The sequence below is a fragment of the Brachyhypopomus gauderio genome, unplaced genomic scaffold (assembly GCF_052324685.1).
Source record: "Brachyhypopomus gauderio isolate BG-103 unplaced genomic scaffold, BGAUD_0.2 sc61, whole genome shotgun sequence".
NCBI classification, from domain to species: Eukaryota; Metazoa; Chordata; class Actinopteri; order Gymnotiformes; family Hypopomidae; genus Brachyhypopomus; species Brachyhypopomus gauderio.
The window spans coordinates 1,416,730-1,488,818 of record NW_027506882.1 but is presented as its reverse complement, the minus strand read 5'-3'; the positions used below and the strand labels follow the sequence as shown (position 1 = coordinate 1,488,818).

Below are 72,089 nucleotides of genomic sequence, written 5' to 3'. Positions count from 1 at the left end.
GCCGCTGTGAACGGGGGCGACCAGTGGGGGGCCCGCCGTACCATGACAGATCCGCCCTCCAAGCCGCACTCCCCTCCACCGGCTGTGTGGCACACAGCGGCAGCACACAAAACAAAGGGGCAGGAAGGCAGGGACAAGGGAGGGATGCACCCCCTGCAGTCCAGGAGCTGTAACACAGAACACAACATACATCAGCTCACCTCCCTGGGCGGGACCCTGGACCGACTGGGCCATCAACAACACAAAACCACGCCCCGGTCGGTCACAGGGCCCTCATGCCCTAACCAGCACCCAACTGCTTAGCCCCAAGGAGTGAGGATGAGGAGCTACGGCTCCTTATTTGTCCAAGGTGTGTGTGTGCAGGTTAACTCCCCGAGGCTACGTCACCCCCCGGACCCCACGGAAGGATCTCCATCTTGAGCAGGAGCTCCTCAGACCGGAGCCCCATGGTCCCCAACCCTTCAGGGAGGGGCTCTTTAAGACCGGGCTCCAGTCACCCCACAACATAAGGGGGCTCCTGCCAGGTGGAACCCCCACAAGGACCAGGAACGCTACGATCCACCGCCAGGGAGAAGCACCTGCACAGAAAACAAACACACCCACACCCACCAACACAAAACACACACGCGCACTACCCTGGTCAGGGCCTCCCTCGGCACCCTCCCACAGCCCGTCCCCCCCCAAACACACATTTAAGGGGAGGAGCATGCGTGGAATTACACTCAACAATTCACAAGCACGCTATGACAAAAACACGGTGCAAACGGCAAACGGACGGGACCCACACATGCACGCTCTACACATAAACAATGGTGACGCGCCGCTCGAGTTCGCAGTCGCTCCCCACATAAAACACTAGACAAACGGGAAGCGAGGCAACAGTGACGAGCAGCGACTGCGTCACACATAAAACATTCAACAATTGACACAAGCGAGCGACGCACACTGATCCGCACGTCCGTTCACTCACACACACACACGTGTGACCACACAATACGAAGAGCCTTACCGGGGTCGACTGCCCTGGTCATCGCCGTGCTACACACACAACATTTAAGCACGGCGGGGCTCTTCAACAACAAACAAACACCACGCAGACAAACACCACGAGACATGACCACGAATGAAGGAGAAAGTAAAGGAGACTGGCGGCTTCCGAAAGTGGCTGGTTATTCTCTGACGGGCAGGGTGAGCGAAATAAAATGGAAGCGATCATGCCAAGTCTCAGGGAAAAAGGATGGTTTAATATGAAAAGTGCGCAAACCAAAACCCATGAACTGATCCAAATTAAGGATATTCTTAATATAAATTCTTAAATATATTTATTTACAGGAAAAATGAAATAATGAAACATAACTGTGAATTTGACTGTAATGTATATTAAAAGGTTACAGGGTGGATGGTGGGGTGGATGGTGGTGCATGATTTATTGTGAAAAGCAGTGATTGCTGACGGAGTCTCTGACAACTCTACCATCTCTGATGTCACCAAAATGCATGTTTGCAGGTTTGTCTGTGGGCATGTCCGTGTGTAATACCACACATGCCATTATTATGTGGCATGCCCTATCAGGGGTAACTATGAGCCCCTTCAGGCATTGGAACCTGGCCTCAAGGATTCCAAGGGTCATTTCAATTCTTGCCCTGGTTTTGCTGTGGGTCTGATTGTAGCGGGACTGTGGTCCAGGTGCAGAATCTGAATAGGGAGTCATGAGGTAGGGCAGGCAGGGATACCCTCTGTCTCCTTGAAGGAGGCTGTCACAGTGTCCTATAATCGCACTAGGGATTGCAATGATTTAACTATTACACTGCATGTGAACAACTAGCAAAACTACCACAGGCCTACCCTGTTCAAATTTGTTGCACAGTGTGAAATCATGGACGGATCCTGGCCATCTGGCTTCAACATTTGTGATGAGGTGAGAAGCATCACATATGATTTTTATGGGGAGGAGAACGGTCAGTTACAATAGCTACGTTATTTTTGTTACCATTAAAGTACATTATTCATTAGGGGTTATAAAGGATAGTACCTGTTAGGGATGTATATCTTCACCACTAAGCTAGATTCGATACACATCTCGATACACTGCCACTGATGCGATATAACACCGTGCCGTCTTTTCATGTGTGTCACCAGGTTCGTTGTGCTACTAACGTATTTGATAGCCCCACGGCATTGTTTGCAGATTGCGTGCGTCTTGTCAAGTTGGCCACATCGCTTAAAAAACCCGAAATATTGCCACACGTTTGATTGGTGTGTCTTTTTTGGTGCCTTAAATATCTTTGTTGTTGCTAATGCTCTCGTTTCTCTCCATCTTTGTTGTGTACGTCTGCGTGTTTGCGTCAGTACCTGAGGACACGATGGTGCATTCATGTTGCCTCGAAAAAAAAAAAAAGAAATCAATAAAAATAAAAAATATGTTGCCTCTGAAAATGTTAGAATAAGGAATAGAAAACAAAACACCCGATTTAATCATGGTATTTGCCGATGCAAAAAGGCTAGAGGCGATGCATGGTGAATTTGCCCGCAATTTAAACATGATGCACGTTGAATCTACCGGTGCAGTCGAATCGCAGACATGTGTACCGATTCACCGATGTGAATCGGTGAATCTCCACATCCCTAGTACCTGTACATTAATACTATTGATGGATTTTCTGTTTATGTAATTGTCTTCATGTTCTAATGGTGCTGCAATAGGTAGCATATGTGGGGTCCATCAATGCAGCCAATGACTCTAGGAAATCCTTAAAAATGTAATGGAATAACGGTTGTTATATATTGCTTCTCCTTTGCTTAATTTATGCAAATAAATTAATATAATTTATTAATTTATGTTCTAAATGTCTATCCATCGAGCTCACCCAGCTATCATGTATAGACTGAGGTGTCATCAAATGCAGAAATCTGGTTCTCTGTTTCCATCAGACTGGATTCATTTGAGGCAACTCTATTATATACAGTAAGTCATTGGTATAGATTAATGGAGTAACCTATTGTGTCCAGGTTTTTGCATGGTGTCCAAACATGTACGGATTGAGCCCAGCTGGGAGCGGACTGTGCATATCTCAGCTAGCACATTATCTCCCTCAAGTTCAGTAGCTTTTGACACCCCCATGTTGAATGTTTTAAAAAGTCTATAGACCCAAAGTAATAATTGGTAGCTGTGGAAATATTTAGAGATAGATTTGTCATGCTTTTTTGTTTTTGTTTCTTTTCCTCTACATGAGGAAAATTGCTCGTTTTAGGTCCATATGTAGGCACGCAAAGGCAGCAGCAGCAAAGAGAGGTCCAGTTTGGAACAGCCAGCGGGGCAACGTGCAGCACTGGACCGAACGACGTGCAGGAATAAAAAGGGCGCACAACATAATTGGAAACAGGTGCTGGTATTCAGGTGAACGGGACAGTAGGAGTGGTGTAGTGCTCGGGGGCGTGTGTTGTGAGTGATCATGAATGGGAACACACGCCCTCTATTGGCGACCCAGCCTCCCCACCGTGACAGAGCCCCCCCCCAAGGACCCCTCCCGTCGACTACCACGCGGTCTTCCTCTCCTCCTCGGAGCCGGACGGTCCGGATGCTTGTAGAAGTCGGCAATAATGGCACCTGAGAGGCCAGAACCCATGATCGCTCCTCAGGACCGTATCCGACCCAGTCCACCAAATACTGGATTCTTCTGCGCCGGAAGTCCAACAGCCGCTCTACGAGGTAGGCCGGTCCATCTGACAGTTGCAGCAGGGAAGGCAGAGCAGCAGCCACAGCATCCTGCAGGGGACCCTCCTGGTACGGCTTTAGGGCAGACACGTGAAATGCGAGAGAGGCGCGCCTGTCTTCGGGCAGACTGATCTTGTGGGTAACCGGGTTAATACGTCACAGTATGATGTAAGGACCCGCGTACCTCTCCCCCAGCTTACCTTGTCTGCCCAGGCGTCCGTCTCCGGTGGACACCCACACTCTGTCTCCCACCTGATAAGACGAAGCTTCGCTCCTCTGACGGTCCGCCTTCCGCTTGAAATGCCTAATGGCCTCTCTCAGACGTCGGTGGGTGTCCTCCCACACCCTCTCGCTCTGTCTGCACCACTCCTCAAGGACGGGCTGGTCGGAAGAGGCGGTGTTCCATGGGTACAGAGGAGGCTGGCGACCGAGCACGCACTCAAAGGAAGTCCTCCCTGTGCTGGAGTGTGTGAGGGAGTTCTGTGCGTACTCGGCCCAGGGCAGGAGAGCGCACCACGTATCTGCGTGTTCGCTGCAGTACGCGCGCAGGAACTTCCCCACTTCCTGGTTGGCGCGGTCCACCTGTCCATTAGCCTGAGGGTGATAACCAGATGTTAAACTCACTGTGATGTTCAGTTTTAACAGGAACTCAAACACACAGACACTGACGTTGTTTATTATTTGACCTATTATGTTCTTTACACAGGTACATTGTATTAGTGTTCATTAAGCATACATATTGTTAAATATGTTCGTTCTAGTACACTAATTTACACACCCACACTCACTTTTGAGTAAAACAGAACATGGATAGGAGTTATGGTCAAGCACAGAGAGAGAGACATTGTTCTGGATTGTTATTTTATTTAAAAAATATATTTTTGAAGCATTTTGCATTGTGTGGCCTCTGTTTTTTGCTTCTTTTGTCTAATTGTTACAACTTACCTGCTAGTGGGGTAGGTTGTAACAAGGGAACACCTTGTATTTGACATCAACTCACGATGGCTGTGATATTTCAATTGAAGTTTAAATTGGTGCCATTTGTAGTAAACAAACTGTTTACTTTGTATAAATGTTTGAGAAGTCTAGCTCAAAAATTCAGTGAGTTACAGGTGCTGAAGCAAAAAGTGTTACAACCATACCCGGTCTCCCCTACAATATATTTTTCAAAAGGTTCTAATAAACTTTGCTGAAATTTTGCATTAATGAAAAAATCCAAAACTAACAGTCTGACACATTTTACTCCTAAGGAGTCCTTTAGTGAAGTTTCAGCGATTGGTGAGACATCCAGTGAAGGAGGCCAGGTTGGAGTGTAGCACTGTTCTTTGCAAATTTTTTTCTTTACTACACATGTCTAGTTCTCACAAACTAATATATTTTCGTTGTTTTCTGTATTTTCTAAATTACACGCACAGACATCTGCCCTGTTACTTGTGGCAAGTAATGTTAGGTGCATGGGAGCAATCGTTATTGGACGAGCTGTCAGGCTGTGCAGACAACTGTCACTAGTTAACGAAACCACGGGGCGGAGTTCATGAAACCCTGTCAAGGGTTTCTCAAGGGAAAATGCAGTAGTGGTATTAACACGGAAAGGCATCGGCATCTTACGGAAAAGTTACGCTGGCATATGCCATTGACATCGGCATCTTATGTACAGATGTCAGTGGCATGCCACTGTTATCGGCATCTTACATACAGAAGACAGTGGCATATGCCACTGTTATCGGCATCTTACGTTTGGGTGACAGTGGCATATAACAATGATAATGACATCTTTTGATACGATTTTGAAATGCTGGCATATACAAATTGCTTCTGGTGATACTCCCATATGCTATTGCTTCGGCATCTTATATTTAGGTGACACTATCATATGACAGTGTATTAAATTAAATAAATTACTTAAAAAACAACTTCCAAATTAAATAAATAAATAAATAAAATAAAATAAAAGTTTTAAATAAAAAATTTCAATAATCCCAACCACATGTAGGAATACTGGCATCATCTAATAGGGTCGAGAGGTCCTTCCCAAGAGGAATACAATATGGCGACTTTGCAAAGTGTTACGGTGACAGCTCCGGACCCTTCCCTGTGGGCGTGCCGCTACGTTGTCTGCGTGTCATTATGTCCATGTATGTACTTCCGTGGGTGTGGGTTGTCCGTGAGCGTGTTCGTAGTCGCACCTGTGCCTTGTCTCGAGATACGAGGGTTTGTGTTAAGCACTAGAGTGACTAGAGACTAGACTAGAGTGACTTTTGACAAACTATCTGCCTGCTGGTATTGTCTTTGTAAAGGGACTAAGAAACAGTACAGATGTGTTCACATCTATTTGAGTATGTGGTGGCTTTTTCAAGAGAAAGAGGACTTGTTGATGGACTGTATCCCATCAGCTAGTGAGGCAGAGAGCTCATAGGATGAGGATACAGATGTTTGTTTGAAAGAAAAAGATGGCCTCACAAAAAAACAGATAGTAGCCTTGACCACATATCTCTGGCAAAATAAAATAATCCCTTCAAATTTGCCACAGTAATTACAAGCTCATATTAGTCCTTTGCCATCTAGATTTGAGCCCAAAGAAACAACATGTCCATACTGCCCTGGACTAACACCACCTGGCCTCACAGAAGCAGTGGTTGTTACTAAAAACGCAGTCATCTATGACCAAGAGTCCATTAAGAAAGGTTTGTGCACAAAAATCTGGAAAAGTACTGGTAAATGTGTTATTTCTCCCACGTATAAATGTGATGGTGTCTTTTTAATGAGGCTTTCATTTAAAGGTGTCACTGTATGTGTGAAAAAGTGCCTAAATTGCAAGACTCCTGTAAGATTTCAGGACTACGAAACAGGATTTCATAATTTTAACAACAGGATTCTTTTGACTATCCGTTTCTGTGCCATGATGACATCATCTCTGAAGGTAAAATACATGTGAATTGCAAAGATATTGTTCAATGTTTTCAACTTTTATCAAATAGCAATTATAATCCAAGTGTTCTATTTAAAAGTCAAACACAGCTGTTGGACGTTTTTTGTCTATGATGGAGGACCTTCTAAATGTGAATATATGTAACAGAATAAGAAAATACTATTTTTGTTTTGATGAATTTCATTAAATTAAATGGAGTTTTAGCGCCCCTAGTGTTAAGTGGTGAACTGCAGTTACGCTACGTTTGATTTTTCTGAGCTACCGTTCCTTAGCAACAGTCTGAGATTTCTATGTTGCGGGTAGGTTCTGAGCTCCGTGTTTCATTAATAAATAGTAGTTAAAAGCACATTTTAAGTTAAAAATACTGCTCTTTATTTAATTATAAAATATATTTAAAACTATTTTGTGGAGAATCAATTGTTTTAGGTAATTGTTAAAAGTTTATGGACTTATTTCTTCTATTAAAGTCAGGTGAAACTAGTATGAGTCTGTTTTTCTGCCGCCGTGCTAGCAGTGCATGAACTAATCCTTTTATTTTTCATTAATGAGATATTTTTATTTATTTACCCAGCTTGGCGTTAACTGCAGTAGTCACTTCAATATAAGAAAACTCATTTTCTTATTGTCTTCCAGGTATGTGTTTCGTTGATATCTTTAATATTAATCTGTTAAAGTTCGGTTATTTTCTATTGTTGCTTGTGAAATGTGCTCATGTCCATCCGTTTCAGTGTGTATTTTTGTTTGTGGTACAATATCCTATTTGTAATGCAGAGACAACTTATTATAAGTATTTTAGTATTTTATATTCGTAAAAGCTATTGTATGTGTATGTATGTATGAGTGTATATGTGTATATATGTAACTCTATTGTAGCCAGTTTAATATGCTGTTGCCGTGTATGTTCCTTAGAACAGTCTGAGATTTCTATGTTGCGGCTTGGCGTTAACTGCAGTAGTCACTTCAATATAAGAAAACTCATTTTCTTATTGTCTTCCAGTGCTGCGTTATACCACACCAAATAAAAGATGGAAAAATGGGTGAATGTGTGCGCGTGTAAATTCCTGTTCCACTGGTGAGAGGTGAAATTCAAGAGCCGAAACCGCTAACGGATCTACCACACTGGCGCTGTGAATCCGTTACATTTGAGTCCGTTACATATACATCACAACACCCTCAGAAAAGCCTTCTTCCATTTTTGGGCAATGACCAATTATTGCTATGACTTCTCTTGTGTACGATGTGGACATGAACCACCTGTTCTTATTGCTGATGCCAACTGGAAAGTGGCCTTTGACCTATCTGGTAAGCTATTTTACTTTACATGATATGTAACAGCGGTCAAACATGGCAAATATATTTTTGACTGCAAAATAAGGCAAAGTTGTGGGCTAAAACCTTGCTGTGGAAGTTCACCCCCCCCCCAAAAAAAAAACAATACTTTAGAGATGGTTTTGATAATCAATTCTATAAAATAATGACATTTAGCCTATGCTTTTCTCTTTGTTTACATGAGTGTGTTGTCTTTATTTTTGAAGTCATTTCACATTTTTGCCCTCAAGTGAATCTCCTGAAGAGACCATGCATTGACAGCATTCAATAAAGTGACCTTAATGTAAATGTTGATGAGAGATGGTCATCATTGGAAAAGGAACTTATTGCTACAGGCTTCTATTATGGTAAATGGTATTAATGTATAGAGTACAATGTCATTGATTTGTAGGCTTCCATTTACATTAATATCAGAATTACAAGAAATAGAAACTAAAGTACTGCAATATTTAATTAAATTCTGTTCCATTCTGTTCCAACCTCAGACACAAGGGAGAAAAACCCTTTCTCCAGTGATCTCTCATTTTCTGCCTTTGCCCCATGGATTGGAGCTGCATGCCGTCCTGGGCCTGTCTTGCCAAAAACTGAGGTCCTGAAAGGATTTGCGGAGCGCTTGAATGATGTTTCACCTTCTACTAGCTCTCATGCACTGTGCTTAAACTACTGGAATCAAAAAAGGTATTTTCTTTACATGCATTAGGATTTGCTTTGTTTGTCAAGAATTATGGGTGTTAATGTAAACATTTTTTGTAGACTTCAAAAAGTGAGCTGGTTGCAGGATGTGCAGTTCTTGGAGTGTCTGCAGAAGGCTCTGCATCTGACATTATTAATCATCAGAAATTACTCTTGTACAAAAACATTTATCCAAAAATGTTTTTAAAACTCCAAAAGGCAGGAGGTAAGCTTTGAAATTGAGATTTGATAAAGCAAATAAAAGTAAATATGGGAAATGCATTCCCATTCATATTTTTATTCTGATATATTAATTTTTTTTAGGTGGTGTCCTACATCTTGGTTGTCCTCATTCAATTGTTTATTGTTGCTCTCCACTATGGTGGCAAGAGTCTGCGCGAGATCACGTTGATGCCCTGCTAAGCTTCAAGACCCCTCCTACTGTTTACATATCTGATATAGCAGGAAGAGTGGCTCGACATGCCAACAACAGAACTCGACAAGCATTTTTCAAGCCACATGATGGGCGCCTTTGTGAAGCAACTGAAGAAAATTTGGCGAGGGCTTCAGCCAAAACACTTGAAATTAATTTGCCATGGATTAAAGCTTTAAAAGAAGGTGGGCCAGTCCAGAGAAAGCATGATATAATCAAAGACAAATTTAACAAACGTCACCCAATCACAGGAACTGCAGCTAGATGTTCTTTATATGATCGTTTCCATCACCGAAATCAAAAACAGACCAAGGAGAAGCTCAGAAGTCTCGATCTTGTACCTGAGCTCTCTGGGTATATCAACACCTCCATGGCAGAACAGCTGAATAGAGAACTAGCAAACTGTCGCTACTTTCTTTGTCAGCTGAAGGACACTCATTTCATGTTTGCACTCCGGTTGGTGTTCCATTTGCACAACAGCAGAGAAAACCAGAAATTTATAGACAAAATAATGAGGCACACACATGAGAAAGCTCAAGTTGGAATTGATGGTCGACTCTCACTGTTTAGTGCATGCATGTTAGATGATTTAAAATATTTTTTTCTTGTTAGTAATTATAATATTAGTAAAAATAACATTAATAGCAATTTTGTTAAACTGTTTGGAAACATCCTTTGCAGATAAAAACACTGCAAAGGAGTCAAGCATTCTGAAAGTGTTGAGGAAATTGTTTGGAAAAAAAGAAAACGTGACTCGGAGATTGGTGGCAATCGGTTTTCTATCTCTCTCTTCCCCATCTTGAAGGAGAATGAGGTATGCATTGTTAGCCTTACCAAAATTGGTCTGTTGTATGATTTGTTTATTATATTTTGTTTATTATATTATCTGTTTATTATCTCATCTCATTATCTCATGAACAAAACTATATTATAATAAGTTATGAAACTGATATTCCATACAAACAATATATTTTTTATGTACATGTACAGGAAAAGCTGCGTGAGCTGTACTCTGTTGTGAAGAATGCATCGACTGTCATTTTGCAAGTTGGGCTGTGTATACTAACAATAGAGGACCTGCAGACCCTTTGCCCAGCAGAGAACCTTGGATGTGATTCAGACCATGCACTACTCCCTCAACCATGGCTGACTGATGATGTGGGTGTCTGTGTCTGTGGGTGTGTGTATGTGTTTGTGTGTGTATGTGCACTGGTTTTACTGCTATTAAGTAATTGTTGTTTTTTATCTAACACAAGAATTGCACAGATTGTCTCGAGTACACAGAATGTGAGTGCCAATTTTCTTTGAAACATTAGAAACATCTATATTTAGATATATTTTTAGTATATATACTATATTTGTGCTCAAGTTGGGGTTCCGTTTGCATAACAGTACAGGCTGCCAATCACTTCATTTTGTGGGACAGTTAAAATTTTAACTGAAATTTTATTTAGTAATCTAATCAGCTTTTTCCCCCAAGGTTGTCATGCTTCCAACATTTGTTTTTATTTGCTGGTGGAGGGACTGAATCACTGAGAACAAAATAGTCTCTCGCAATTTATCCTATGTGAAGGTGAACCGCTGCTCGTTTTTTATTTATGTAATTATTTATTTTGAAATTCCACTTGACTATTGCACCATCCCATATCTGTTTAAGTAATCTTTGTTGTTTATAGGATGTGAAGCCAAGTGACACCGTTATTTTCCCTCGTTGCGTTCAAAAAGCTGACAATCCAGAGACTGGCAATCACTTTTTTTTTTGTGGGTCAGTTTAAATTTTACTGAAGTGCACATGTCTAGTACACAGTGATGATGTCAGATGAGAACAAAGTCATCAGACAAGGTCACTTTTAACCAAAGCAGTTTTAATTTAAGTTTTGCAGATTTAATTTACACACACACTAAATAGTCTGAAAGGATGCTCAACCTTTTACACACAACAGAAACAAGAGTAAGATGTAATAGTATAGAGCAGGGGAACTCAACTGGCGGACCGTGGTCCGGATCCGAATGCAATCCTGCACGTTCGCCACCCCCCCCACCCCCCCCCCCCCCCCACCAAGTCCTAGAAACAATGGCAGATCACAGGGCAACGGGACGTCAACATACAGGCTGTAAGGCGAAGCTGAAATGTGCAGCAAATTAAAAAATAACAAGGTGATTGTGAACGGGACAGGACCTGAATGGGTGTGTGCACAGAAGTGGCCTTGGCCCTCATGGCTTGGGAACAGCCTGCCGGGACACTTATATGCATGTGTCAGTCACATTGTGTTTGTGTTCCAGCTATGCATTTAGTCACATGTGGATCCTGTCTCAGTGGACAGTCTGTTATCCATCCCAGTGGCTACAGAGCTCCAATGATACCAACAACTGTGGGGTTTTCATTTGCACTGTAAGTAACTACTAAAGTACTAGTAATTGTAATATTAGTGTTCATAATATAAAAGAAATTCAAAACATAAGCAGTTTTGCACCAATTTAAATTACATATGTCTGGTATTGCTTACCTTACCTGACATGGATATAATGTGTTTGACCTACAGATGGCAGAGATGGAGCTGAAGAAGTGCAGCTTGGCCACGGAGGTTGTAGGGAGGTCTGAGATGGAGCATTTGAGACGGTATAATGCAGCAGCTCTAGCTGAAGGTGTCCAGATAGAGGTTAGTTGTCCAATGTGTGGTTCACTTGTTTTGTACTAGCAGAGTTGATCAGACTACTGATAATATATGTTCTTTGCAGGATGAAGATTCTTGGTAAAACAACACAGTGCATGGCTGGTGCCTTGCATGTATGTTGTTACCAAAGTGCGGGAGAAAAAGGGTACGCCCTGTTTTTCTTTAGTTTGATGCTCAACTGATATATTTGTGCTTTTTAGTGCATACTAATGCTCAACTGTGTGTATCGTTTCATATACATATTTTATGATTGTAATCAATATGTGAAAGTCATACACTGTCTGAAACTGCAGTTATTTTAGTACTCGACATGCAGTGTTGTGCAGTGCCGCCATTAGAGCATGACATGCAATAACTATAATTAATCTAAAGTCCAATGGTATCGAGGCACCGCAGCAGTGTATTATGTCACCATCTTGGAAATGGTGGTCTTGAGGAGCGTCATATGTTATCCCTAAAAATTGGAACTAAAGATGTGTATATTGTGCCGTAGAATGTATCATCACCTTTTCAGTAGCACATATGTGTGCTAGCTAAACGTAGGCACCTTAACGTCAAAATCAGTGACATCAGCATCAGCCTATGCCGATGTCATTGATTTTGACACGTGTCTCAAAACAAAATGTCGATGTCATTAGCATTGTCATGTGCCACTGTAACCCAAACGTAAGATGCCGATAACAGTGGTATATGCCAGCGTAACTTTTACGTAAGATGCGATGCCTTTCCGTGTTAATACTGCTTCTCGGAAAATGCGTGCGTCAATTTAGTGAGTGCGGACAACCGTTGAGTACACATCTAAGCTACAAACAGACTGGACTGGGAACATTAAGAAAGCTGGGGAGCTATTAAAACAACGATGAGACGAACTTCATCCCTACCCAAAGTGTAAGCTGGGATATAAAATGGGTTCTCCAGAGAGATCGATTAAGAGCATGCGATTATGGAAAATGCCCCAACATCAAATGCTACGGGAACGTATGTAAAGTAATATTTTATACGGTCTTTAAAAAATGAATACAGTCTACAACTTGGTTAAGATGAACGACATTCGTCATATGAACCCCACTGTCCTGACCATCATGTTCATGTTTGGTTTGGTAATGTTATCGCCATGGTTTGGTAATGTTATTGCCATTGTAGTGCTCCGAAAGTCACGTAAAGAACAGAAGGAGACTACTTTCTACACGTTGGTTTGTGGACATTCAGTAACAGACCCGCTTCTCGCGAGTCCTGTCACTATAGCTATGTACGTGAGTGGAAGGTGGCCCGGATGTGATTCACTCTGTCAATATTCCGGTTTTATTCTACTGTTTTTCTCGCTGGCTGGACTAAGTTTAATCTGCGTTATGTCCATTGAGAGGTACTTAGCGATCAATCACGCATATTTCTATAATCATTACGTGGATTAGAAACTTGCAGGGTTGGCTCTCGCAGGAATCTATGTTTCCAACGTTCTGTTCTGTGCGCTTCTAATCGTAGGACTCGGACATGTCAAGCTCCAGGTTCCGAATGCCTGGTGTTTCATCGACTGGCGAACTAGTATACACGCAGCCTTCTCTTACGCCTACGCTGGTGTCAGCTCCGCGCTCATCTTGGTTACCGTCGTCTGCAATATGCTTGTGTTTGGAGCTCTAATAATGATGCACAAAAACTTTGTGCGAAGGACATCACTTGGCACCGACCAGGGGCGAATCACGGACCCAGTTACAAACTGCCGTTTGTTATAACTGCAATAACTGCACGGACCCAGTTACAAACTGCCGTACAGGAGGACAGGAAGGGACAGGACATGACGGAGTAGCTCGGCAGACTGCAAACCGGCAGAAGGCGGAAGCGTTTGAACATGGCGGCAGGCCGCTGCTAACAAACTTATCAATTAATATCTCTATTATCCGCTAACTTAATTTAAGACAACCTAAAAAAATATTAATAATCATCTCTAGGTGTTTTTTTTTCCTTCTCTTATGTAATACATATAAACGAAACCAACCACTCTGGAGCACCGCGAAGATTTGGACAGTATACTCACGTATATTGACGACTGCTTTGATAGAATTATCATGAGCAAAGCAGACAAGACGCCATCGACCAAGAGGAGCCGTGCCGAAGCTTCCCCAGGAGCGGCTTCCCCACACACCTGCAACACGGCGGACATTCTGGAGTCTATTAACACCAAACTGTCCAGGTTTGACGCGCGCCTGGCGCTGGTGGAAATTCTCCACCAAGAGTTTCAGGCTTTGCGAGAGTCGGTGGAGTTCAGCCAGCAGCAAGTGGAGGCACTCGCTGCAGAAAACACGGATCTTAGAGAGTCGGTGAAATCATTCACCGAGGGAATGACCCAACTCTCGGAAGAAAACAAGAAAATCAAAGAAATGGTCATCGATCTCCAGTCCCGTAGCATGAGACAATTTAATATTTGCAGGTATTCTGGAGAAGGCTGACGAAGACCCTGAGACCACGGTAAAAACATTTATGCAAAACCACCTGAAAATCTCAGAAGCCACCGTTAAAACCATCAGTATTCAACACGTTCACCGCCTGGGGAGGAAACAGCCGGATGTGCAGAGACCCAGACCGATCGTGGCCAAGTTTGAACATTACAAGCATAAAGAACTGCTAAAGAGCCGCGGCCGGGAGCTGAAAGGAACGGACTTTAGTATCAGCGACCAGTTCCCCAAAGATATCCTGGAGCGACGCAAAGTCTTGTTCCCCATCCGCAAGAGTTTCATCCAAGCAGGTTCCCGGGCTGTAATCTCAGTGGACAAACTCTATGTGAACGGTCAACTTTACCGCGACACAAACACAACACCATGGCTGTTCTAAACAGGTGAACTGTATCAACACCGACGCCAATTCTTTGACACATTACTTTTCGCCTAGTACAATAAGATATGTCTAAGTTTAAATAACTAATGCCGGTCTAATTAGCCCCGTACCATATGTTTTCCGTCATAAGTCTTAGTTGTTTATGCTTTTTTTTTTGTTGTATATGCATTTTCAATGTCACCCTTTCCTTTTCCCTTCCCCTCTCCTTTTCTCTTTCTACACTCACCCAGCAATTTGTTCACCCACTTTCAAGACTGCAATGTATTGTATACACACACATACAGGCAGGTATACAAAACAGACACACACATAGTGTGAGATTGTGCTGTATGTCTAACACACAGGAGACACACACACACACCGATTCATGCAGGCACAGACACACACACACACACACACACACACACACACACAGACATATAGCGCAGACACATACACCAAACATACAACACAGGCATACAACACAGATGTGCAACACACACACCTTTAGCAACCATCCAACACTCAAACAAGTAGTTTTAACATGAGTTCACTGAAGTTCGTCACATGGAATGTACGTGGAACTGGTTTGAGGGAAAAGAGATTGACATTTTTTAATCGGCTAAACGACTTACAAGCAGCACTGTAAAAAAAAACATTTTTTAACAGATATTTACTGTAAATAAATACAGTATTTTTCTGTCTTTTTCATAATAAGAGAATATACCTGTAAAATACAGGAAAATGACTTTTTAAAGAAAATCCTTTAAATATACAGTCAAAGTCTGTAAATTTAAATTACAAGAATGTTTTATAACAGGATTGTATATTTTTTTAAGGGTCTTGAGTTTTAATTTAGTAGTTCAGTGTAAAATGCAGTTTTCAGTGTAAAAACCCAGAACAATGCCTTTTGTAACTTCACATTAATTTTCCTTTTTCAAACAGTGAATTCATGGCATATTAAAATTCCATGTTATCAAAGAAATTATATATATATTAGAGAGAGAGAGAGAGGGAGAGAGAGAGAGAGGAGATTGACCCATCCATACATTCATCCATCAGCAAATAGTTCAGCAAACCGTTCTGTGTGGTGATCAGTGATGGCTAAGTTACCTTGAAAAAGTAATCAGATTACTGATTACTCCTTTTAAAAGTAACTTAGTTACGTTACTGATTACTTGATTTTAAAAGTAACTACGTTAGATTACAAGTTACTTTAGTAGTTACGTTCAGCAGCAAAATTTATTTTTCCAATACTCACTTTATTGGAAGTGCATTTTTAACAGTAACAATGTATTAAAGCAGGTTCGGTAACCGAAGCAGAAACTGCTTAATCCAAAAATCCAGAGGAGGGAAACTTTATTGATAACGCAACCCTGGCGCGCGCAGGCGACCCCCACCCTCCCCCGTGTCACTTAAAGGGCAAGACTCGCCGTGAGGAGTAGTAGTCGCTACAGTATCTCCTAACATTACGTTTGTGTAGCTGCGCGGTATTATTTGTAAATTTATTTGTAAACGTAATACAAGCGAACTGTTCAGTCAGACAGTTTGTGAAACAAAATACCATTACAATTTCAAGCATTTTAAAGTAGGCGACGTTAGTCAAAATTCCAGCACTTTTCAAACGTGGAACACAAAGCAACATTAAAATTCATCAGGTAAATGTTCCTTCCCCTGTTTTTGAGGGGTATTTCTTTACACTACCACATATCGGTACGGGAGGACACTGCAAAAAATTACTTGTAAAATGTGCTCGCGCTCTCACGGTCGCGCGCAGCGTGCGGAGTCGAGCGCTACGGTCAGACGCAAAAGTAGAACTGTAGGGAAAATAAAAATAGTAACGCAGTTATTTGGATAAGTAAATTTAATCTGATTACTGGACTAAAAATAGTAGCACGTTATATTACTCGTTACTGAAAAAAGTGTTAAGATTAGAGTAACGCGTTGACATCACTGGTGGTGATTGGACAGAATCGTGGGTGCCTGGTCTGTTCAGCCAATGAATGCCGAGAATCACTAGTTTGAATTTGAGCGCCAGGTGCCTGGAGACGTTACGTTCAGTTATTCACGGAATCGCAGGTAAAGACGAGCCCGACTGAAGCACCGAAGCACGGAAGCACCAGTTCACGCCAAGTGTCTGTGTTCAATATCAACTGAAGGTACGTCTTAGTTTTATTTTTTTTCAAAAATCGCTGCTTTGCCGGGAGTGTTTAATTATTTTATTATGAGTAGCATTCTGACGACAAGTTGTTGTCTGACACATTGTGTTATAGTAGTTTTGGTTTCAAACATGTTTTAACCGAGGTTTCTTCCTATTCCCCACCATCATAGGGAGTTTTTCCTCGCCACTGTCGCCTTTGGCTTGCTCATTAGGGTTCTGGACCCATAGTATTGTTAACCTTGTAAATCCTGTAAAGCTGCTTTGTGACAACTTGAGTTGTTAAAAGCGCTATACAAATAAACTTTGATTGATTGATTGATTGATTGATTGATTAACCAGTTTATTTTAATCTGTTCATGGCGTTTTTTATTCACATTATTTAATGGTTGTTTATTTTCAAAACACCCAATCTTAACGTCTTCACGTTCTCTCATGTGTCCTGGAATTACAAGTAACATAATACAGGAGAACTGTTCAGTCAGACAGTTGTAAAACGAAGTAGTTTCAATTTCAAGCATTTTCAAATACTTTAGCCTAAATTCCAGCACTTTTCAAACCTGAAACACAAAGCAACATTAAAATTGGTCAGGTAAATGTTCCTTCCCATTTTTGAGGGGTGTTTCTTTATAACTATCACATATCGTTACGGACAACACAAAATGTTTGCACTATTATTACTTGTACACGTGTTATCTAATTTTAGATTTCATCTATTGTTGAATAAACCTGCAAAATATTTGGAATTATTCTGGATTCATTACACAGTAAAAAACAACAAATTAACATGCTGCTGTTCAGAGAGACATTACATTTCTGTATTTGAATCTTAATTTATTGTGTTTCACATCGATATCAGGATGTCCAACAATGTTAAAGTGTTGCAATGTAAATTAATTAGACCGACAGCCTCCTTAAAAATAACGCAAACAAGTATCCTTTGCCAGTGTGGTAGTGTTTTTTCCATGTACGGAATGAGGGAATATAAAAATAAGTCAGATCTTTCCCTTTTGTTAATAGCTTGCATTGACAAGCTCTACAAGCAGACAGCACTCAGTGGAGTTCTTTCTGACCCTACCGGTACTTGTCCATCCTCAAAGCAAAGTTGGCGTCTGTGGTGCTCTTTCTTGACATGACACCCTGCTGCTCACAAATAGTTCCCTCTTGTCTAAGTCTAGCTTCTACAACTTTCTCCCAGATCTTCAATGTGTGGCTCATCAACTTAATTCCATTGTAGTTGTTACAACTCTGTACATCACCCTTGTTCTTAAAAATGGGTACCAGCACACCTCCCCTCCATTCCTCTGGCATTTTCTCACTCTCAACCATACCATTGAATAGTTGAGTCAAAGACCTCACTGCTATCTCTCCTAGAGATTTCCGTACCTCCACTGGTATGTCATCAGGTCCATCTGCCTTCCCTTCTTCATCCCCTCTAAAACTTTCCAAACTCTACTCTTTGTTCCATTTCATTCTCTTCATTCATTAGCTCCTCAAAGTACTCCTTCCATCTTCTCATCACACTCTCCTCACTTGTTAAAACTATACCATTCCTATCCTTAACAAGTCTAACCCAGCGCCTTTAACAGCTCCTCTATTAACTTTTTACCACATTCCTTCCTTCTTCAGTTTCCACCATTTGGTCAAAACCATACACAGCTGCCAAAATCAGGCCCAATTCTGACCAACATGCCTCGTATCTTCCTGGATGTCAAACAAAACTGTCTGATATTTGGGGTTATTGTGATTTCAGAATACTTTTGCATTTTACGTTAGAATGTTATGCATTCTAAATTGATTAAAAAGTGCACACGATGTCCCAGAATTACTATATAGCCTACAGGTTGCAGGTTAAAACAGAAACATTTGATTTTCTCTTTTCACAGATGCGGCAGTGGGCACTGGTTTAATGATGCTGTAACGATCTGCGCGAGGCAGAACAGGGAGGCGGACACAAACACTGAGGAGAGCGAGATTTATTCTAAGGAATTCCAAAGACGTGGTCAAGGTAACAGGCGCGGGTCAAAACGGGCAGGCAATCCGGACATGAATTACAAACACAACTAGGAGGACTCACGGACCAGACAGGAACACACGGAGATCATGGGGAAAACAACGAGACATGAAACGGAAAACTACGAACGTTAAAGATCACAAGGAACATGAATGCACAAAACAACCGATAACCAGACATGGGAAATACAAGGACTATAAATGCACAGGACTAGACTAGGACCAGGTGACAACACTGATGACAAGGGCGTGGAAGACAATGGGAAACCATAGAAACAGACAAGCTGGGCGGGACTAACGGGCAAGGAACTACAGACACGAGGAACAGGGAAACTGGAGTGACAGCTACGAGAGGGGGCGTAGCCCTACGTGACAGATGCCTAACAAGATCATTGAGAGAAACTGCCATAATGTTCAAAACCTGGAGAATTAGATTCTGTGATTGGCCCTTGTGCTTTGTATTAGCCAATTTAAAGTTCTCGTTGTAGAAGCATATTCAGTGTAGCTAAATTTTTCAAGTTGTTGATTTTCTACTGGGTGTGTAAATGAAACAAAGAAACATTTTTCCCAAGCAATCCTAATCTGAATCTTTTAATTGGCACGTGCTGCTACAGTCCATACTACACAATAAACTGAGAATGATATATGATAACTAGTGCTGTTAGTTCACATTATTGTTTATATTTTAGAATCCCATTTAATATAAATAATTTCAACTTTGAGAACATTGTAAAAATCCATAGTAACCATCTTTTTGTGTTTTTTATATTTTTTTTAGAGTCAGTTCAGTTGTCATGATTGTTGAAGTTCAACTGTCAAAATAAAGAGATTGAAAGTATGTATTATGGCTGAGCTTTTATTATTGCTTTTATTAATTTGGTTACTGTTTTTACATTGTTTTAAATGTTGTTTGTTAATTTATGTAAGTACACCATTCTTTTATCTGCTGAAATAAAAGGTAACTGTAAAATGTTAATGTAAGCTGGAATTTAATGACCAAAATAACCACAAAAATATTTATGTTTACAGAAATGTATTGTAATATTGGTAGTTTTAACAGAAACTTAAGATGTTAATACATCCCAAGCACCGTAAATTAATAGGAAAGAGTAGCATATTTATTGGACCATTGGATGTTAAATTAAACATAACTTTTGAAACTACTTTTATATAGGGTTAAAAATATATAATTTTACATTATTTTTGTGTATTTAAAAAGCAGAATCCAATTATTTTAATGTTGAAATCTCATTGATAAACAGTACATTGTAAGAGTTTGTGCATTGATCAACCAACATTTAACAGTTATCCACTGTAAGTTTATAGGATATGAACATATATTCACAGATTACCTCTGTACTTTGACAAGTTCATTTGTAGATCGTTTAAATAATACCATGAAGTAACCTAATTATGCTGTTATTTTAACATTTTAGCTGTGTTTTCTTACAACGAAAATTTGTAATTTTACTCAAATTTGGCTTTGACATTACAAAGAATAAATACAGGGAAAATCTGTAATTTTACAGTAATTCATTGTTGAATTATGTGTGGTATTTTACTGTAATTTTACGGTAACTGGCAACTTTTGCTGCTGGACATGTTACCGTTTTTTTACGACTTTTTTTTTACAGTGAGATATTGTCTTTCTACAGGATACACATATGTCCAAAACACCTACATACACACTGACCTCTCCTCAATTCCCACACCTGTACTCAGCCTGTTACAACTCAAAACAAAGGGGGGTGGCCATATTAATTAACAAAAGGATAAGCTTTTCCATTAGCAACAATATAAAATGTTTGAAAATAAACAACCATTAAATAATGTGATTAAAAGCGCAATATTTCGAATCATTTCGAGTATATGTATAAATATTTAACTTAATTAAGTTTAACATGCTGGGAAATATTGGTACAAGCGCTTGAATTGAACCCTGCAAACATGACTTTGTTCATTGCGCTGAGGCGCGGCGCGCGCGAAGTTACAAAATTCGAGAGGTGCACGACCTCGCGTGCGCCGCGCTTCAGCGCGATGAACAAAGTCATGTTTGCAGGGTTCATACACCTTGTGGAATTCAAACACTTGTATGTCACTTTCAAGGTCCATTTCAATATTTCCCAGTACGAGCAAAGACACTTTGTCAGACGTTCAAAAGACGTCCACTGAAAAGCCAGAATCAAAGTTTTAGCGACGTCTTTTTTAAACGTCTATTACTGCCGTTCAGTTGCAGTTTTTGCATGTCCTGACATCCAATAAAGGTCCTAGTCAGACGTTCAGATAGAAAACTCGTCATAGATGTTCATGTTAAGTTGAAAGGTTAAGGTCCTAGTCACACAGTCAGATTTTGAACCAGTTTTGAACGTCCACCAGACATGCAAAAATGGGTCTGGACTGACCGACGTGATACAGACTTGATTTTAACGTCTTTCTGACGTCGCATGTTTGTTGGGATAAGTTAAATATTTATACATATACTCGAAATTATTCGCTTTTTTATCACATTATTTAATGGTTGTTTATTTTCAAAACGCCCAATCGTAACGTCTTCACGTTCTCTCATGTTTCATCCTGGAATTACAAGATGCTCGTATTTGTTAACACAAAAGAACTGTTCAGTCAGACAGATATTTGTTTGTCCAAAAATTGGTAACAAAGAGCACACTAAACTCCAGGACCTCAGCGATTTACTGATGGAATTGGATGCAGCTAAGGCTGAGGGAGATCTGCCTGGTCTTTCTTATCTGGATACACCCAGAGGTGTACATGCAATAGTACAAAAATTACCATACGGTATACAAGAAAAGTGGCTCTTTCATGGATCTACTTATAAACAATTACATCATGCACCATTTCCCCCATTTTCAGTCTTTGTCTCCTTCATCCACAATCAAGCTCAAACGAGGAATGATCCCAGCTTCAACTTTGTTTGTCAAGATGATATTAAAGTACAAAAACCTCTTTGGAAACACAAACCAGGGGAAATCTCCGTCCACAAGACAGAGGTATCAGCGGCTGCTCGCCCAGACCATAAATACAAAAGCAATGCGGAGGATTTAGATAGGAGTTGTCCTATACATAACAAACCCCACACATTACAGAAATGCCGTGCATTTCGCGAGAAACCTTTAGAAGAAAGGAAAACTTTTCTCAGAGAGAATGGCATCTGTTTTAAATGTTGCAACTCCTCTGCACACATTGCAAGAGAATGCCAAAGTATCATTAAGTGCGCTGAGTGCAGCAGTGACAGACACTCATCTGCTCTACACCCAGGTCAGGCACCATGGGTTAAAGACACAAACCCACCTTTGGAGTACGGCGGGGAGCCAGAACCCATTGAAACAGAAGTTACTAGTCAGTGCACTTCAATCTGTGGAAAAGACAGCACTGTCAAAAACTGCTCCAAGATATGCCTGGCCAGAGTTTATCCCAAAGGAGAAAGAGACAAAGCCATAAAGGCTTATGTCATCATGGATGAGCAAAGTAACAGATCTCTGGCGCGCTCGAGTTTCTTTGATAAGTTTGGTGTCCAAGGCCCAGCTGCTTCTTACTCACTGAAGACTTGCTCTGGAATATCTGAGAATAGGGGAAGAATAGCTTCGGGCTTCTGTATAGTCAATGGATGGCAAAACAGTCCAGCTACTGTACCAAATCTACTGGAGTGCAACGAGATACCAGATAACAGTGAAGAGATGCCAACGCCAAGCGCTGCTCTTCATCATGAACATCTCAAACCGGTTGCTCACCTCATTCCAGAACTTGATCCCGAGGTTTGCATTATGCTCCTACTTGGACGTGACATCATCAGACTTCATAAGGTTCACAAATACATCAATGGCCCACCCGAAGCTCCCTATGCTCAGAAACTTGGCTTGGGATGGGTGATCGTGGGCAAAGTCTGTCTCGGGCATGTTCATAAGCCACTCAGTGTATACACATATTTCACCAATGTTCTCGAACAGGCTCGTCCAACCATTTTTGAGCCCTGTCCAAGTTTTATGCATGTTAAAGAGAGATACGGTCTTAACAGATCAAGAGATACTTATGAGGTGGAGGATTCTGAACTAGGTCGCACAGTGTTCCAAGTTACCAAGGAAGATAATAAACAGGCTCCATCCTTTGAAGATCTGCCTTCATGGCAATAATGAAACGAGAAGTGAAAAGAGATGCCAGTAATAGCTGGGTAGCTCCTCTACCATTCAGACAACCAAGGCAACACCTACCTGATAACAGACAGCAGGCTATTAAGCGCTTCCACTCTCTCAAACACAACCTGGAGAGGAAACCAGAGATGAGCCAACACTTTTTCACTTTCATGGAAAAAATATTTGAAAATGGGCATGCTGAAGTTGCTCCTCCTCTTCAGCCACACCAGGAACGTTGGTACCTTCCCATTTTTGGGGTTTATCACCCAAAGAAGCCTGGCAACATCCGTGTTGTGTTTGATTCAAGTGCGCAGTGTCAGGGGGTGTCTCTAAATGATGTTCTCTTAAAGGGACCAAACCTCAACAATCTACTCCTTGGGGTTCTCATGAGGTTTCGCAAAGAAGCTGTTGCCATAACTGCAGATATTAAACAGATGTTTCACTCCTTCCTTGTGAGAGAAGAGGATCGCAACTTCCTGCGGTTCTTTTGGTTTAGGGACAACAACCCTACACAGGACATCATTGAGTACCGCATGATGGTACATGTCTTTGGGAACAGCCCCAGTCCAGCAGTTGCTATTTACTGCCTCAGGCAAGCTGCGATAGAGGGGGAACCACACCATGACCCTGAGGTGAAGCAATTTGTCAGCCGTGACTTCTATGTGGACGACGCGCTTAAGTCCTTTCCCACTGTAATAAGCGCGATCTGTCTGCTGAAGAAAACACAGGGTGTTCTAGCAAACTCTAACCTGAGGCTCCATAAAATTGCCTCTAACAACAAAGAAGTTATGGAAATCTTTCCCCCTGAAGACCGTGCAAATGACTTGATGGATCTGGATCTGAGCTCAGACGTTCTTCCCGAACAGCGCAGCTTGGGACTAAACTGGAACTTGGAGTCTGACACATTTATTTTCAAAATCAATGAAGGAGAGAAATCCTTTACCCGCCGAGGTGTCTTATCTGTGGTAAACAGCGTGTATGACCCCCTAGGATTCGTGGCACCCGTGACTATCCAAGCAAAGCACATTCTGAGAGAGTTGACACAACAAAGCTTAGACTGGGATTCTCGCCTTCCTGATATGATGGAGGAACAATGGAAGGTTTGGAAGGATTCACTGAAAGATCTAAGTAGCTTGAAGATTCCAAGACCCTATACCAAAGTTTCTCTCTCAGCAGCAAGGACAAGAGAACTATGTGTCTTTTCAGATGCATCAATGAAAGCTATTGCAGCAGTTGCTTACCTCAAGGTGGTGGATGAGGCAGGAAACATCCAAACTGGCTTTGTCATGGGGAAGGCAAAACTTGCACCTAGACCTGAACATACAGTGCCCAGATTTGAGCTTTGTGCAGCTGTACTGGCTATAGAGTTGGCAGACTTCATATCATCAGAGATTGACATGCAGATAGATACTATTGCCTTCTATACTGATAGCAAGGTGGTGCTTGGATACATAAATAATGAGACAAGGCGTTTTTATGTGTATGTTAGCAACCGTGTTGTGCGCATTAGAAGATCATCTCATCCTAATCAGTGGAAGTATGTATCAACAGAAGAAAATCCGGCAGACTGTGCAACAAGATCTGTACCAGCTGCCTTCCTCTCAGACACCACTTGGCTCAGGGGACCTAGTTTCCTTACTCAGCCTGTGCAAGAATCTTCAGAACCAGACTACTTTGAGCTGGTTAATCCAAACATGGATGTTGAGATCCGTCCACAAATCTCTACTCTGCAGACACAGACTTCTCTTAAACTGCTTGGGTCCCATCGTTTCTCTAAGTTCTCGACCTGGCAAGCTTTGAAATGTGCCATTGCAACTCTTTTTCCCAGTGGATTTAATTGGGTTATTTCCCAGTTTGTGAGTGCGTCAGGAGAACTAAAGATCCCATCCAACATTGACTCCAAATCTGTTGAGAAGTATTTAGCAGGCCAAGGGTGCTCATGGGTCTTTAACCCCCCACATGCATCTCACATGGGTGGCTCATGGGAAAGGCTGATTGGAATAGCCAGAAAGATCCTGAATTCAACCTTCACGTTGTTACCAGCTTTCACACCCATACAGTCACAGAAAGCAGGCAGTGCAAAGGGTGGCACTTATGTCAGAAAGCGGGCGCACCCGACCAGCTCAGTTTATCAGAGCACATCATTATACAGACTGTGCAGGAAGAGGCTTACGCTGAAGAGTTAGCCTGTCTTAAAAACTCTAAGGTGATCCCACAAGGAAGCCCTCTTAAGGCCCTGGATCCTTTTACTGATGCACACAATGTTCTTAGGGTAGGTGGTCGGATGAGACATGCAGAGATTCCTCTGGAAGAAAAAAAACCCTAAGATAATTCCTGGTAAGCATCATATTGCAACACTGCTGGTCAGACATTACCATGAACAAACCCTGCACCAGGGCCGTCACTTCACTGAAGGTGCCATTCGTGCAGCAGGCATCTGGATCATTGGTATGAAGAGATTAGTTAGCAATGTCATTTATAATTGTGTCACATGAATGAATGTTCGATTTATATAGCGCCTTTTCCAGATTCCCAAGGCGCTTTACAATTTAACACAGGTACAAGTCACAGACAATCAATCACACACACACCGGCGAGAAGCGGCAGCCAATTGCGCACAGCGTACTCTCTACCGGAAGCCACAGCCCCCTGGGGGACTGAATGGGGTGCAGGAAGGGGAGAGAGGACAGACCCTAGTGGCAGAGCACCATCCACCACTGGGCATACAAGCACACACACGCACGTACACAGACACAGACACTACTTTTTATTGAACATAGAGACACAGACACACACTCAGGGAGAATTTTTTGTTGACTGCCAATTTACCTAACCTCCATGTTTTTGGACTGTGGGAGGAAACCGGAGATCCCGGAGGAAACCCACGCAAACACAGGGAGAACATGGAAACTCCACTCAGATAGGGACTTGAACCCAAGACCCCAGTGCTGAGAGGCAAACGTGCTAACCACCAAGCCACCGTGTTACATGTCGAAAGCTCCGTGGTCTCCCTGAACAACAAAAGATGGCTGACCTACCAGCAGATCGTCTCTCCATGGAACCTCCATTTACTTACATTGGACTGGATGTATTTGGCCCATGGAATGTTGTTGCACGACGAACAAGAGGTGGTCTTGCCCATAGCAAAAGATGGGCTGTAATATTCACGTGCATGACTGTCAGAGCAATCCACATTGAGGTCATAGAGTCTCTGGACACCTCCTGCTTCATCAATGCTCTCAGAAGATTTCTAGCCATTCGAGGTCCTGTGAAACAGATACGGTCTGACAGAGGCACAAATTTTGTGAGTGCGTCAGGAGAACTAAAGATCCCATCCAACATTGACTCCAAATCTGTTGAGAAGTATTTAGCAGGCCAAGGGTGCTCATGGGTCTTTAACCCCCCACATGCATCTCACATGGGTGGCTCATGGGAAAGGCTGATTGGAATAGCCAGAAAGATCCTGGATTCAATGTTTCTGCAACTTGGAGCATCGAGCCTGACACATGAGGTGCTTATTACATTGATGGCAGAAGTGGTAGCGATTATCAATGCAAGACCTCTCTTACCAGTGTCTACTGATCCAAGTGATCCAGTTATACTCACCCCAGCTACCCTCCTAACTCAAAAGGTGGGTATTCCATCAGTTCCACCTGGAGACTCTAATATTAAAGACATCTGTAAACAGCAGTGGCGTCAGGTCCAGCATCTGGCCCAAACTTTCTGGCGCAAATGGAGACGACAGTATCTTTCAACACTGCAGCCAAGAAGGAAGTGGCAGAACAACAAGCCAAGCCTGGAGATTGGGAGTATTGTGCTTCTTAGAGATCAGCAGATCAAGAGAAATGAATGGCCCCTGGGAATAATCACTCAAGTTTTCCCCAGTCAAGACAACAAGGTTCGAAAGGCAGAGGTCAAGGTGTCCAGGCAGGATGGGATGAAAGTATTTCTGAGACCAGTGTCAGAGCTCATTCTTCTATTACCGCCAAACCAGAACTGAAATTTTTTTTTGTGTTATTCAATGTTAGTAGTGGCATCTATTAATGCCAGGCGGGGAGTGTGCTGTTAGCTTGTGATGTTAGTGTTGTAGGTGTATCTTTAGCACCTCCTATTGGTGATTTTGTAAATAGTCAGTGACATCACAGGAAGTAGGAAATTCAGGATGTTTTACATGTGTTTGATGACTGACAGCAATCCACATGCATCTGCCATCATCCTACGTCTTTCGTGGTATCGTCTGTATGTATATTGTTTATTATTTACTTATCTTTAGTTCTATAATATTTTGTAATATCAGATAAGTTTATTCTGTAGCTGTTGTATATTATTGAAGCCACATGTTTATAGTGCACTAATACAGCGTCAATGTATGCTATGTTATACTGTAGGGACCGTGTATGATTACAATAGTATATGTTGTAATTGTATTTTGTTGTGTTTTTTATTCAGTTTCATACTTTCTACATTATTAAACCTGTGGACAACCTGTGGTCTTCAGAGTATTAATGGAAGAGAAGTGTTGAACCTTGCTGCTAGTTCCTCCTCTGCACAGTGCAAAGTTGGAAGGACAGTACATTTGTTGTGAAATGAAGTTACAATTTCAAGCATTTTCAAACACAAAGCAACATTCATTTGTTTATTAAAAAAATTAAAAGGCTTTAAAACGGAAATTAGTACCGTATCTGACTTTGGTATCGAAAATGGTATCGAATTTCAATATTTTTTTAAGTATCGTATCGAAGTTGTAATTCTTAGTATCGTGACAAGCCTACTTAGGTCTACCAAATTTTTTTCAATATTTCTTAGCCAATAGATTACAGTACATTTTAAAATGGAACAAATATGACTTAATAGACAGCCCATGGTTGGACCTAGAACAAGCATTCTGCGGGAAATTAAAACTCTCAGACCTCCCTTACATTAGCCCTAATATTAAGCGTCAGGACTGTTTTAAAAGCCTCAGTATAAATACTTCACTGACAACCTGGTGGGAATTCCTTAAATTATCTCGGTCTCCACTCATCCCATGCAAACTAACACCCATTTGGAACAATCCAGACATCTGTCAGAACAAGAAAGTATTATATTTCACATCATGGCATAAGGGAATAAAAAATTTTAGAACATATTATTAAAAATGGAAACTTTGTCACATTTCAGGAACTTATATCAGAGTATAGTATAAACAACAGTAGATTTCTTGAATATCAACAATTAAAATCCAACATTCAACAGAGATTTAACCGCAATCAACTGAATTTAGAAATATCAGCATGGGTAACTGAATTTTTAAATCTAGATACTCCTAAATTATTATCAAAACTGTATAAATTATTGTTAAAATTTGATGATTCAATCTCCCTTCCGATAGCCAAATGGGAACGAGATCTATCTATTAATCCAGATCAACATTTTTGGACAGACATATGTACAAATATCTTCAAAATAAGTAAGAGCCTCAACTTACAACTTATACAATACAAAGTCCTTCATAGAACACACTATACAGGACAAAGGATGTTCCAAATGGGCCTAGCACAGTCAAACATATGCACCCACTGTACAGGCAATGTAATTGATCACTATATGCATGCTATATGGGACTGTAGGCCTTTCCAGGAATTCTGGCAGAAGGTATGTGTAAACCTATCCACGTGGTTTAAATGCTGCATCCCAACGTCACCCAGACGGGGGTCGCTGGGTTCCGGACTCAGATCAGCTTGTCCTGTGGATGTCTGCTGTCGTTTGATCACTGTGCGATTGATATGGCTGTGGGTGCTTACATAGGTGTGTTGTGTATATGGGACAAACGTGTGGGGGTGCACATGTTGTATGGAGATATATAAAAGGGATGAATGTGTGTGGGTGTATACGTATGCGAAGAGAATATGTGCTTAGGTGTATATGGATGTCCAGACCGGCTGTTCTCTGTGGTGGGGGTGGTGGGGATCTAGGCTTGGATGCGGTGACGGGGAGGGCTGCCCGCCCAGTCTCCCCAGGTCGACCACTCCCTGCCTCGAGTGCTCAATGAGCCAGAGGACCATTTCCTCTGGACCTACGCATTACCACCCACCCACCCCCCACACATACACACGCACACAGTCCTTTTACATTTAGGATCCTAGGGGGCAGGCATGTAACCAGAGGTTGACGAGGTGGGCCTGCTGCCATGGTTCACCCGTCTCCTCACCACTGTCTGTCCCTCAGTTTTTACTGCACCTTAGACATTGAGGGCCTTTGAGGGGACGGTGTGGACAAACACTGAACAGTGGCCCTGGGCTTTGCCCACGTCTGTCCTAGCACCTGTCCCCTCAATTTTAACTACACCATAGTATCACACACTACCACACATGCATATACACCAACACCTACACACAACACAGCACTGGGGGTGGAGGGGTGGGAAGGCCTTCCTTCACCTGTTTCCTGCTCCCTGCCGGGGCGGGGGTGGGTCGCTAGCGCGGGGCTGGGCTGGTGGCGTCCTGGATCTACTACCGATCCTTGCTGGTCCAGCCATTTGCCCCCGCCGCTGAGGGTGGGTTGGTTTGGATGTATGTGTGTCTTTGTCATATCTCTTTTTGTACAGGTAGATGAATGAGTACATGTTGGGGGGAATATAAGGGTATGTGTGTATATATTGGGGTGTGGGAACATTTGGGGGTGGGCCCATGTGCGCAGGGGGCTCTGTTTCCTCTGGTTCCCCTGGACCTGGGCTCCTTGGCTGTGGGGGCGCTGTCCGGGGTCTCACTCTCGCGGGCATGCGGGGGTCACTGGGAAGTGCGGCCCTGGGACTCCACTGCTCCTGGAGGGGCCGTGGGCGGGTGGGATTCCTGGGTCTTTCTCTGCCGACCTCTGGCCTCTGGGGGAGTGTTGTCGCAGTTTTCTACTCTTGCTGGTAAGTACATTCCGTACACTTATCCTATGTTGCACTACTAGATTACACATAAACACACACTCACACATACATCACGTCATTTGTGCTAAATGTCTTGGGTACACTTTCTGCTTTACTTTGCTGTGGTCGTTCGAGTTGGTTGTGTTTTTTTATTTATTTATATATATATAATTTTTTTTCCCTGCCCTTCTGTCTTTTCCCTTTTTATTCTTTCTCTCCCCCTCTTTTCTTGGTCCACCTAACCCCAATAATTATCACTTTGCATATTGTTATAATTGTTATAATTGTCATTTGAACTGTACATAAAAACAAAGTTGCCCTCCGAAGATGGGGGGTGGAGGTGAGCCATTTAATTAAATAAATAAATAAAACAAACTGCCGTACAGAAAGACAATGTCGAAGAAAATCCAGCAGCTGTATGATGAGGAAAGGGAAGTAAAACAGGTTATTGTGAAGAGCGCCACAAATGTGGCTCTGACTGGGGATCACTGGACCTCTGTTAGCAACAAGAATTATCTTGGTGTGACAGCTCATATTATAGATGATGAATGGAAGATCCAGTCATTTGCTTTGAGCATGCTGAAGACCACTTCTAGGCACTATGGAGATGCCTGTGGCAGAGGCCTGGGAAATTAAAGAAAGTCTACCATCTAAAATGGTATTAAAAACATCTTCAGATTTACTTCAATTCTTCTTATTCTTCCAATATCCTGAGCAAAACTGCCAAAATTAAACAACATTTTTGGTCAGAATTTCCAGTGTTCTGAACTGTTTTCTGCACTCATCTATTGGTCTGTGTAGTAGACTGGTGGAAAAATAAAACAAGATGTTGAAGTTTATGATTATGTTCATTGATTCATTCCTCATTCAAACTTAAATTACTATTTCTCATGTTATATACTGAAATGCGATTAAAATGCGATTAATTTCGATTAATTAATTAAAAAGCTTCTAATTCGATAAAACTTTTTTATCGCATCTCACCCCTAATATATATATATATATATATATATATATATATATATATATATATATATATATATATATATATATATATATATATATAAAATTTATCTGTCTTTCATTGAAAGTGTGGAATCAGAACTTCACCACACAAAACTATAAGGTATAGATTTTACTATTTTCCATAAAGCTCAATACAAAACTGATTTGGAACATTTGTTGGGTGTACCTTGTTTTCTTTTGTCTATTTTGTTTAGACGAATAGTGCATTTTACCAAATTCACACCCATCAGTATTGTTTGCCATACAACAACCTGTCAAACTGGGAGAGTAAGACATGAACCAATTTACCGCATCTTTTCAAGCTGCAACTCATGCAGTGTCAGCAAGTATGTAACACACTTAGAGCATAGTGCTGTCCACCCTTTTCTGATGCACGTATGCTGCCAAGCCTCTCTCCCAGTTTGCTCTCTTAGGCTCCTGGCTCCTGCTGGCTGTGGCTTTTCCCATTATAGGGCAAACACTTTTCTGTTACATCACTTAGGAGTTTGATCAGTGTTTCTTATTTACTTATATGAAAATGTGAATTACATCCCATTCACAGGGTTACAAAAAATATTTTTTGTAAATTGTCTATGTTTTGAAAACTGATTTAGGACAATTTTGCACTGCTGACTTTTTCAATCAGGTCAAGTTTTTGTGATAATTAGATTGTTAAAAATTCAATTTTCTGTCTAAATGGATTACATTTTGTGACATTATCGGCTGATTTTTAGCAATATTTCTGATCCAAATTTCTAAAAGAGAAATTGTTTTCAGATTCAATTTATTAAAGAATTGAATGTTATAGTGGGCATTGGTAAAGGTGTTGGTGACAAGTTCTGAGTAGTTGCTGGCCTTGGTGTTGGCAAGAAAGTTCTTCATGACCAAAACAAAAGCCTTCCATGCTTCCAGTTCAATTTTGTTCATTGAGTTCTCAAAGTCTGTATCTCTGATGAGCTGACGGATATGAGGACCATCAAAGATTCCAGCTTTCAACTTCTCTATGGTCAATCCTGGGAAAGCCTGGCACAAGTAAGTGAAACAGTCACCATTCTTGTTTAGAGCTTTGGTAAACTGTTGGATCAAGCCAAGCTTGATGTGCAGTGGTGGGAAGAGTATCCTGTCTCTATCCACCAGAGGGTTGTTGATGACATTCCTTGCTCTGCAAGGCACCAATTCCTCCCTCACAGACCAGTTCCTCTTCGTGTAATGCTGAGCAGTGTCCCTACTATCCCACATGCACAGAAAGCATGGGTACTTGGTGAACCCAGACTGCTGTCCCAACAAAAAGTTAACCATCTTCAGGTCAACACAAATGAACCACTCATGCTGATCATACTGAATTTTCTCCAGCACATACTTCACAGCTTCATACGTCTCCTTTAGTGAGGGGTACAGAGGCAAACACATTGCCGTTGTGCAGCAGAACACATTTCAGCTATTGCTTGCTGCTATTGATGAACAATCTCCAGTCTTTGGGTTCATACTATGGCACTCCAAGCTTATGTAGGAGCTGCGCAATGTCTGTACAGTACACCAAGTCCTTGTCTTCAAAGAAAAAAATGGAGATACTCTTGATGTAGAAGGTGATGTGAGCGCTGTCAGAGAGGAGATTCTTTTCCTTCAATCTGGATGCCAACAGTTCAGCTGACAAGCCGAGATCGCAAACTAGATCATTTCACTCATTTTGGGAAAAAGGATGTGGAGCATCGCCATCAAAATCCATTTCTTCATCTTCATCTTGTACAACACTGGAGGAATCTTCGTCACTAATATCAGGAAGTTCTCCAAAGACAGGTACTGGAATTTCATCACAATGAGCTACAGGACGACGTGCTGATTGAAGATCAGGATACTTGAGGCTGCTCCGGTTCTTTCTGTTGATCCCAGTCACATCAATTGCACAGACGTAGCAGTCAGTGCCGTGGTTTGTCGGCTCCCTCCAAACCATGGGAATTCCAAACTTCAGACAACTCTTCTTGCCCTTGGTCCACTGATGCAGATACTCGGTACATGCTTTGCATACCATGTGTGGTGCCCAAGCTTTATCCTGATCACCAAGTTTAATACCAAAATAGGCATGGTAAGCACGCTTTATGAAACCTGTGACTGGATTTCTATTAGTCACAATGGTGTATTCGCCACAGATGTAGCAGAATAAGTCGGGTTTATTTTTGCAAGATCTTCTGGTTGACGCCATTTTGATCACTAGCAAAACAATGGTGTGGCTATAGCTCAAAAAGCTGACCCGATGCAGCAAAACCAATGTGATTTTTGGATTTAGCAACTAAAAATTGTACAAAATAAGCTAAAAAAAATTTAGACAATAAAGTGTTTATTGGATTGTTCCCTCTTCTCTGTGAGAAGGTCTAAATTGTTATAGTCATTTCTTACTTTGTGTCTGAAGGCATAGTTTGAACTATACAAATGTATTGTATGTAAATATGTCTGCAAAAAAAAATTTGTAATGAGCATAAATTATTTGGCTCTGTGTAAAGCTGTCAAACATTCATTAAATAATTTTGCTCGCACTAATCGCACTAAGTCATACTCAAGTGTTATTACAAATGCTGAGTTCCATTAAAATCATGCATACCTTGCAGGTTGCAACAATAAAAGACAAAATACACCTTTAACATCCAACAAAATCAGAAACAGATCTGTATCTGCTGCGTCACGGCAACCATAACCTGTGGGATAAAAGGTCATTTTTCCAGTGAATCTTCCTCACATAAAACATTATACTGACACCTATTGGCCAGTAATGTGATATTCTTGTGTGTGAGCAGATATGCCCACAATAAGACATTCTGCAATTCTATTAGATTAGAAGAGAACATCTGTTAAACCCCCTTACAGTATGAATTATGTTTGGTAGTCTTGCGATGATGTAAGCATTGCCACCTGAAATGAATACTCAGGCATGAAAATGGGTCAGGGGTTAAAAAGGTGAAAAGACCGAGGGGGCGGGGCATGTGACGTAATGGGGATATGGCGACGGGGCGTTGACATGTGGGGGGGGCATGGTGACATCATGTAAAAATATAATAACGCGTGACCACGACTTACTAACGCGTGCGAACAACTTACTAACGCGTGCAAACGAGATAATTAACGCGTGCGAACAAGATAATTAAGTATTACTTTATATAAAGCCAGGTTTACCTTCCTTGGGCAGTCAGTTCGCGAACATCCCTGGGATCTGCTTGCTTTGCTGTGAAAAAATAAACTTTGTTGCCGCGTGTGAAAGGCGATATTAGTATCTCGTTCCCACGCATTAATAAGTCGTGGCCACGCATTATTTTTTTTTTTACATGATGTCATGTTTTTTTTGACTGTCTTGTCAATGGATTCAATGTATGGAGCCAGATCCGTAAACGCGAGAAGCTGCTTTCGCCATTCCAGATGGCTCAGTCAAAACCATTACGTCTAAATGAACCAATAAATACATCAGCGGCGAAAATGAGTGTAAAAATACCAGGGTTCACGTGTTTTTATTTTCTAACATGGGCTAAAGCACAGACTCAAACAACAAGAGTTTACAACTTCATTTTCAACCTTTTCAGCCCTGGCGCGAATGTTATCCTCACACGTCCCTGGATTCACCAGTTACAACTACAGACACTAGAAAAAACAATCTTGTTTCTTATTTTATGTCACCGTTAACTACACGGGGTTGACGCGAACTTAATGGGCCTATCTATCTACCTATTTATCACAAGAGCTTGTGGCTAGATCTTGTAGTATTAGGTTAATATATAGGTAGGAACCATTGTTGACCTGGGGCGGGGGCAATTAATAAAGGAACACAGTTCTAGAGTGAAGCCAGCGTGTGCGTGTCGTCTGTTATCGTCTCGATCTGTTCAGGTTTAATACTGTACATAGATGACTAAACAGATCTGACAGTGTTCAACGCTGTAGCGAACGGCAGTAAAACTTTGTTTTACCGCAAAATATGAAAACGATTGAAACCATTAATAACCCAATTAAATCCACTGGGAAATGTACGATCTGGTAAATGTAGTGGTAAATGTACAATCTGGTAAATGTAGTGGGAAATGTATGATCTGGTAAATGTAGTGGTAAATGTACGCTCTTCTGCCTTGTCCCCGGCGTAGATAGCACTAGGTCCTGCTTAGCAGTAAATGAATAACATGAATGAAGAACGTTCGTATGATTGAACGCTATTTGACCTCTATGAAGGTTCTGGGCGGAAACTGCTGGCCACTGTGTCATTGAAATTGCTGATTTCGGAAGTGCTCCGTTTGCTTATTAAGTCAATGTAATAATTAAAATATATACATATAATCTCCCGACCCAACAACAAAAAACTAATCGGATCTACACGATTCACATAGGTCACCCTTTTCAACTTCAAAACGGTGAATTTCGCCGAAAGGTGACAGATTTTCATGCCTGAACACTTCACTGTTTGATGAATTGTGATGTGCTGCTCCAACGCTTGGTTTGTCCTCTTTAAAATGACTTCAAACTATTTTAGGATTATCTTTATTTAAATACACAATGATTATTGTTTGACACAAATACATTTGAGATCACTAAATCTAAAGTATTCATTACTGAAACGTAGTTTCAGTGCATCAAAATATAAACTTTAAGTGATGGCTAATAAAAGGCAGATGCTCCTCATTCTGAGTAATGGACAATACAAATTAGCAGGAGAGAGTGAGTTGCTGGTCTCTTCAAGCAGGTCCTGCAGGTGCCATCTTAAAATTATGAAACTTCTCACAGGGTTCCAAACCTCTGTAAAACTAGTATTGTTCAGACATTAAGGATGCTGAAGAACAATGTAAACATTTCTAAAAATAGCTAGAATGGACTACCAGACAGCAAGGTATATTCAGGATATATTCCACCAAATATAAGGGTGAAAGAATTCTCATCAATGTGAATATTTTGCATTATATTTCACACTGGTCACATTCACAATCTCTACTCAAAATGTTTCAAAGTGTATCCATGCATCAACAGAGCAAACGACCGGAGTATTAGGTCTGAGAACCTTTTTCATTAAACATATTTAATAAACTGTTTAAACATGTATTTTTGGTGTTTTACAAATGCATTATCTTGTTACTGCCAGACCTTCAAACTGTTCTATAGCTATGTATTGTATCCTCCCAGCAGCAAACTTCAAGAAAATGTAGCCAACTTTTGAGCCTATTGAGTGCGTGGGGAAACCATAGAATGTGGGGTTGACTTTTATGTGTTAGTTATGTGGAACATTAAAGGGGTTTTCCTGAAAAAAAAGGAAAAAAATAACTTAATTAAAATAAAGATAAATGTTCAAACACTGCATGCTATGTCCCAAGATTTTATATACATGGTCCATTCCAGCTTTCATTTCAAAACTGCATTTGAACACTCGAGTAGCAATAGATTAAAAGACTAGATCATTCAGTCCCACTCATCACCCCCAACACTACTCGAGTCTTTGCTCTGAAATTATTGTAATTATAACTATCCATTTGTGACAATTTTATCCTCACAAGATTAGTCAGCTAACTTACAGTGCACATCCTACAAGCTACCTCTACACTAAAAGCAATTATAGAGCTCTTAAGTTGCTGCTTGGCTGTATACAATCAATCTGTGTCAATGTGTGCATGCTCCTATTCTCATTCAGCCCTGGCAAGGTAAGCCATACCGCTAACAGTGCAACCTCCTATACAAGATCTCGAGTTAAAGGGAACCTATGGGGAGTGAGAGTAGAATAATGACATCCCTGACCTAATCTGACTCATGAGAAACAGAAGAGAGAGGAAAAACAAGGTTAAATAAAGTCTTTTGGTATGTCAGTAACAGAGCTTTCAACAGGAGTCTTGTCTCTACTTGAAATTACCTTTGTATGAACATGTGGGTATATTAATAAAAAGAAAATTTGATTTGGCAATCCTGTAAAGAAATGTAAAATCAAGGAAAATGTCTATATCTGTATGGTGATAATGTACCACAAACCGCATAACAGATTTTCCATAAATAGCAATAAACATAATATTACCTTCTTTGAGGTAAACATTACAAATTCCATGCATCATTTAAAATATAAATACTGCAAATATGTTTTTACAAGACTCTTGCTTTAACTAAAATGCTCTTTGAAGAATGACCACTCTCTTCTCCAGCTGCCATTTTTGTGGAAACACCCTGTGTATTCACAACAACAGCCATTCTCTTCAAGTTCTCATATCTTTTTTGGCGCTCTGCCACAGCTTTACAGGCATCGATGACATCGTCACTCTCAAAGTTTTCATAATCTCGCTGCAGTTCAGGGGCTTCGTCAATGAGCCGTCGAGCCTCATCTTCCTGCGCTGCCTTCCGCTGTGCAATGCGCTTCTGGTGATGAAGGTGCAGTGCCCAGTTCAGGTCCTCCTCCCACAGGGGGCGCTCCACTGGGTTTAAGTGAACTGCCACCTGGAAGGACCGCACAGCCTAGAATGGATGAAACCCAGCATGCACATGCGTACGTACACACACACACACACACACACACACACACACACACACACACACACACACACACACACACACACACACACACACACACACACACACACACACACACACACACACGCATCTAAGCAGGAAGTTTTTTTTTTTCATTTTTCATGATTTCATAGCTTTTAATTCACTTTCCTAGCCTTCTTTAAATACTTTTCAACCCATATACATAAGTCAAAACATATTTTGTTCCTGACACTACTCCCTCTTAAGTTGGAGTGACCAATTACCACCAATGTTGTGTCAGTATGTGCCTGTTGCACTCAACATTAACGCAGTGAAAAAATGTGGCAGTGGCTCCCCATTCTCAATTCTGCACGCTTCATTCTTTACTTCTCTCTCTCTCTTTGGTTTTCTTACTGAGACAGCTAATAATTTGCTAATCAAGCCCCAGATGCATTAGACAAGCAGAAGGCACAAAAGTGTAGACTAGAATTGGGATTTGGGAATCACTGGTCTACTTTTGGAAATTAAGCACAGCAGATACAAGAAAGAACGAAGCCCTGCTCCCTGGCCGAAAATATCAGTTCTAATGATTTTTCTGGTTTCTCTAAAACCTATTATAACCCTGGAATTAAAAAAAGACTTGAAAGCCTTCGCATGCTGCTCTATTTCTCATTATGCTTCACAATTTGATGAATATGACATCCATGGTTCCAGAACATTCAGGCTACACTTGAGTGCTACTTAATCTAGTGTTTGTGTACAAGGTCTTAATCCATCCTCTATTGACTACTTCTCCCTGTACCTTAGAAAGTGTCTGCTACATCTGTGTGTAAATGTGCTTGAGCTTTTCAGAGTAAACTCTAACCCTCCCTTTTACAAGACAAACCCTGAGTGCACCAGAGTAAACTAACTGAACTTGGTCATCAGAGTATTTGCTCATTTGAAAAATGTATGTCGAGGTGAGTAACTGGGAAAGCATGTGTTCAGCATGCAATAACAATACATTTTCTGATAATGGCATGAATTTTAAGTTAAAGTGCTTTTCAATAAGATTAATATTCAGTCAATATTTGATGATGGCAAGTGACTCTGGTTGTTTGGAAAGCCAGCAAAAGGTATTTCCACTAAATGAGTACTAGGACAGGGAACAGTCATGATGTTTGTCTTTTATGAATCTTGAAGGACTGTATGTAAAGCTGGACTGGGTCCTGACCACTGTCATCATATAGGAATTGTGTAATTAAAGCAACATTTGGCTTGGAATAACTTCATGTCAAGTTTGTTTTTTGTCAAAGTCAGAATATAAACAATTTCCATAAAAATGGTTCTGCTTCACAAGCTTGGATATGCAGTGACATACTAACTGCAGCTGTACATTCAAAGAAAGGGGGGAAAAAGAGGAACTGTGGGCCAACACACAACTCAACATGACGCGCTTATTTCATAATAGAAAAGTATTCCATCACCCTCCGAAGAATCTCTATAGGTGTGCTGTTTGTGTATGTGCAACACTTGCACTTGCTCTTGCAATCAGCATGCCTTAAAATGTGAGCATTGCTGGTGTGAGATATTGTTGACTCATGCATGTATGCACATGAACACACATACACCCATGTATCGCTATACAAATGTACTTATTTGAGTTTAAGATTAGAACATGTACAAATGTTCTGTATGAATATATGCTAAATGTTTCCATATGCAGAAACATGTTCTCTATTGCTTCACTATTACATCTGCATATGAGATGCATATCAAAGATAACTTAGAAAACTTTTTTGATGTTAGAAATATTTCCCCAACATAATAGAAATTAATATGATCAATCATACATTTGAAATAAAATAATTTATTAATTTTATAATAATATTTTGCAATATAGCAGGATAGAAGTACTTACAAGCTCAACTTCACCAAGGTTTAGCTGGGCACGGCCCAAAGTCTGCCATGCCTCCCACCAGTTTGAGCGGAGTCTTACTGCAGTCTCTGCTGCCTGCACTGCAAGGAACACCTCGTGAAGAACAGTCAAAACCTACAAAGATGACAGGTCAGACCTCAAAAACTAGAATAACAATACAGTACACTAAGGAGTTTGAATGGTTTTTACACACGGTCCCAGCTAGTCCTTCCTTCTTTGTTCCTTCAGTGGCCAGCAGTATTTAGGACTTCAACATTTTTTTGTCATACAACAAATTGCTTTAGAACTGCACACAAGGGTTACTCCACTTTTGGGCAATGAAGAACATATTATTAAATAGAATAAACCAGGATGCAAGTCAGCCAGGCTGAAATAGAAAGACAAAACCTTCATTTAAAAGCAAACAAAAATTTCTGCATCTTAAGAAACTGGGAACCAGGGAAACTGGAATCCTCAGGAATGGAACCTGCGGTCATGATACGAGGGCGAGAGCAGTCTAAACTAGTGATGGGCCGATCCAGTGTTTTTCCAGTTCCAATCCGATACAGATATATAACTTCCAGTACCGATACAAATACCGATATAAGGTCTTTAGTAGGGGTGACCTGCAATAGTCACTGATTCGACTATAGTCGACTATACCCCCTAGTGGACTATGAACGTCATATCCGAATGTACCATTCTAACTGCATGGGGGTGCCCAAGGACGCTGCTAAGCATTAGTTGTTACATGAAATGTCTTTGTTTTCATTATATATAGCCTTTTGTCAAATAAAATCATCCTAATTTCTGTTAATAAATATTTTAAATGATGTTTGCGCATTAACAATAGGCATTTTCCTTACTACACATTAATAAATCACACCCTGCAGTTGCACAATCCAAACGAGTGGACCTGAACACGCTACAGAATACGCGCAGCATCTGCCGAGATTATAATGGCTACTAAAAAACTTCAAAAGTATTTTGAAATCAAACAAAGTAAAGTGCAAGTTATGTCATCAACGTCTTTCATTTCGCGCGACAACAACCAACATGGCATACCATTTAAAACGCGTAAGGCGAAAAAAACAGTTCAGCCGTTTGTCGTTTCGGTCGTGTCGGCGCGTCTTGTCATGGTGCATCTCGGCAAGTAGGCCTATAAACATTTTTTGTTGTTTGCTTTTAAAACCACGTTACTTGAACCTTTCCTTATATTTTTTTGCTGTTGTGTGGCATTTTTAAAAATATTTTCAGGCAGGCAACGTTTCATAAAAAAATTAATAAGTAAATGAATAAAAGCTGAATAAAGCCAACCTACCGTGTTTATTCATTTATCTGAGTGTTTTAGGTTTTTACTTTGAAGAGGAAAAAAGTCCTGAATGAGAACGGGATCCCGTTTAAGGTGCTCTAAATAAAATAAATAAATAAATAAACCTGATTCGACTATTAGTCGACTAAAGGGAAAAGCTGACGAATCAGATTCGACTATGAAAATCCTTAGTTGAATACACCCCTAGTCTTTAGTTCAGGGGTTCTCAACTGGTCTCAGCCTGGGACCCACATTTTCTCATTGTCATTAAGTCACGACTCAGTTTAATACAGTGCAAATGTTATAACAAATTAAAAGGGTAAACATTTGGTGGTTACCATGGCAACAACATTGGTTTGAAGGCTGGGCTCCAGACAAAAAAAATTCTCAAGAAGCGAGTAGATCCTAAAAGGAAAAAATCAGGCACCAATAAATTTATATACTATATATACCAATAAATAATATACAAAATAACAAGCATTGCAACACTCACATCAGATCAGCTGTTATTTAGGATCTCTGCCATCCAACATGCCTGATGTCTTTCTTTTCCTTGTAATGTAACTGTGGTAAAGTTGGCTTCATGTTCGCATATTCGGAATTAGACAGTTATTTTTAATGTACTACTATCACCGTCTAAAAATTACCTTAACATGGACGAAAGTGGTGGTCATAAAGGCCCCAGAGCACTGCACACTTTTTTTTGTTTTTCTGCAACAATTTAAATAGTTTTTAAATTATCCTTCATAAGATAAAATGTTGTATACATATTAAGTGCACATTTTGTCAAATATTTTAATAGCTTTTAAAATGTCCATCATAAGAGCATAAAACAAGTTATAGTACATTAAGTGCATCCTAATCAACAACCTTGTTTTGTGGACTTATGATGGACTGTTTAAAAGCTATTGAAATATTTAACAAAAACTGATCACCACACATTGGTGCAAGGTATAAATACCCATCTTTTAGTTTTAGCTTGTTATTTAGGATGCACTTAATGTAATACAACTTATTTGGTGGTCTTACATGGACCACTTAAAAACTATTGAAATTATTAACTTGCCTGAAGTTTCCTAGTATACTTTCCTAGTATGCATATAAGTGACTTTTGATTCACTTAAAACTATGTACAGTTATAAAGGACTGTGTGAAAAATCCGATATTTTTGTCTTCGCCATCTTCAACAAGCTAACAATTAGTGCTAAAGTTTCAGCTCGGCTCCGCTGCTTCGCCAGTCACATGATCGGATTCCCGCATTTGTTGATGGGCAGAGACGAACATGTGAGTGGGAGATACAGCATATCGATTAACTTTTAAAATACAAACTCAAAAGAAAATGGTGGATATTTTTATGACAAAAAATTATGCTGAAATAATTATATTACTCGCAAATAATATTCATGGTCGCAATTGCAACCATTTTAGTCGCAGTCTGGAGCTCTGGCATGTGCCTCTGACTTTTTTCAAAAAGATTAGTACAAAATTAGAAGAGTATGTTTCGGCCAGCTGCAGACTGCAGACTGAAGCTGCTGGGGGTTCAAGGTAAACTGTGGAATCCGGATCACTGGAGCTTTTCACATTAACATTACGGCGCGTTTATTGTCCAGCTCAAACTGCAGACTGGAAAATGGATCGGTAAGTGTATTGGCCGCATTCGCCCGATATCCGATACGTTAAATAACGTCAATATCGGCGCACATACCGATATTGTATTGGCTCTCTAGTATCGGACCCCATCTCTAGTCTAAACAACACAGTTATTATCGCAGCAATAGCTTGTTTTAGCGTTTAGCAACACACGGCATGTACTACACCTAGGAACTCTGCCCAAATAAAGACTAGTGATGAGCACAACATGACATTAAATATACTCACATTAACAATTCAGGAAAAATTAGCTTGACTGTCAAGGACTATTATTGACTCTTTGGTTTATTCTTAAACTAGTTAAACTTATATAGAGCCTTTCTAGTACCCAAGGCCACTTTACATAAATCCTACAAGAGAAAATAAGAATAAGCGTCCACCAGCAGTGACAAGTTTGTATTTCGGAACCACCAGAAGACCCGTGTCAGAGGACATAAATGTTCGGTTTGGGATATAGGGGTGTAGAAGTTGTGCTAAATAGACAGAGGCCAGACCATTAAGGGATTTATATGTTAGGAGCAGGATTTTAAACTGCATACACAGGGGGGTGGGTAACCAGTGAAGCTGATGAAGAATAGGTGTGATGTTAGCTGATTTTTTTTTGTGTGTAAGAATTTGAGCAGCTGAATTCTGAACATATTGGAGATTTGGATTTCTTAGGGAGGCCAAAAAAAGTGCATTGCAATAATCTAAACAAGACGAGATGAAGGCATGGACCATGCCTTTTAGTGTCTTTGACAGCACGGGGCGCAAGCGAGCAATGTTCCGCAGATGGAAAAATGAGCTTTTAACTAAAGCCCTCATGTGAAGTTTAAAGTTGAGTTTAGAATAAAAAAGAACCCCAAGGTTGCGTACCACTTTAGAAGATTTCACAGCCACGCCATCAAAGTTGAGAGTAAAATCTGGTAATTTTGAAATAATAGTTTTTGAACCAACAAGCAGGACTTTGGTCCTTAACTGCAGAAAGTTTGAGTGCATCCAGCATCTAAGATACAACAGGCAGGGAGGCAGAGTGGAGGTGGATTGAGTGCTAACATAAAGGATCACCGGCGTCTACAGCTAAGAGAAGATCGTTTAGTATTCGTAATAAGGCAGTCTCAGTACTGTGAAATGTCCGGAATCCAGATTGAAAATGGGAGGTTTGAGATAGGTAGCTGTCAAGTTCGTCTGGATCCAGAACGGCTTTTTTAAGGATGGGAGTAATGATAGATGTCTTAAGGGGCTCTGGGACATGACCAGTAAGAAAAGACCTATTAATGAAGTGTGATATGAGGTAGTTAAAGATAAAGGACACTTTTTGAGAAGCAGGGTCAAGGAGACGGGTAGAAACATTGTATTTAGTCAGACCAGTATTGAGTTTACCAATATCATCTGGTTCAGTGAAGGAAAAAGTAGACAAAGCTATACTATGATAAATATGTTCTGGGGTTAAGTAGTTATCACACTTAAATATAAGAGGAAGGAATGATGGAAACTGCTGGTATATCTCATTAATTTAATTTTTTTCAAATGCAAGAAATTCTTCACAAGGTTCTGTGCTGCTAACATGATCAGTAGATGGTGGTTTAGTGAGTCTTTGTGCAGAGGGCATTTTCTGCCCATTTTGAGACATTTTTGAGCGTCTTGTACTAGTACATTTTAATATTAGTTATCTCAAGTTGTACATATAGGAAAATTATCATTCAGGGCTCAAACTGAAGTAGACAGTTGGGCCAACACATTGATTCACATCGAGGCTTGTATTTCCATAATTTTGGTTCTGTTTGAGAGCCTCTAATACAAAAGAAAATGTCCAAATAACAAAAAAGCAGTTTTGACTTTGGGGATGTACAGTGTGTATATGCACATTGGTGATGTTAAATTGTTTTATATTATAATCTATAATTCAATAGGATCTTGTCTGACAAAAAAATATATATATTGAGCACTTACATGCAAGTATTGAAGTTACACAGCATTGCGCATTACATGTTCCAAGGAATGTCCAGAGTGCCACACCCTTGTCCAAATATGGCACACCAAGACATTGCTCATCATCAAAAGCATGCAACATATTTTTTTGTTTGCTAAAACAAAATAACGCTGGACACAGAATGTTTGTGCAGGTGAGAGCACGGTCCGGCTGGGGAGCCGCATGAAACCAGGCAAAGAGCCGCAGATTGGCCACTCCTGCCCTACACGATTCTGAGGAAGTGCTACATTCCTTAAATGCTCGAATACTGTTTATAATCTATTATTTAGTATTAGATTATATATTTAGTATGAATTATCGTATGCACAATAGTTTATTTGTACTCACAAACACAAACGAGTCCTTCGTAGAGCTTCGTAGCTGTTGTTCATTTTAACAAAGTAAGCCTTCTCTTTTCTATGATGTTCAAAAGTATAAGCGATCAAAATATCAACTATCAAAATGATCCACGACTGCTTCAGTTTCGCCAAACAGAGTCAATCACATATGTTCTGGCGAGAGTAGCTTATCTTGGCTTAGCCTACCTTATGTTAGCATGTTTACAACCCAGGCGGCTTGTTGTTTTGCGCATGTCCTTGTCAGAGCAAACATTTATCAATCATGGCAAGTGAGGTCTTTTCAGCTTCGAATGAACTATTGGTTAGAACAGCTATCAATCACTTCGAAGGAGTCACGTGGTCACTGTCGAGGCTGTTTGACCCACCACCCCCTCTCCTTTCACACCTTGCCAGGCAGAGGTGTGAAAAGCTGACATTCAAAGTCACTACCCCCTTCAGACCAATAAAATTATGCATTTTAAACCAGAACAGCTGCAGCTTTGTAATTTGAGGACAAATGAGATATCACAACGCTGCGATGTTGCTGAGAGGTGGAGAATTGTTTGTTGTTCTCAGCAAGGGAGAGGATTATGCAATTTTTTGCAATGAAGTGGGCAAGCAAATAAAGGTATTTACCAACATTTTCTTCTCTACTGTTTTAGAGTGCAATATTGAAGTTTTGTTAGTAAATGAATTTTAGGTGACAAAATCATCTCGCGTCGTAAACATGCCTTTTAAACGGACATTTAAAGAGAACCACGTGGTCCACGTCTTTTCAACAACAATTTCAAAGCCAGATTTCTCGCGACTGGCTGCATGTAGATGGCTAAAAATCTGTATGCATGTAGATGGGATAATAAATTTTTTATTCATTTGGTTTGTTTTGAATTCAGTCAATGTATAATACACGATTTGACGTCAAATTCATGCGGGCCCAGCAGGAGGTCCTGCTGTAAAAAAGAGTTAGGTAGAAAAAAGAGCTTTGGGCCTATTACCAGAAGAATTAATAGCTGAAGAGATATAGGTGGAGTGAGCAGACTTTAAAGCAGAGCTGTACACCAGCTCAATATTTATGGCCAGTAGATGCTAGGAGACTTAAATGAAGGTAATCGTCCGGTGGTTGCCATGTCTCCATGAGAAAAAACATACTGAGGTTATTGTCAATCATGAGGTCATTTAAAAAGTCAGCTTTATTTGTGATAGAGCGACAATTCAGTAATCCAAGTCCAAGTCTATTTTTAGTCACTGTTTTGGAGCATTTTGACTAAACCAGAAAGGGGATGCAGGGCAGAGTACGTAAAAGGTCCAGGTTTACACGTCGTAGTCAGCAAGGAGTTGTAGGGTGGCTGTTTCTATTGGTCCAGATAACAGGAATAGTAGAGTCCAATGAGCGATGAATGATGAGACGAGTTCTGGAACCACAGTGGATATAACGGGGACGACTGATGATGCCAAGTGACTGACATCATTAATATGTAGCACTGTCCAGGCGGGATGAAATACAGAGGTTTCAGAGTTGCACTCTTGTGTATGTAAGCGCCATACTCTGGTAATGTTTTAAATCTGAGCTGATGGCTAATTATTAGGGAGAATATAGTGACCAGACTGTAATAAAAACATTCAGTGAGAGCTTTAGGATGAAGCACTCAATATGTAAGTTAGAATTAAATGCTCAGTAACCTCACAATGCTCCGGTCCGCTTATTAAACACCCACCAGCAACAAGAAAAGCAAGTAAACTCAGCAAAACCATACAGATTGAAAAGATGGCAGCATAAATCATAAAGGAATGAGTGTAAGCTTACCCAGAATGAAGCAGCTATAGGTGTGGATCAGAGGAGAGAAAGCTCGTAACAAATAGAGGTAAAGTGCAAATAACAACAGTTCACAGACACGAGTACACTCAGAGAGAAAAGTTTGTAATCCAGGACATTGGATATTGCATATAACATTGGCAAAACAAAATTAAATGAATGCGAGTGATGATGTCAACCAAAGCAAGTTTATGGTAACAGAACACCAACAGGAGATTCCAGCCTATTGACCTTGGCACAGAAAACCCACTCATGCAGAGTTTTCCTTCCCACATTATCTCTGGGATAAAAAGGCCATTCTGCAGTTCATGGTATGGATGTCCCACCTGGCTGCAGTATTCAATTCAGGCAGATGCTGCATACTGCTACCCATGCAGAATGTTTCAGGGACAAGGATCCAGATACAGTGATCCAACTTTCAGTGTGACTGGTTTCCACAACTGGAAGCATGCAGTGGAAGTCGGAAAGAGACTCAACAAACATGCTGCTCCTAAAGAGCACCCGGCTTGTGAGGCCATGTGGAGGGACAAGGAAAGACGAACTCACATAAATAAGGAAATCTCAACATTAACAACGATCAACTGCAGAGCAAAAGATATTGTCCGTCTGCAATTATTGATGTTGGAGTTCCATGCTGTGAACCAACTGCCTTTTAGAGGTGACCATGATGCATACAGTGGCATAAATGAAGATGCAGACTACACACAGCATTCCAAATTATTATGCAAATGCAATTTTCCCCTGATTGTCCAAATGGTTGATGCAAATGAGTCAGTATAATAAGTCATCACCCATTAGAGTATAAATTGAATTTTATTGAACAAACCTCCCAATGATAACACTATATTCTTCAAAAATAAAAAAACCTCAAAATGCACTGATCCAAATAATTCGTTTCAAAACATTTTCTATGAATTTGCATTCACTGAAACCAAAAGCTATCAAAAACATCCTAAACCATAGGACATGGTAACATAACATCTTTGATATCACCTTCACAATTCTTGCATTCATTGAACTTAAGTTTTTGGAGAGTTTCTGCTTGAATTTCTTTGCATGGTGTCAGAATAGCCTCTCAGAGCTACTGTTTTGATATGAACTTCCTCCCACCCTCATAGATCTTTTGCTTGATGATACTCCAAAGGTTCACTATTGGGTTGAGGTCAGGAGAAGATGGTGGCCACACCATGAGATTCTCTCCTTTTATGTCCATAGCATCCAATGACACACAGGTATTCTTTGCAGCATGAAATGGTGCAGTCATGCATGAAGATGATTTTGCTCCGAAAGGCATGGTTCTTCTTTTTGTACCATGGAAGAAAGTGGTCAGTCAGAAACTCTATATACTATGCCGAGGTATATATCTATAACTCTATATACTATGCCGAGGTCATTTTCACACCTTCAGGGACCCTAAAGGAGCCTACCAGCTCTCTCCCAATCATTCCAGCCCAAAACATGACTCCACCACCTCTTTGCTGTCGTCCCAGCCTTGTTGGGACCTGGTGTCCATCCACCAACCATCCACTACTCCATCCATCTGGACCATCCAGGGTTGCACGACACTCATTAGTAAACAAGACTGTTTGGAAATTAGCCTTCATGTACGTCTGGGCCCACTGCAACCGGTTCTGCTTGTGAGCACTGGTTAGTAGATTTACGCACCACAGCAAGCCTTTGAAGGATCTTACACCTTGAGGTTTGCGGGACTCCAGAGGCACCAGCAGCTTCAAATTCCCGTTTGCTGATTTGTAATGTAATTTTAGTAGCTGCTCTCTTAATCTGATGAACTTGCCTGGCAGAACCTGTCCTCATTCTGCTCTGAATCAGCCACAAATCTCTTCACAGTGTGATGATCATGCTTACGGTTTCATGAAACATCTAATATTTTCATACCTTGTCTTGTCCAAGGCATTGCACTATTTGACACTTTTAAGCAGCAGAGAGATCTTTTTTCTTTCCCATACTGCTTGAAACCTGTGGCCTGCCTAATAATGTGGAACATCGGTCTTAAGTAGTTTTCCTTTAATTGAGCTCACCTGGCAAACTAAGTATCACAGGTGTCCGAGATTGATTTCAGTGATCCAAATAGCCCTGAGAGCCATCCATGAGTTTAATTGAGAAACAAAAAAAATTTTTATTTGACACTTCAATCCAAGTTGCAGAATTATTTGGAACGTGGTGTATTTTTGTCTTTGAGTTTATATTAAAGGAATGATGCTGAATTAGAAAGGATATTTAAAACTATTCCTCGCAATGCAACATACACAAGTAATGACATTCAGAATAACCTAATAATGAATGAATGTTCAATTTATATATAGCGCCTTTCAGGATACCCAAGGCGCTTTACAATTTTAACACAGGTACAAGTCTCAGACAATCAATCACACACACTGGTGAGAAGTGGCAGCCAATTGCGTACTCTCTACCGGGATCCACAGCCCCCTGGGGCTGCAGGAAGGGGAGAGAGGACAGACTCAAGTGACAGAGCACCATCCACCACTGGGCATACATGACACATTCATGCACACACACTCAGACAACTGCTTTTTATTGAACAGAGAAACACAGACACACACTCAGGGAGAATGTCAGGGACTGCCAATTTACCTAACCTACATGCAGGGTTGCAACTACTTACTTTCTGAGGTGTATGCACTAATTAATTTGTCTAAGCCTACATCATGTATATTCGACCCAGTTCCAACCCATCTATTCAAAGACCTACTCCCAGCTATTGCAGGGCCCTTACTTAATATGATTAACTGTTCCCTTAACCTAGGATATGTGCCCAAACAATTTAAATGCGCCGTAATTAGACCCTTGATTAAAAAACAGAATCTCGATCCGCAGATTCTAGCCAACTATAGACCAATTTCTAATCTCCCATTTATCTCTAAAATTCTAGAAAAATCAGTTTACAATCAGTTAAACCATTATCTCCAATCAAATAGTATCCATGAAAAGTTCCAATCAGGATTTAGCCCGAACCACAGCACTGAAACAGCTTTACTCAGGATAGTGAATGATTTACTAATATCGTCCGATAATGGGCTCATCTCGTTCCTTATACTGTTAGATCTTAGCGCAGCTTTTGATACTGTAGACCACAACATTTTGCTGGATAGACTAGAAAACACGGTAGGTATTAAAGGAGTTGCACTCTCCTGGTTTAGATCATATCTGACTGACCGCTTCCAATGTGTAAGTGTCAATAATAAAACATCTAAATCTGTGCAGGTTAAATATGGTGTCCCACAAGGGACAGACCACTTCTATTTACACTTTACATGTTACCCTTAGGCGAGATTATGCATAAGCACGACATCAGTTTCTACTCCTACGCAGACCAAACCCAACTATATTTATCGGCTAAACCCGATGATTTAGGTGTAAACAGTAAAATCGAGAAGTGTGTAGAAGAGATAAAACATTGGATGGCGTGTAACTTTCTAGTACTAAATCGAGATAAAACAGAGCTAATAATAGTTGGGTCTAGGGCAGCGAGAGACAAGATACGTAATGTAGCATTGAATCTACATTCTTTTACTATAACCCCCAGCGCAGAGGTAAAGAACTTGGGCATCACAATAGACCCAGATCTCTCGTTCAATACACACATTAATAATATAACTAGGGTAGCGTTCTTTCACTTACGCAACATTGCTAAAATGATAAACATATTAAATACTAGTGATGCGGAAAAACTAATCCATGCACTCATATCCTCTCGTCTAGATTATTGCAATAGTCTTCTAGCTGGATGTTCTGGTAAATCGATAACCAAACTCCAGCTGGTTCAGAACGCAGCAGCGCGACTTTTAACGAAAACAAAAATTAGATCACATTAGTCCCGTACTATCGTCATTACACTGGCTGCCAGTTAGATTCCGTATTGACTATAAAATACTTTTATTAACATATAAAACACTGCATGGCTTAGCTCCAGAGTATCTTAGTGAACTTATTGATCATTACAACCCAGCACGTTCATGATCATTACAACCCAGCACGTTCACTTCGTTCGCAGGACGCAGGGTTAGGGTTGTCCCGATCCGATATTTGGATCGGATCGGCCGCCGATATTAGCAAAAAATGCGTATCGGTATCGGATCGGCAGACACGAGAAAATGCCGATCCAGACTCCCGATCCAGTTTTTTTTTTAAGTCCGATCCGGGTTTTCCAGCGCACCCATTTAGATAATCCATTCCAGTTTTTGCTAGTGAGTAAAATCCGGTCCGCATTTTCCAGCACACCTTCAGCACACGAGCATAGTTTCTGCCCCAATTTAGCTCCGTGGCATCTCGGACCGCCGTGTAAATTTGAAGTTATCGGTCAGTTGTGTGGGATTATTTTACCTTAAAGGATGACAAAGACGAAGGAGGTAGAGTGCAACATATGCCACAGTAAAGTCAAGCGTTGTGGTAAAGCTGTAAGAACTTTTAATACCACCAATCTAATCAAGCATTTAGCGAAATACCACCATAAACAACATGACGAGTTTCTAATGAAAACCGAAGACAAAAAGAAAGGTCCTACACAACTAACACTGGCAGAAACGTTTGAATTGAAGGGAGTGTATAGATGGGGATGGAGCAGCAAAGTGTGGAGTAGAAGGCATTTTGCTTTTAATTAGTTTACGATATGTGCAAGGATTTTTTTTTTAGCTTTGGTTTACACTTGTTCAAGAGCACTGATGGATGTTAATGTTAATGTTAATAATAGACTATTTTCCACTCAGGTTGTGTGTTTTTTTTTTATATATAATTTACAATATTATTTGCACTTGTGGCTTTTTAATCCTTGGTTTACTGTTTATTATTAATTGCTAAATAAACAGGTCAGTTTCTCCTTACCAACCATTGTGTATTATTCAGTCCCCCCAGGATTTCGCGGGCCTTTTTTGTGATTGTTGCGGGCTAAAATGTTTGATGTTGCGGGTGTTTTTAAAAAAAATTGCGATGGAAGTTGCGGTGTGTTTTTGCTTTTTTGTGAGTACATTACAATAGGGACTAAATGTTGTATGGTTTCCTCTATTTAGTAGTCCATTTTAATTATCTATTTACCTATTTATTCAGGGTTGCCAACTTTTCAAGATCGCTTGAAGTGAGATTTGAACCTTTTGGGGGGGGGGGGGGGGGGTGGCGAACATTAATTGTTGACGGGGAGGGGGGCGGGGTTAGCGAACGTAAGTTGTTACCCGGGCGGCCTGTAAAATCGATCGCCAGTGGTTGGCGCCAGAGCGAACTAGTAACTCATAGATATGGATCAGAGATAAATAAATTTTATCTCTGACTTTAAACTTAATCTCAGTTCAAAGTTTAAACTTATAAACTTTATCTCAGACCCTCGCCGCTTGCGTGCGCTGCAGTGACTTCGCGGGCTACCGTTGCATTGTGGGGAATGTAGTGTTTGTGGGTGCAAAACACTATCGGGCGGCTGTGGCCTGCGGGCCGGTTCTAATAGTAATTAAATATCAATCATCCAGGGGGCCATAGATAATCAATTCGCGGGTTGGATCTGGACAGTTTATCCCCGTTTTCATGTAGTGTACCGGGATACTGCTTTTCCCGATCTTTTTGCCGTTATTTTCGTCGCTCCTGCTGCTTTCAGTCTGCTCCTCTTGAACGTATATACGGAGGTAAGGCGGGAGTTTGTCGACGTCACATCAAGACGACATCAGTGATTGGTCAAATTTGCGGGAAAGTTGCGGTGATTGGCTGAAGTTGCAACACCGCCCTGAATTCGCGGGGTTTGCTTGAAGTTGCGTTGAAGTTGCAAATCGCAACATCGCAACTTTCTGGAGGGTCTGATTATTCAAACACACCTAATTCAGCTGGCTACTTGTTATCAAAAGTAAAACGCTTTTCAACATGAGTTTGACAACAAAGTAAGTTGGCTAAATAACTTTAAACTTTAATACATGCTCGGATAGGCCGGTATCGGTATCGGCCGATATCGGTATCGGATCGGAAGTGCAAATAAATATCGGTATCGGATCGGAAGTTCAAAAAGCTGGATCGGGACATCCCTACGCAGGGTTATTAACTGTTCGTAGGACCAAAAAGATCACAGCAGGTGGAAGAGCCTTTTCTTTTAAAGCTCCACAACTGTGGAATAATCTTCCTGCCTTTATTCGGGACTCAGACACAGTCTCAATGTTTAAAACTCAACTAAATACTTATCTGTTTAGTTTGGCCTTTGATTAATCTGTTACATATTTACCACATCACATATCTTTCTTCTCCGAGGTTCACCTGGGGAGTAACACTGCAGTCGGAGCCTACAATACCAGTATCAGATTCATGCCTGTCTGTGCATTCTGTCATTTATTGTCTAAAAGTGGGAATTAAGAATGGCTCAATGTTTAGAATGATAGAACCAAACTAATACTTAATTAGGCAGAGAAGACAATTTATGCAATGCAAGTCAATTTATTTAGGAATTAATTCTAGGAATAAATCCAACCCCCCCCCCCCCCCCCCCCCCCCCCCCCCCCACACACACACACACACACAACCTACAGGACCGCCCATGGACGTGTCCTCCCTGCACAAATGTAAGATGGTTGTCATTCATGCACTGTTTTGGGGTTGCCAGTCTAATCATTTGCCTCCAAATATTTATATCCCTCCCTAATATCCGGCCTTAATATAGTTTGGGCTGGGCTATTAGCCTCTGTCAGGATTCTTGCTCTCTTTCTAACTTCTTTTTGAGACTTCGATTCCCTCCCTGGGTCCTACACATACACTAGACGTCTTATGTTAGCTATATAATCCATATTTAATCATAATCAAATGATCGTCAATAGTTGTTTATTATTCTCTATTGTGTAATTTTCCATCTTTTATTGTTATTATTCTATCCTTCATTTAGATTAGTAGATTTACATATACATTTAGTTCCATTCTTGAGCCAAATCATTCCACATGTTATTCCTAATAATGCATCAATTGTGATATTAACCATTCAATAAAATTTGACATTTATTCATTAATCTGGTCATGGTGGTAAATACATATTTTGGTTGATGGTATTCGGTCACTGCGCGGATTCAGAACTTTGGTAATGAGACTGATTCAACGATATTCCACCTGTTCCGGATTGCTCAGGAACCAATATTTTGATAACAGTCTCATTACCAAAGAGGTTAAGTTCTGAATTCTGAAAACAGTGTCCCGTTTCAAAGCTCATAAAAAACCTGAGTATCTGCTACAATGGCATTTAAAAAGGAAATAAAAACCATGCTTTTCTTGGATGCTTGGTCCTTGTATTTGTTTGGTCTGAGTAGGCATCCACTTAAACATTTGTTGTGTCCTATCCTTATAGGACCTAACACTCTTCTTGATGCTTAGTAAAGACAATTTACTGCAATTTAGGAGGTACCATGGTAATTCTTCCCAGGTTAGCCCCATGAATCCTGGTGTTTCAGCAGAGGCATCGCAAACAATTTTTGTCCCATAAGAGGACAAAAAAAAAGCCCATTATCTAATTTTGCTCATTTGATTATAAAACTGAAACATGATCAAAAAACTGAGATACTTAAAAGGTGCATCTTAACCTGAAAATATCAACCTTAAATTTACAGTACTTTAGAAAATGTAAAAGCTAGCAGCAATAAAACACTCCTTGAAAGACATTTCTGACTTTATCCTGCCTATGTCGAGAATTTGAAAGTTCTGAAGTTTGTAAAGTTTTCTAGGATTCTGTTAAAACACTGATTTAGACACAACAGAACTTGTGTATTGAAACCCATTTAAGCTTCTTAAACTTGGTCTTGTTCGGATGGTGCTTTGTTAGGGGAACCTGATGCTAGTGTAGTGCTATGGTAGATTTCTGCCTACATCCACTGACAGCTGCTACAATCATGTTATTTTATTCTCATGTCATTTTTGCAAGTTGCTCTGAACAACGGCATCTGCTAAATGCTGTAAATGTAAATGTGTTGCATCACATCATGCAATTTCCAATGTACCCTGCAAATACTTGAACGCAACTAAAATCAGTTGCATCACTGAAAGGCAGGCAGTTTTGGTCTTTCAACACTATACTATGTCATGCATTCACTCTAGTTTGTGACATGATTTGGGTGGAAAGCTATGGCTCAGTGTGCTCTTATTATTTAACTTGTTGATGCTGCCAGCGGACGTGTCAATGCTGGTATGTACCTGAGGCCCAACATCCGCATCTGAGAGACCACTTGGTAGAAATAGATCTACACAGAGACTGCTACTACGTGGGCCGCCCAATAGAGGGTGGGTTGCGTTCAGAGTCTTGGCCCTCCCAAGGTTTTGTGACATAAGACTACTGCGTTTTTCCAATAAAACCAAGCTAACTACTGCAATGAAAGTTCTAATATGAAGACAGAGACGGAGCATGCTTATTGCTGCTGTTTGTACCTGTTCTGGAACTAAAATAACTGGAAGAAAACCCCCAAGACAAACATAAAAAGTACTGTACCATTAGGAGTAAATCAAGATGTGCCCCACAAAATCAGCACATTTTTATGTGTAAATTTAATGTGATGTGTTTTATAGGTATTTAGTCAAACCTGTGACTTCATTTCATAAAGGTCAGCCTCTTCATTCAGCTCAATGGCCTCATCCCATTTCTTGATCGCCTCCCAGTGTCTGAGAGAAACACACAAACAATTTACATAACGCCAAACATTTACAAGAAAGACACAAAAAAAGACATTAAAAAAATGTATAATATAGCCTAGTATACACTACCATCTTCTGGTGAAATATAAAATGCTGCTAAGCTCACGTTCTGCAAGTTCTGAAATCTTGTACTTTTTCCGGGCACATTATTTCTGTGACTTTGATGAGGCACTGCTTTATCAAATCACCGTCTAAGAATGGTTTGCCGTGCTGGGCAATAAGTTTAGTGGCTTCATTGTTGTGGCGTTTTCCTGTATTGTTAGTACATAAAAAAAACTTGTTGAGCTTGCAAGCTGCCATTTGCTAGACTTTGTGTTCGTTCGGGACTGGTGCATGATGTGTAGAACTGATGTTTGGTCTCATAATGCTGACGAACATAAATCTTTTTCATTGCTTAATTTTGTTTAGTGGGGATGCACCATTTCCATGACTGGCTCTTTTTAGTGTTGAAACTGAGAAGTGCAACAGAGTTGAGCTCAAGCTTCTTGTGCGAGCCATATTCAACAGTATTTTCAGAATTTGCTGCGGGCCAATGAAAACTGGACATTGGGACGCAGTTGGCCCGCGGGCCGTAGTTTAAACATCCCTGACCTAAAAGATATAATTGTCTAATTCACATTTAATAGTCACATAGGCAAAAATAACATTGCATCAGCAGATTTTAAATGCCATAGAGCCTTTTGGTCAAGATGTGGCACTGTAACAGAATGCCACCTTTACAACAATGTTTGTAAAAATCTCCACTCTTGCTAGGCCCTTGTCAACTGTAATAGCTTTTACTGTAAAATCAATTTATGTAATGGCAACAACTATGCAACAGAGCTCCTGAGTACAGACAAGAGTGGCTTATCCTTTGTTACATCACCAATCAGAGTTTCAAATTGCCTAGATGCACTATGAGGATAAGAACCATGTGCTGGAAGCTTCATGAAAAAGGTTTCCATGGCTGAGTAGTTGCACAGTTGCACAAATATTCTAACTGCAAGAATATACAGAATACACACAAGTGTTCTAGCAAGAATCAGAAATCTAGATTTAGTGCCAAAACTCCAGACGCACATAATTTCCTCATTGCGATTAACTTATGTTTCTGAAAACCAAATTACACTGAGTCCTCGATGACAACAAGCATATTTCTGAGACCAAGTTTTCAGTAATACACAAATATTGACCCAAGAGCATATTAGTGTGAGCAACCTGTTTCTACATTTGGCACAAAACATATGCATATGAACTCTTCAAATGTGAAAATGAAAAAAAGCATTTGGTTGAGATTTTTTTTTTACCTTTTTTTTATATAAGGTAACTTGGAGTATGTTTCTAATTTATGTGCAGTGGAGAAAAGACTTTGAAAGTCTGGCTGTATTGCCTACTAAAAGCACAATTTTAGTCTTATAATAACTGCAATTTGTTCCTGCTATACAAATTTACATGTATATGATCACATCAGATTCTGGTGACTCAGCCACAAGTCTTTTTCTGCATGCTGTGGGTGTAATAATACATAAGTGAAATTGTGAAAAAAGGCAGACCTGTCCCCCCCCCCCTTTTTTTTATCGTTTAAACTTAATTTTTACAAACTACAAACTTTTAACAGGGTACTGGCGAATAGCTAAGTCAGATCTGTCAGCATAACAGCTCTTTTTCACTCCAAAGCTGAGCTATGATTTGTGCCCAGAGCACAACACTGCTTACAGCTAAAATCAGTCATTACTTTTGCAAATAAGCTTCACATTTGAGCTGACTGGAAAGTTCCCATTAGAGGTGATTCATACAGACACATTTAGCATGCTATTAGGCGGTGCTAAAAACTCTAAACCAAGGCTGTTGAACAGCATGAATTTTGCTTCACATCAGTGTCACATTGGTTTCATTAAAGAACAACTTTGTCATTTGCAGGAGTGACCATTTGGTCTCCAAATACCCTGCTGGAGACCCATGGTATCCTCAAATTAATTAAATAGATTGGCCATTTTTAACAAAGCTCATACATCCCACATACACTCACTGACCACTTTATTAGGTAGACCTGTCCAACTGCTCATTAACGGAATGAATGTGCCAATCACATGGCATCAATCAGAAAATCAATAGGCATGTAGACATGGTCAAGACCATCTACTGCAGATCATTATGCACAACCATCTCTAGGGTTTACAGAGAATGGTCCAAAAAAGAGAAAATATCCAGTGAGCGACAGTTCTGTGGTCGCAGATGCCTTGTTGATGCCAGAGGTCATGGCCAGACTGGTTCAAGCCGATACAATGGCAACAGTAACTCAAAAAAACACAAAACACGTCGAACCTTGAGGCAGATGGGCTACAGCAGCAGAAGACCACACCAGGTACCACTCCCGTAAGCTAAGAACAGGAAACTGAGGCTGCAATTCATACATGCTTCCCTAAATTAGAGAATAGAAAAACGTTGCCTGGTCTGGTGAGTCTCAATTACTGCTGCGACATTCGCATATTAGGGTCAGAAATTGTCATCAACAACATGAAAGCATGGATGCATCCTGCCTTGTATCAAAATGGTTCAGGCTGGTGGTGTGGGGGATATTTTCCTGGCACATTTTGGGCTCATTAGTACCAATTGAGCATCATGTCAACGCCACAAACTATCTGAGTATTGTTATTGACCATGTCCATGAAAACAGTGTATCCATCTTCTTTGATGGCTACTTCCAGCAGGATAACGTGCCATGTTATAAACGAGAATCATCTCAGACTTGAACATGGTTTCTTGAACATGACAAAGAAGTTCACTGTACTCGAATGGCCTCCACAGTCACCCAATCTCAATCCAATAGAGCACCTTTGGGATGTGGTGGAACGGGAGATTCACATCATGGATGTGCAGCTGACAAATCTCGAAGGATTAAGGAAGTTATGAAGGCATGGTTTACATGTTACCAGTGGTTTAGTACTTCTGTAAAGTAAAAGGTTTGTGAGAAAGCTAAACTCACCTCTGCCAGATGTGTGTTACTGAAGGAATCTACCATTTCACTTCACTCCCACACCTTCCATTTCTCCAAATCCCCTCCAATCCAAAGACATGCACACAAAGGCTACCCTTGCATTAGCCAAATAACTATATGGCAGGGACTACCGTCTCCATTTAATGAGGTTTCCTGATGTTTAATACACCCCAGCCATGTTGAACCTTTAGTTGCTGTGAAAGTACACAGCAGTATCGTGTATTTCATCCTTCAATTATTTGATATAAATGATGGACTAAAAGCCATGCATGTGTGAATCCCAGAAAGAATAGGTTTGAATAAATGTTTTCCATTTCTTCTAGTTGTTTTTTGCCAATTAGATCCAAAAGGCCAGGGTTTAATGGTTAGAAAGTCACATCTGCAGTTTTGATGAGCATAGGAAGCCACTTACACTCTCTAGAAAACAGACACAACGTGACTCAATCTTGAGATAATAAATATAATAATTTATTTTAAAAGTGAAAAGTTGTATGAAATTGTTTTTATTGATGGTGGTCTGACAGTGCTGGGCAGTATACCGGTTTGCACCGAAAACCGGTGTTTATTTTTGTTATCATACGAATTTTTCATATTCCGTGTCCGGAAAGCAGCATGATCGTTAATTGTTTCTCAAGGGACGCTTTTTATTGCTGCGCTGCTAAGCACACATGCAACAGAGCACAAATCTAGCTTGCTGAAAACAAGGGATATTTTGAACCACAAATTCTACCAAACACTGAAGTAAAAGATGATGCCCCAAAGGAACTTTTGCCAAAGAAAGGAGCCGTGTCTGTTGTCAGGAAGTACATAGGGTTTTAAAGGTCAGACTTGGACCAAACAGTCACTTACTGCAAATGCTGTCGAGCAAAAGTTGTCGCAGCTGGTGGTAACAAGAGCAATCTGCTGCACCACCCATAAAGCTCGCTTAAACTTGACGCATCGCGACTGGCATGAGGGTCCGCGTGGCAAAAATGATGCAATCGCGTTGGCTCCGCTATCGGAGTGTCACGCTATATGTCACGTTCCGCTCTGCAGCAATATGTTTTGAGCAAAGTTATGTTTGCAGGGTTCATACACCTTTACAAGGTGGAATTCAAACACCTGAATGACACTTTCAAGGTCCATTTTCAATATTTTCCAGCACCTTCAGCTTAATTAAGTTACATATTTATACAAATACACATATGGTCGAAATGATTAGAAATAATTTACTTTTTATCACATTAAAAGAGATGGTACAGTTTCCCCAGTATTCGACCACTGTTATTATTTATTTGTTTAATTTTTATGTTATTTTTTAAAGGTAAGATATTTGGGACTTTTCAGTACAATACAACCATTGAAAAATAGCCCTGTCTACTTTGTCTAAATACCTCTTACCGTATTTTCCGGACTATAAGTGGCACCGGAGTATAAGTATAAGGAGTATTATTTAATAAAATCCATGTTAAGGTAACACGAACAGTTATTCAGATAACAATAACAAACTATAACAAAGAACATGCTAACATGTTTATCAAACAATTTTTATTAAAGTTTATCTTACTCCAAATCATAAAATCCATTGAACTCTACCCTCAGTGTCACTTATAAACAACTCCGCCAACTCCGGAGGTGGACGAAGCACTGCAACTGCACTGTTGACATGCCTCTCCGGGCTGCACGTTGTTCAAGCACCCATGTGCAAACTCGTTCCTCTAGCTGTGGCCACCTAGCTTTTTTAGTTTTCTTCATTGCAGTAAGAATAACCTCTGCTTTTCGCCAGTCCCTCAAGTCTCTCGCTCACTCCGAACTTTCTTTCTGTTTTTCGGCTGCATATTTCACTACTTGCAGCTTGTAATCTGCAGAATATGATTTTCTTTTCGATGGCATTTTTTCAGCCCTTCTCGGGTGTAATTGTTTTTTTTTATGTTGAAACATTTTTTTTATTTCTTTTTTTTCCCAGTGGTACAGAAGTAGCAGGTACACAAGCCTAGAGCGCCCTCTTGCAGTTTGAAAATAACGAACATGTGAAATTACCATGGCCGTTTCTCAATATGTCTACCGGATTTTCCGGGCTATAAGTCGCTCCAGAGTATAAGTTGCACCACCGGCCAAACTATGAAAAAAAAGTGTGACAAACTGGTGTGCAATTCATATTACATGTAGCTGGTTCACATAAGTTGTATAAACCTACAGTTTTGATATCTGAAATTTTTTTTTTATAAAAAGGTTTTGCATTTTTACTGCAACTGTCATGCTATATGATTAATTCACTACTTTAGTAGAGTATTTCCATACTAGCATGCTATAATGGACCTTGTAACGCCAACATACTACCATTAGATTCAATTCTTCGGAGCCTCTGAGAACTTTTTACTTCTCTTACCTCCCTTCCCACTGCCTGGTGGCAAGATACATGCTGTAAGAGAACACTTGTAAGTGTATCCAAGAAGTGGCCAGTGAAATGCAAGGTATGTGTTTTTTTTAAAACAGCAGGTAGGCCTACTGCATGTACACCTGCATAAGGAGCATCTAGGCCAGGTATCACCAAATGGCGGACCGCGGTCCGGATCCGGACCCGAACGCCGTCCTGTCCGGACCCAATCACATTCCTGATTAACTGGATACGGACCCAAATGCCAAAAAAATTTTAACGGGAGACTATATTTTAAAACGGAGAATTTATTTTTAGACGAGTGTTACGGTCACCACCCATTTGAGTGTTACGTTCAACCCCCCCCGCTCAACAACTTTCGTTCGCCACCCCCCCCCGCTCAACAACTTTCGTTCGCCACCGCGAACCCGGACCTAAGGTCTGAGCTATCTGCCAAAAATGGACCGCGGAAAGATTTAATTGATTACCCCTGATCTAGGCCTACTGTACAGTCCCTGACATAAGTTCTGTCGATTATCCATGTTGTGGAAACAAAAGCTTATAACCTGACATTAAATTAATCGATTGGTTTTAGAAATGACTCATATGAAAGCTGAAACCCTCCCAAATGAGATGTCATTTACGAAAATAAATTTGCTTTACTGCAGAAATATTGATCATTTAATGAACACAGAAAGGTCAGATTTTGACAAGACAAAAAGACAAAAAAAGCTCGTGGAAGTCACACAAAATATTAAATATGGCTCTAATAGCACCACACCGTCATTCACCAGTGTTATGAAGCATATATTTGTATATGAAGTGAATTATTTGTTTGATTTTCACCTTACTTTCTGTGGGCGACAAAACTTTTGTCTTGCCAAAATCTGACCTTCTAAGCGACATAACTTATGTCAGATACTGTACACAAATGCATAAGTACAGGCATGTACATGCATATACACCCTTCTACACAACTATACGAATGCACACACACCTGCCATTTTCAGCCAGTTGAACTCCTTCTTCCTTCATCCTCTTGCTCTTGGCTATGCAATCCTCCAAAAGCACTTCTCGCTTGCGCTTTATTGCATGCAGCCAATCCATTCCCTCAAGCTCACGATTATCCTCCGCCTTTTCTGCATCTGCTTCAAACTGCTGCACTGCTGCCTTAGAAACCCTCTCTCCGACTTTCCTCTTCCAGCCAAATGAGGCCATACTGTAAGATGACAATAGTAACAATATACAAGATGATATACTGTATATGGCTGCACAGCTGATGAAGGAACTGTGTTCGAAATGTACTGTTTCTATGGAAACCATTTACTTTACACACACATTCTATGCTTCTGGATTATTGTAAATGTCCTTTAAAATGTCTGTTGTGAAAAGTGATCTATACATAAAATTGAACTGAAGTGAATTCTTAGGTCTAAGGGCACCCAATAAAGTGTTTATTTGTATCTAAAAATACTAAGCCTGTATAACACGATTAAAAAAAGATGTAACAAAAGCTTAATATCATTTTAAAATATTTGCTCTGTACATAACGGTCTGTAGTGCTTAAGTGCGCATAGGCGTCATTTCAACTTTTGGGAAATACAGTTCGCACCAGTGTGCACTAGAGGAGGAAAAACAGGACGAGTTTTGTAGCTATGTTGTATGACTGATTCAATAAGGCATGACTCTTGATACAGATGGCTAGCAAAATAGCAAAACACTTTTGGTCCACGAGCTAGCTAAGTTCCTTGTTTTTGCCGATTCAAAACATGCATGTAATAAGTTAGATAACTTAGGTAGTGGTAGCTAACTTAGTCGGCAAGCTAGTTAGCTAGCTAACCAAGTTCAACTGCGCCATAATTTAACTAAAACATTTAACTAGCCATTTTACAGACCTCAAGAAGTGGATAATTACATTGGAGATATAGTTAGTTACCAATCATGCACTTTCGGTATTTTTTCATAGTAGTTATCTAGCTATCTACCATACAATTATACGTTGATGCTTTTAGAGTTTTCCTTATGGTGGGCCCTTGTCATCGTAGACTGTATATACTCACACCCTGCGCTAGCTAGCTAAGGTTACATGATTGGCGCAGTTTAACACAAGTAAGGACATACAAAATCACAGTATCCAACAGACATATGATTTCTAAAATTGAGTGGATTATTTTTGATTTGGCATGCTATCCACCTGCATATAGTCATTTACTCACGTTAAACCGAAGCAAATAAGGTCCAAAACTAGCACCGGAAGTACTAGCATATAGACAAACCCTCTTAAAGGCACAGAACCAAAGGCAAATCCATGGTAAATTAAAGTTAGTACCTTTACTTTGTGTGTAAAAAGTAAGTACCTTTAGCCATCAGAGCCCTCGTAAAAAAATTGTGTGAAATAACTGTTAAAGAGGGAACAATAATAACTAAGTTCCCCCTTTCCTGAAATAATATTAAATATTATATTTTGGTGTCATGACTATCAGCAAACCTCAAGAATAACAGGGTCATTCATTCTATTCAGTGCCTTTTCAGCTTATTAAATTTGAATAAAAAATGCTAAACTTTCCATGAATTTATCATTTTATCTGCAGGACGACTTGTTAAACTATAAGAAATATATGTTGATCCAGCTCAGGATATTATGCTCTAATAATTTTGACCAAATTCTTTGCATGTGACATAAGACAAATGTCCCCTCTGTTACAGCACATTCTCAGTTTTTTAAATATTTACATTTTCTAAAAGTTAAATGTCCTTCATTTTATCCTGCAAATATATTTAAGGAAGTATTAATAAACAAGCATGATATAAAAACATGTTGTATTTTAAGGCACAGTGTAATTTCAGTATATTTCATTTAGAATAAAAGAGAGTTTTAATGGAATTTGGTTCCATTCAGGGGCGGACTGGCATACATTGCTACCGGGGATTTCCCCAGTGGGCCGATGGGTTAGTGGGCCGCCGGTGGTCTAACTCAGACCGTGGAGGAGCCACTGCCCCATTGCGGCCCCGGCCCGTAGTCACGCTGCTGTTTAACGATGTTATTACCTCCCCCGCTCCAGTCACACTAACCTGCTCAGCGCGGCCGCGGACTGATCCTGTAAACACATGAACGAGTTGGACTGGGCCAGCTGATGCGGGCTGACGGTATGCAGCGGAGATCAGAAAAAAACCCAACTTGTCCCAGAAACTCCGGGCCGGACTACAAAAACATACAGCAGTTTAAATTGTAGATAACATGTTATTTAAAATGTACTGCTGTCGCCTCTGCAACGTCTAAGGCACCATCTACAAATTACATTAACACGATTAACACGGACGCAAGTGGCGGTCTTAAAGGTTCCAGAGCACTGCGCACTGCCGTTTTTTTAAGCTATTGAAATTCTTAGATTAAAACTAACCACCACAAATAGGTAAGAGGAAGAAATACCCACGTTAGAGTTGTAGGTTGTTGTTTAGGATGCACTTTGCGTAAAACAACTTGTTTGGTGGTCTTATGATGGACTATTTAAAAGCCACTATGTGGCTTTGTAATCATATTATTGCTGGAATTAATATTGTCCATATGACAATAAATGCCGTCATATACACTACATGCCATGCATAGATTCACATACAGTATACACACACACACACACATACACAGTATATATACTAGTGGTGGGCCGTTAACGGCGTTAACGGCGTTCGTTAATTTGATACTCTTATCGGGCGATATAAAAATTATCGCCGTTAATCTATTCTTAAAGTTGGGTTGGGAACTGGGTCAAAATGGGTAAGTAGGCCGTAAGGTGAACCCCGTTTTCGTTCTGATCCGCTCCGCGATCTCTGAACTACACGCCCGTTAGCTGATAAAAATGATGACGTTATATTGCACTTACCAAAAAACGTCACAGAATCCTGTACTTTGTTTGAACCGAGACGTTTTCTGAAGAACTATTTTACTCACGCTGAATGACGATTTTGACGTCACATGACAACACGTGACCGCGCTAAACCAATCACGTAACCGATTTACGACAACAAACTGGAAAAAATGACAACCTGCCTAGTGCTGTCAAATATAACCTACAGAAAGAAATCTCCCAAAATATAATTTTATAGTGGGCATAAAATAATTATTATCAACAATATTGTTGATTAATATTATTTACGCACTATTTAGTATTTATTTGGCCCTCAGAAATACATGAATGAGCATTATCATAATCCTCATTCATGTATTTCTGAATTGGGCCAAATTAATACTAAATAGTGCTTTATTTACAGCACAAATCACAATTATGCAAGTGACCTTTCATGTTGTCAGTTGATCAATTAATGTAAATAATTCCAATAATTATTGATAGCCATCCATGTGTTTGTAACAGGGGCTAAATGAATTCCAAGCAGTGCTTTATTTATAGAACAAACAACTATTGTGCAAGTGGATGATAAGGTTACCTTTTCATGTTGTCATTTTTATAAATAAATGGAAATAATTGTAATTATCAATAATTATCAATGAGGACCCTTCAGGTATTCATTTATTCACTAACACATAAAAAACTATCAAAACAATGAGGGCATATACATCAACTGGCATAAACTTATATACGTATATACATAATCATAATAAAAGGAATGACAATGACACAAATAGAATAGAGGTAAAATCTCTCTCTCTCTCTCTCTCTCTCTCTCCCTCACACACACACACATTTTATACTTTATTTGATTCCATATACAGTAAATAACATCATCAGGAAACAAAATATTGCTAAAAAACATCCAGCATGGTATACAGTTCATTTCTCAAGTGCGATTTCAAGGATAAAGAAAACAGCGTCTTTTCCAAATATGCAGACTCCCGATAATTGCTGAGATTGAGCAACATCTCACCACCTGTTTGACTTTTGTTCTGCTAACTCCCCCAAGTCTAAGACCACGTACTGCAAGTTTATGTACATGACCAAGACTTCCCAACACCAGGACTATCAGTTGGCATTTAAAACCTAAGCCTTCAATAGTATTCACTAATGTTTGGTACTTTAAAATTTTTGACGTATAAGACTCCTCCATATACAGATCAAATGCACATGATATTTCGTATATTATAACCCGCTTCTGACTCTGAGAAATGCAAATGATATCTGGTGTATTAGCAACTCCTTGAAAGATTTCAGATGTTACATTAAACCACTCAGGTCTAACTGTAGAGTGTTTATAAATGGAATCATTCTTTGCGTATGGAAGTTGAGCTGATATCAAGTCGACTAGTCTATCATGACGTGCAATGTACAGACCTTTAAAAGAGCTACAGCCATTCAGAATGTGGGCCACAGACTCCAACTGCTGGGTGGAGCCATGAAGCAAACAGAAAGGTGAATGGACAGATGGATACCAGAGTGAGAGGTTATATTTAGTTGGTAGAATCTGTAAGCGCGCTTTCACGCCAAATATCAAAACCTCCTCACTGATTTCAGCATTTCTGAATATTGAGTGTGATACTGAATGATCAGCAGATGCCAGCTGAGCCAGCTTCCCCTGAAGCTTCAGACTGGACCAGTATTGTTGTTCTCTACACGTTGAACTTCCAGCAGTATTTTTCTTGATGTTTTACTCTGCAGCTGGTGGGATGTTTCGTTAACATTAACACAAGCCTCAACAATCACTGACGTATCTTTCACTATTATTTCTGAAACTTTTACAGATTCCTGCTCTAGTGTTGTCCATTTTAATTCTGTATTTGTTCTCCTACATAAGTCATTTAGATCTGGCCAGTCGGATGAAACACCAAATCCCTGAGCTTGCACATCTAGTTTCCCATTACCTTTTCTTCTAAATCCTAAGAAATTATCTTCACCAGGCAAGGCTAGTGGGATTTTACGTCGTCTAAATTCTAGGAATAGCGAGGCTCTTGCCATTTCCCGCACCAATTTATCATCATTATTCAACATATTAATAAGATGAGCTTGTCGGGTTGCATTGTATAACCAAGAGCAGTTAGGAACACCCAAGCCTCCATGTTTTCGGCTTTGGAATATAAAGCACCTGGTTGACCGTGTGTTTAGATTAAGCCACTTTCTTACAACCTGCACAATCTTGTTGTCCATTTCTTGGAGAACATGTTGTGGTAAATGAACATTAGCAAATAGATGTTGAATTTTTGCCACTACAATTTCTCTTATTGCTTCTAGCTTCATCACAATTGGGAGTGGACACGTATCAATCATCTCTAGTCTAGAATTGAACTGGGTTCTCATTTCTTCCACCTGCTGACTCCACTCTCCTGCTATGTTAAATGTGACCCAGATAGCTGTAGGTCTCATGTCTACTATACAGGATTAGGGGAGAGCACATGAGATGGTGCATACATGCATAGCCACTTAATCCAGTGATTAATGGCAAGGATAAAATTCACAGCGCTCCAGGGACATCCAGTTTTAATTCCTATTCCCAAATGTATAGGTTTGGTAATAACTTTATCACAAATAACCTGTAGGAAGGACCCAGTATATCCATCTTTCACTATTTCCACAAACACTTTAGAAAGATGTATTTCTTCTAGAGTATTAAGCATAATGTCATGTGACAGTGTTCCAAATGCATCTCTAAAATCCAGAAAGACTGTATACAACTTTGAGGATTCATGTTTAAAGTCATCGATGGCAGTCTTTAAGCAAAAGACATGTTCATTCATTCCTTGGCGCTCAATATAGGCTTTTTGTTTACTTGACAATATTCCTGTATCAGTAAGCCAGGGAAGTATTCGACACAGCAGACATTTCAAGAGAAATATCCCTCCATGTAGAAGGATCTTCTGGTATAGTCTTTTTTTGGAATCCTATGCACTAGTGCACCTTTCCATGATGTAGGCACTTTTCCATTGTACATACAGGTGTTAAAAATTTGTGTCAGAGCTAGGATGGTCTTTTGTCTTGTATCTTTCAAATTTTCGTATGCAACTCCATCAGCACCACTGGCTTTATTATTCGGTAACCTCATAATCACATTTTCTATCTCATTAGGTGTAAATAGTGAGGTTGATGGTAGATAGTCTGGCTCATTTACCTTTAATTCATCACTCCAGGGGGGCAGTTCATTTACTGGAGATGATTTAGGACTACATTTTTCCACATAATAATTATATACTTGTTCTACAGTTGCTGAGACAAATTGCTCAGCCGAGCGCACACGGTGAGATTTCGGGCACGCGTGCCAGAAAATATCAAACATAAAGCCCCCCGCACACAGCGAGCAACTAGCTGAGCAAACGGTCACGCGTGCCCGTTTGCTCAGCTAGTTCCTCGCCGTGTGCGGACGCTTGAGACAGAATTCTCTGCCTCTTGAGCCTGTGAGACATTTATCTAACGTGTTTGATATTTTCTGGCACGCGTGCCCGAAATCTCACCGTGTGCGCTCGGCTGAGCAATTTGGCTCAGCAACTTTTCGTCACCAGCCAATTGGAAGCTCGCTTGGAGTCACATAACGGCCATCACTAATCAAAAGTAAAGAAAGAAGTTGAACAAATAATAAATAACAACCATGAGATATAAGATAGTTATCATGGCTTATTACATCGAGTTTGGCGATAGAACAAGAAAAAAATAATTTAATAAATTCGGTGTCGTGAAACATGTGTTTATGAAACACATAGCAGCATTTTCATTTGGTTGAGACACCATATACTGACGACACCGAATTAGGGTTACCACCTGTCTGACAAAACAGACATACTGACACGGGGTGGTGGGTGGCGAGTGTAAAATGTTGACAGGGGGTGGCGAACGTAAAATGTTACCGGGGGGTGTAAAATGGACACAGCGAGAAAAAAAGACAGATTTAAAGTGTGCAGAAACAGTCTAAATAGTCGTTTGAACTAACCTAGTGAAAAACAGGACATTAAATTAATTTTTTTTTTGCCGGGACCGAATATTAAAAAGAAGGAAAACCGGGACAGTCACGTGAAAACCGGGACAGGTGGCAAACCTACACCGAATTGATTAAAGTATTATTCAGGCATGAAAATGGGTCAGGGGTTAAAAAGGTGAGAAGACCGGGGGGCGGGGCATGTGACGTCATGGGGATACGGCGACGGGGCGTTGACCTGTGACGTCATGGGTATACTGCGACCGGGGGGGTGGCTGCTGGTGTACGGGGATACAGCGACAGGTGATGCCAAATATTACGGAGCTCGTAAGGTGACGTCATGTAAAAAAATATAATAACGCGTGGCCACGACTTACTAACGCATGCGAACGACTTACTAACGCGTGCGAACAAGATAATTAAGTATTACTTTATATAAGGCCAGGTTTACCTTCCTTGGGCAGTCAGTTCGCGAACATCTCTGGGATCTGCTTGCTTTGCTGTGAAAAAATAAACTTTGTTGCCGCGTGTGAAAGGCGACGTTAGTATCTCGTTCCCACGCGTTAATAAGTCGTGGCCACGCGTTATTTATTTATTTTTTACATGATGTCACCTTACGGGCTCCGTAAAATATAGTAAAATCCATAAAAAAATTTTTGACTGTCATGTCAATGGATTCAATGTAAACGCAATCCGTAAACGCAAGAAACCGCTTTCGCCATTCCGGATGGATCAGTCAAAACCATTACGTCTTAATGAACCAATACATACATCAGCGGCGAAAATTATTGTAAAAATACCAGGTTTATGTGTTTTTATTTTCTAACATGAGCTAAAGCACAGGGTAGACTCAAACGACAAGAGTTTACAACTTCATCTTCAACCTTTTCAGCCCTGGTGCGAATGTGATCCTCACACGTCCCTGGATTCACCAGTTACAACTACACATTAGAAAAAAATCTTGTTTCTTATTTTATGTCACCGTTAACTACATGGGGTTGACGCGAACTTAAATAGGTAGATAGATGGGCCTATTATCACAAGAGCTTGTGGCTAGATCTGACAGTGTTCAACGCTGTAGCGAACGGCAGTAACTTTGTTTTACCGCAAAATATGAAAACGATTGAAACCATTAATAACCCAATTAAAAATGTATGCGGTGTAGCACTAGGTCCTGCTTCTCGTCCCTCTTAGCAGTAAATGAATAACACGAATGAAGAACGTTCGTATGATTGACACTATTTGGCCTCTATGAAGGTTCTGGGCGGAAACTGCTGTCCACTGTCATTGAAATAGCCAATTTCGGAAGTGCTCTGTTTGCTAATTAAGTCAATATGATAATTAAAATATAATCTCCCGACACCCCCCCCCCCCCCCCCCCAAACAAAAAACTCATCGGATCTACACGATTCACGTAGGCAGCCCCGTCGACAGGGGGGGACAACCGGGTCTGTTGTCCCGGGCCCCAGGGCCAGGGGGGCCCATCAAAGAGCCCAGCAATTTATTTTTTATTTCAAGTCTATAATTTTAAATAATCTTGAAATTTTTCATTAATATAAAATTATGTACTTAAAATAAGCTCAATGGCTAAAAATATATGTTTTTTTTACCTATCTGCATATTTTCCATTAAGTGCATACACCCCCCGCCTCCCACTGAAAAATGGTTTGATCCAGCACCGATCGTAGCCGGCTGGTACCCGCCCAACAGCGGGAAATACAGTGGCGGATAGTTAAAGTAAACAGAAATCTGTAGCGCAGAAAAGAAAGGAAAAATATTTATCTGACGAATTTTAATGTTGCATTGTGTTCCAGGTTTGAAAAGTGCTAAAGTAAGCTAAAGTACTTGTATTTTAAAACTAAATCTCCTGTATTACGTTATATGAGCCTCTTGTAATTCCAGGACGAAACATGAGAGAACGTGAAGACGTTTGGGCGTTTTGAAAATGAACAGCCATTAAATAATGTGATTTAAAAAGCGAATTATTTCGAGTATATGTATAAATATTTAACTTAATTAGGTTTAACGTTCTGGGAAATATTGAAATTGACCTTTAAAGTGACGTACAAGTGCTTTAATTCCACCCGGCAAACATGACTTTGTTCATTGCGCTGAAGCGAGGCGCGCGCAAAGTTACAAAATTCGAGAGGTGCACGACCTCGCGAATCGACAGCGCGTGAGGTCCTCACGCACGGGCGGTGCCACTGCGATTACGTCATTTTCGCCGCGCGGACCCTCGCGTCGCGTCAAGTATAAACCAGTCAGCTGTCAGAAACAGCTTTGATGTGTGGCTATATTATATACTATATATGACCTAACACAAGGATTGTCTGCTACAGAGGAAATTCAAATGACGTAAGCGGGCGGAGGGGGCACATGAAACTTTCTTGTCCTGGGCCCCAGCAAGACTGTCAACGGGCCTGCACGTAGGTCACCCTTTTCGAAAAGTTGCTGAGCCAAATTGCTCAGCCGAGCGCACACGGTGAGATTTCGGGCACGCGTGACATTTATCTAACGTGTTTTATATTTTCTGGCACGCGTGCCCGAAATCTCACCGTGTGCGCTCGGCTGAGCAATTTGGCTCAGCAACTTTTCGTCACCAGCCAATTGGAAGCTCGCTTGGAGTCACATGACACTTCAGTGTCACGTGGTACGAGATGCATCCAATTGCACAGCCGGAGAGCCAACTGCAGTTCTAGACCTGCAGTTTTAGACCTGCAGTTCTAGACGTGCTGTAGTTTTAGACATGCGCCACCTAGCGGCTCGGAATGTAGCTAACGACAGCCAACTGCAGTTCTAGACCAGCAGTTCCAATGCATGCCGTAGGCTCAGGGGCTTGTATATTGTAATAATCCATTGTATAAAGAGTTTATTTGTTAAATATGCCCATTGATTCTGAATTGTTTTAGCCAAATCTCTAACATTTGACAAGTTTTAAACGATAATGTACACCACATTTTGTATTTAAATAGAAGTAGTACGCCTCATTTTCCCTGTTCTTTTAGGGAGTTTGGATTAATTTTGTCATTTACACACACAGCTTGTCTCCTGAAGATATTTTATTTTTAATTAAACTACTGGATTACTGGCATAGGCTATTTTGTATTAAAAATCAGCAAAAATTGCATAATGTCAGGATGCTTTCAGTGAGTAAGCATACGTTTCCAGAATGTTAGGAGTGATTTATTTTACTCGTATACCTTCATTGGCATGCAACTAGCAAATATTATGTGATACTTGGGGTTTTTCGCTCGCACGCCACACATCCGATTTCTCACGCCGGAAAAAAAATCTAGTTTATTTACCTCTGATCCATATCTATGATTCAATGAGTTACCAGTTCGCTCTGGCGCAAACACTGATCGATCGCAATATAATACTTAATTTGTGTCCATTTTACGTCCCCCCGGCAACAATTTACGTTCGCAGGACTAGCATTTCTCTTATAAAGGTAGCCAGAACTAACGAACTAAGACACACTAACGCTAGCCAGATTCATCCTTCATGACATAAACATTACGATAACACAAAAATGACCTTCAGACCGATCATATTTACATTTACATTTATGGCATTTAGCAGACTAAATATATGTCTATCATATATTAATATGCTCAATTGTATCAATATTCAGAACATAGTCTGGGTTCTTAGGGGTTAATAATGATGGGGAAATGCTACTTTAGCTTGCTTACTACTTTTAATATTAATAGTAGCGTAGTAAGTGCTAATTTCCTTCCTTTAAGTTGTTTCAAATTTAATCAAAGTAGCTACTAAGTAGCCATAAAGGTAGCCAGAACTAACGAACCAAGACACACTAACGCTTGCCAGATTCATCCTTCATGACATAAACATTACGATAACCCAAAAATGACCTTCAGACATTATCATATATCTATCATATATTATTATTGCTTATAAATATCATTCTTCCATCTGCTCCCGCGACATACTAAAACACTATCTGGATATTACGTTACATACATCTAAAACTACGGCACGTCTAGAACTGCAGGTCTAGAACTGCAG

The 72,089-nt window shown here is 40.4% G+C and overlaps 2 protein-coding genes and 2 long non-coding RNA genes across 8 annotated transcripts; 3 read left to right on the top strand and 1 right to left on the bottom strand.

Annotated features, from left to right (window-relative positions):
* The first annotated feature begins 6,278 nt into the window (after positions 1–6,278).
* LOC143489346 (uncharacterized) lies at positions 6,279–6,790 on the top strand. The gene is made up of 3 exons (XR_013124658.1): positions 6,279–6,399; positions 6,496–6,635; positions 6,724–6,790. It is a non-coding gene; the product is annotated as an uncharacterized LOC143489346 (long non-coding RNA).
* A 1,015-nt stretch (positions 6,791–7,805) lies between these two features.
* Positions 7,806–8,624, top strand: LOC143489338 (uncharacterized). Its single transcript, XR_013124654.1, has 3 exons — positions 7,806–7,946; positions 8,204–8,320; positions 8,459–8,624. It is a non-coding gene; the product is annotated as an uncharacterized LOC143489338 (long non-coding RNA).
* A 4,184-nt stretch (positions 8,625–12,808) lies between these two features.
* On the top strand, positions 12,809–13,483 carry ptger4b (prostaglandin E receptor 4 (subtype EP4) b). The gene is given in 1 exon segment (XM_076988338.1): positions 12,809–13,483. A coding segment is annotated over 1 exon segment (672 nt). The 5' UTR covers positions 12,809–12,811.
* Positions 13,484–35,689: 22,206 nt separating this feature from the next.
* Positions 35,690–64,109, bottom strand: ttc33 (tetratricopeptide repeat domain 33). 5 transcript variants are annotated; one of them, XM_076988276.1, is made up of 5 exons: positions 64,091–64,109; positions 61,207–61,428; positions 54,765–54,843; positions 39,149–39,280; positions 35,690–37,233 (listed from the first exon to the last, which is right to left on the bottom strand). In XM_076988276.1, exons 2-5 carry the CDS (start codon positions 61,425–61,427, stop codon positions 36,868–36,870), a joined length of 798 nt encoding a protein of 265 aa, XP_076844391.1. In that variant the 5' UTR covers position 61,428; positions 64,091–64,109; the 3' UTR covers positions 35,690–36,867. The 5 variants fall into 5 exon arrangements, with proteins under 5 accessions (XP_076844391.1, XP_076844388.1, XP_076844387.1 ...); XM_076988273.1 differs by lacking the exon at positions 64,091–64,109 and adding an exon at positions 63,282–63,418; XM_076988272.1 differs by lacking the exon at positions 64,091–64,109 and adding an exon at positions 62,426–62,525.
* Positions 64,110–72,089: the final 7,980 nt, after the last annotated feature.

Excerpts from the sequence above, each read along its gene's own strand:
- ttc33 (XM_076988272.1), bottom strand. The coding sequence starts at position 62,475 with ATGCTAGTACTTCCGGTGCTAGTTTTGGACCTTATTTGCTTCGGTTTA. Across the intron at positions 54,844-61,206 it reads CAACTGGCTGAAAATGGCAG|ACACTGGGAGGCGATCAAGA; the intron begins GTGTGTGTGCAT and ends TGTTTCTCTCAG. Across the intron at positions 39,281-54,764 it reads TTTATGAAATGAAGTCACAG|GTTTTGACTGTTCTTCACGA; the intron begins GTTTGACTAAAT and ends TCATCTTTGTAG.